This window comes from Aegilops tauschii, chromosome 5 (assembly GCF_002575655.3).
Source record: "Aegilops tauschii subsp. strangulata cultivar AL8/78 chromosome 5, Aet v6.0, whole genome shotgun sequence".
NCBI lineage: Eukaryota > Viridiplantae > Streptophyta > Magnoliopsida > Poales > Poaceae > Aegilops > Aegilops tauschii.
Genome location: NC_053039.3, coordinates 54762547 through 54834635, shown reverse-complemented (window position 1 = coordinate 54834635; position 72089 = coordinate 54762547). Strand labels below are relative to the sequence as shown.

The window sequence follows — 72089 nt, the reverse complement described above, 5'->3', positions numbered from 1 at the left end:
GTTGGATGAATCTAGTCATTGGGTGCTGTTGCTCGCAGGCTGCAGCCATGGAAGATCCCGGAGGAAGATTGACGCCAACGGATGCCGATCTTGAATAGAACGATCAAGGATGAGGTTTCCCGATCTTAAACTGTGATTCTAGTACACATTCTAGATCAGAACTTCTGATTTTAGCAGGTGGTAACTGGTAACTGAAAAACTTGCACGGTTATTAAGTTTCCATACCTGGATACAACAATCCTTAGCATCTTCACAAGAGTACGGGAAACTAAGAACGCCGTTGCTAAGGCTGGTCGTTATCAAGTGGGTTCGATTCTAATCACTGGGGATTTATGTTCAGGAATCAGGAATTCTTCTCTCCACTTCAGTTGAAACTTCAAGGTGCTTACAGCTGCTTCGCAACTCTAGCAGAGTCGTCAGATCCAGATTTTGTTTTTGTTTTGAGAAGCATACAGATGCAAATCATGCTACACTATTTATTACTGCCGTTACAGTTCCAATTCATTCACTATTATGAAATTTATTACCTACCTACCAAATTTACTCAAATTTCCAGCTCTGACCTGGTGGCCTACCCTGCCAGCAGCCTCGCTCACACGGGCGTTACAGTTCGTTGCCAAGACGCCAAATACCCAGTTGGCGGCGCCGGGGAGCGTGCTGCAGCTGTAGGTGTTCCACCTCAGTTCTTCATAGACCTGTAAGCTTTCCACGTCACTTCTTCCCGTGCTGCAGTGATGAACTTCAACTGATTGCAAAGTACAACTCCTGATCGGATTGGTTGGACGCAGGGTAGACGGGGAGTAGGAGGAGAAGCAGATGCCGGTTCCGCAGTGGCGATGGTTCGTTTACCTTTGATGTTCTTCTTCCCTTTGTCTTTATGGACCATGATGATTTCTGTTGCTGGCAGGCTACAGCCATGGGACGGATGATCTTCGTGGGAGATTGAGGCCCGCGTGGATGCCGATCTTTTCTGGAGCCCCATGAGGTTTGCCTTAATTAACTATGGTTCTAGTGCACATTATATTCTATGGTCAGAACTGCTGCTTTTTAGAAGGTGGAAGTGAAACTTGTACCCAAGTTTCCATGTCCATGACAGCACCATAGAAAACTTTTCTTTTTGTTAGCAAGATAGGAGGAATTATGAGTCTGACTTGAAGCTTGGCCACAAGAGCTAACATGGTCTGAATAATTAAATATACCATAATATAGTACATGGAATTGATTCTACAAGATTCTTGGTAGGTAGCATAGAAACTAGCAAGACCGAAGGCAGTTGCCATCAGCAGAAAGATAAGCGTTGTCATGTTCTCTTACATAGGCACTCAATGAAGCTTAATCCCAATTATGAACATACGGGCAATGTTGATCGATCATGTGGGCCTAGCTTGTCATGCCTTATCTTCCACACTTCTACGTTGGTCCATGGCATAGGGGGATATGAATGGCCATATGTTCGTCTGTGTGGGGGGGGGGGGGAATCCTGATAGGGTTGGAAATTTTAACATCTTTCTGCGGCTCCACGAGAATTCCATGGGGCCTCCCCTTGCCTCCGACCGCTCCCATAGCCTACTTTGTCGGCGCGTAATCATTGTCGCCTGCGCTACTCCAAGAGTTGTGTTTTCCCTCGTATGGAGACTTGTCAGGGATGGATCATAACGATCTTTTGATCCGTCGGCAGCTATTGGAGCTTTGATCTAGCACCAAATTGTGTCGGGCGGAGTACGAGTAGCAGGTCTGGATGGCTTCACGCGAGACACATTAGGATCAACCTAGGTTTGGGCCCTCTTAAGAGAGGTACAAACCAAATCCTACTACTAAGAGTTGTATTGCTCATATGCAGCTTGAGATCTGAGTGATCACAACCTAGGGTTCTTCGTTACAAAGGGCAGCCGCGATGGCGGCAGAGAGGTGGGAGATGAAGGGTTAGGTGAGGATCCCTAAATATCACTAAGTTAGATGATTCTAGATGAATTGTTAGAAAGAGTGGAGATTTATCGATCCTTGATCGAGAGCCCCCTAGCTCGCCATACATGGCTCTAGCCAGTTTACAAATGGGTGCACCCATCCGGGTCAAACCGAACACTTGTTCGTCAGGCGCGCCTTCTGGTTTGCTTGTACTCCAAGAGAATTATGTGCCCTACTCCCTGTAAAGAAAGTGGGCTCTAAGTCATCGTTCCGGCCCACTTGACGCTACCGGGTCGACTTTTGTCCTTCTTGACTATACATGGGTGGTATGCCATCATCAATAGCTCCCAACGCCTTTAGAGACTGATTGTTCCTTGTCCTCGCAGCAGCTCTGCCTGAGACGAGGGCTTCAGCCTTCTCTCTTGGGAAAGTTTCTCAAGCAATACTCGCCTGAGTGTGTCGTCTTGTTGCTTGGAGGGGGATTGTGATGGACTAGTAGAACTCATGTAGAAAAAAGGTAAAGAGTCGAGTTGTATCCACTCTATAGGGCAAGTCTTGGTGGTATCTAGTCATTTCCAGTGGATGGAATCTAGATAGTGACCTAAAATGGGGCATACCAAAATCCCAACAAAATTATCAAGTGGTACCTGGTTTCCGAGTGGGTCGGGTGAAGCTGGTGTCCCTCAAGGGTAATATCCTCAGGATTCATGTCAGAACCAGAACACATGATGTCATGCTTCCCTTCACCTGCATGTATTCGAGTGGTCCTAGACCCCTTGAGGTCAACCATCGAAACCCTCAATCGGCAGTACTTGAGTCTCGGGTGCCCGATTCTTGAATGGTTGTCTATTGGAGGCATATTGTATTTGCATTGATTTGGGTGCGCCCTCGCGAGTGTGGGACCCATTGAAGGTCAGCCACTGAAACCCCAAGTCAAACAAGCACAAGGGCATGAAAGGTCATGTGGTCCAGGCAGTCTTCGCGCAAACTGTTGTGAGGAAGCAGTCATTGAACGATCTCCATGTCTTCAATTGGTCGAACATTAAGGTGGAATGACGTGACATTAAAATCACAATGGGATCTATAGTGGAGGGGCCACATTACCTGTTCAGTTTCAGTTCGAAAGGGCCTCAGCCCTCAGGAATGTGATGCGGCGTGACATGGGACCACGTGCAACTTTTCCACGTTTTCATGGTGAGTGGCGAAGTGGCTCGCTGTCTCGGTTTCACCCTCTATAAAAGTAGAGGGGCGGGGAAAAAACTAAAAACTAGTTTAGCCCGTTGTCAATTTTGCTTCTTCTTCCTCGCGCCTCCCTGACTCCTCGCTTTCCACTTGACATGTGCTCTAGGCAAGAAGCTCGTGCCACCATCATACGCACGCTGAGTGTTCTTTCTTTTGGTGCCCACCCTGCCCCATAGAGCCCCACTCACATGTTCCTTCCATGCATCGAAATCTTAATCACGTGACCCTAGATCTGGGCCGCCACAATCTAATTCATTCCTTCCTCGATGGAGATGGAGTGCTTGATGAGAAGTTTGTGGCGCCATAGTCTAGGCCCGGGAGGAGCTTCAAGCAGTGGCAATGGTGGCATGGATGAAATCCACTATGACAGAGGAGGCGACACGAGGGATTATCCCAAGGGCATGCTCCAATGGTGAGCTACTCCAGGGTGGCTTTCCCCACTCCTGACACGAATGTTCCATTGATTACACCCATATCTTAATCCCGCGGCCCTGGATTTGGGCCGCCATTATCAATTTCAATCCTTCCTAGATGAAGAGGGAGTGCTTGAGGAGAAGTTTGTGGCGCCATAGTCTAGGACAACGAGGAGGAGCTTCAAGTAGTGGCGATGGTGGCATGGATGAAATCCATGGTGACAGAGGAGGCAACAGGAGCTCTTCTCCCCAAGGGCATGCTCCAGTGGCGAGCTACTCTGGGGTAGCTTTCCCCACCCTCGACACAGATGAGGTTATCGTCCACACACCCATCTTGAACCTTCGACAAGGGATGGCACACATAGTTGTTTTACTGCTCCAATTAACCACCCTCCCTCTCGTGTGGAGAGTGAGATGGAATGAACTTCTGAGGGATTTGGAAGAGGCTGAATTTCAAGTCGTTCAAGGGCGCCTCTCACATGTGCTTTAGTCAGAAGACACTGGGGTTGGGATGATCTCAACCTTGATTGGTCTGCGGATATAGACCGTTAAGCAAAGGATCCACCTGATGTTTGTGCTCACCAAGCTTGATGATATGACTCGGGAGGTAGAAGCCCGATCCTCGAAGGATGCATTGATACTCCGAGTCAGGAGATTGTTGAAAGTTGACACCATCATTACCAATGCACCCCATCAGGGCCTTTCCATGCAAGCAACCCTCCAAGTCAGTTATTGTTCATCTTTTGATATGGATATCAGCGATTTAGGTAGTCATCGAGTGGAAATCTTCACTTGCCCACACCTTCTGGTTTCGTAGTTACTTGAGACCTTCATCTCTAGGCTCCCCTGCCCAAAAACAAGGGAACCAACTAAGGTTCTTAAATGGTGCAAGCGCGCAACGTGAAGGTGGATCCGCCATTGGTGAAGGGTAAATCCTCAACATCACCAGCGATGAAGGCTGCCTCCAAGGTGGCACGGTCTACTAGGTAAGTTGCCAAGTAGACACCCTTGTCTCATACTCTGTCATCCATTGGCAACGCGGAAAGATACTGCTCTTGTTGTGATTTTCGTAATCCAGCAAAGAGGGGGACTCGGAAGGACACACTGAGTGACGAAGGGTCCAGTCAAGATGTTGGCATGCCAGAGTTAGCTGTTGTGCCATTGTCATCCCCGAGCCACTTGTGTTCCTTCTCTGTCATTTACCACTCAGCCAAACAATAGTTTGTTGAGTTTAAAGGGCTAGGAGAGTGTCCTTAACTCTGATCAGGGCACCAGTGCAAAGGGGCTGGACCTCATGCCTCCAGTCAATTAGATGGAGAGGTAAGGTACCTCGCCAACCAAGGTTTAATGGGATGAACTATAGCCACCTCCACCGCTCAGCCAGTTGGTGGGGCTCTCATCCGTCTAATGTCCAACAGGAAGAAGCACCGTCGTCTCTACCACCATACCACAAGATGGAAGTGCACGTGTGGGACACCATTGCTCGCTCATCAAACTGAAGTGTTCGGAGCATCCCCCTCCATTGTAGTAGAGTGGACATAAGATACTGGCGGTAGCTTGCTGGATTATCCCATCATCTCCCCTAGGGGTTCATTTCAGGATCTCAAAATGAATCAATATGATAGGAGCCGAGTCATGCGGGCGGCGACTAGCGAGGAGTCTAAGCAATTGGAACTCCATCGCCTGACTACCAGTCATGTTGGAGACCGTGAAGGAGTGCACCGACTTGGTGAAGAGCACGTTCTAGCCTGTCACGGAGGTATGCTCTCTCAGCTTGTAGATTTCACACTTCGGCCACAGAAGATGGCCCAGTGGGTGTGTTCCCGAAGCATGCGCTCGGCTCATGGAGCCAAGTGGAGGATCTTGAACAATTATTCTCATCATTCCTGTAGAAGCTAGCCAAGACGTTGGAAGAGGCTTTTGAATACGAGACCTCAAAGCTCAGGGTGGAGGCCAAGGTCACCTCCCAACTAAGATTGGAGCTTGAGGCGGTGAAGGCTTGGAACCTGTAGTTGGAGTAGGATAGGGCCACCACCGACTAACTCCATGTTGAGCTTAAGGCGACAAAGACACGGGCCTTGCTGCTTGAGGAGGCATAGGTCCCATGCGGCCAGCTCGAGAAAGAGTTCAAGTCAAGAGGATGCGCAAAAGGATCCTTGAGGAAGAGAAGGTTGAGATCGCGAGTGGACTAAACAAAGTGCAAGAGATTGCCAAGGGTAAGCCCTTTACTCATGTCATGCTTAGCCACGAGTTGCTGAGTGGGTGTTGATCAAAGTTTTAAATAGCTAGCTATCGCCCCACTATAGCGGTCTGAGCAGGGGGCGCTAAATGATCGACTATAGGCTTCACGTGCAATTTTCCAATAAAGTTACGATATAGCTGGCTATATAGCTGATTTGGAGGACTACCGCTATTTATCATAGCCCGCTATTTAAAACAATGGTGTTGATGGTATGTGATTGTACTTTGCTGAGGCCAACTACGTAATAAAGGTCTTGAATGTGATTGTTGAGATGCCTTATGCTCCCCTCTAGGGGGGGCCTAAGTGAAATTCATAGAGATTTTGTTTATCGCCTCCAGCAGGTGCTCGGGCTGGTAAAAGAGCTGAAGGACGCGAACCATGTAGTGTGCGGTGCTCTCTAGGAGTGGGGCCCAACGCCTGATTGTGTGGACACGATCATAAGCCTCATGTACCATGGGCCCAAGAAGGTGATGAGGTGAAGAAGTTGTAATGGTTGGCTACTCGAGAAGGTTCCCAGATGGCGCTTATTGTAGCCAAGTCCCACTATCATGGGATCCTGCTGAAGGAAATTGGTGATGAATTTATTGTTGAGTTCCTCGAGGAGAATATCAAGGCCTTGTTGAAGTAGACTAATTCTGATGATGATAATATTGATGGCAAGTCTAAATAGGATATGGCATAATGGCTGCTAGGTTATTGATGGTCTTAACCTGAGATCTATCAAAACCTTTGTTAAGCGCTGCTATTGATAGTCAAACTCATGTAACAATGGTTAAATCTCAAGACCATGGTGTTGTTAATTAAATCAAGTAGGGTAATGTCTTGGTGTAGAGGACTAACATGAGGAACCAAGATAGGTAGAACATCAAGAACAAAGTTGATATGTACATTATGAATAAGGTCTTTTTTATAGATCTTTTTTTGGGTCATTCGTAAATTAGGTCAAACTGGTAAAAATCAGTAAAGTTGTGATGTCATACCTAAAAACAAACCTGATTTTATTGGGTTCTGAGAGACAAAGAGGCAAATCATTTATGATGGTTTCCTTGTCTACTATAAAAACAAACCTCGCTATTTTGGAAGATGAGGATAGACGTGTTTATTAGATTGAGGAGATTATGGCAGTGGCCACTAACACCAAATTTCATTTGGGTAGCCCTTTCTAGTCACATGATGAGCTTGTCACCAAGGAATAAAATGAAGCTTTGAAAAAAAACCTTCTTTGAGAAAGTAATCAAGAAAGCTATCATGGCATATATGCACATGTGGCTCCTAGCTCTTACGACCTAACTTTAAGTTTCTATCAAACCTTTTAGTATTTGATTGAGAATGATTTCATGGCTCTTGTTAGAAGTTATGAAAATTGTACATTTGATATGTATAGACTTATTTGTGCTCTCATCACCTTGATTCCCAAAGAGATCAATGCTAAGAATCCTCAAGCCCATTAGTTTGATCAATTGCTCTGTTAAGATTTTTACCGAAGCTATGACAACTAGTGTTACCCCTGCGGAAGTAAGCTTATCTTCCCTGATCAGAATGCTTTTTTACGGGAATATTCATTTTTAGAAAGTGTTGTTAGTGCGCATGAACTGATTCATGAGTTTCATAGACCTGGATCCGAAGGTATATATAATTTTAAAACTAGATTATGAGAAAGCCTATGTTAATGCCGCTGGGAACTTCCTTGTGAATATGCTAACCACCAGAGGCTTTGCAAGTAAACGGATTAGTTGGATATACAACACTATTGCTCGAAGTTTCCTTTGTGTGAGATTAAATGAGGGGAATGGACAATGCTTTATGGGTGGAAAAGGCCTTAAGCAGGAGGATCCTCTCTCCCCCATTTCATCCAAACTAGTAGATGACGTATTTTCAAAATACTTGCCAAAGCCATTGGTTGTGTGATCATATCTTGATCGTGTCATCAGACTCTGGTACGTTGACGGAACCATCCTATTCCTTGGTCCCTCCATTGATATGTTGTCGAGCATGAAAATCAACTTTCACAAAAGTGAGCTAGTTACTATTAATGTGGATGAAGAACATTCTAAGATCTTTGCTCGGATTTTCTACTGCAAGATCATTTCGTTTCCTCTTAAGTATTTTGGGGCCCCCTACATTTTACCAAACTTAGGAGGGAAGATCTCCAACCTATTGCACACAAGGTCATTACAAATATTCCTTCTGTGAAATATAAAACCCTCAACTATGGTGGGAAGCTTGTGCTTCTCATAATTAGTATTGCCACCATTCTAATTCATTTAATGTAAATTATTAAGTTCCCTAATGAGTGACAAATGTTTATTACTTTTGAGATGTCTTAGTTCTTTGGGGTAAATTTGGAGTTTCACACAAATACCACGTAGCTATTTTGGGACTTATCTCTCGTCGTAAGGATTTTGGTGGGATGGGGGTACCTAGAGAGCCTTTAATTTTTCCTTCTTAGCCTCTTGGTGGTGACAAGAACTACCAAGTCCTTGGTGGATATAACCTCCTAAAATATCGACCAGTTTATGATTTGAGGTGTTTGTTTTGTGGGGGACATGAAACTACACAACACCTCATTTTCGATTTGCATGATCTTCTGGTCTTGAATTTATGAGAGTTTTGAGTGTGATAGGCCTTAGTGAATGGGTGATATTTCAAATGTCTATTCTCCCTGGAAAACAAATGATGTTTGCAATATATTTGGTGTTGCTTCCTTGTGGAGTATTTGGACCTTACGTATTGAGATATCTTTTCATGGAAACGTGTAGTCAGATGGCAGGTATTTGTAGGAAGAATGAGCATGTGGCTTCATGATTGGGAGATCATGTGCGATAGTACACAACTGCCATGTTGGATCGTTGAAGGGGCGAGCTCCTTAGAATCTCATGGGAAGGATCCTACCTGTGGTGGGAACTGACGAATAGTGACATATCTTCCTATGTGCCATAACCAACTGGTCTGAGGATGCATTTGGTGATTTAGTTTGCAAATTATGTATCCTGATGTCTCCAATTTCCCTTTCCTTGTGGCTTGTAAGAAATCCTGTAAGGTTTTCTTAAATTCCGGTGAAGCTACTTTCCTCTTTCTCCCGAGCGTTGTATACTATTTTGATTCTGGCCTCATTTTCAATAAAAATGGGGTTGGGGAAACCCCTTTCATTCAAAGAGATGATTCTACAAGGATAACACAGATCCTTGGCATCCTGTTTGGAATGTGGCCAACTGGTAGTATTAGTTCGATAAAGATTATTTCATTAGATTCACTCTAAAGAGAAGTTTAAAATGGTATAGCATATAACTCCTTCTTGCCAAATTAATGGTGTTTTATTTAAATGCACACGAGACATATAAACCAGGATAGAGGGAGTACAAACTTTGTCTAATACTTGATTGATGAAGTACCAAACAAAGCAAAACAATACAATGACATTTGAAGCTGAAAGTTCAATTTACAGGAGGGTGGCAAGGTCATCTATGTTTCCTATCAGCCTTAGAGGAAATATATATTTTCAAGTTGCACAAAACAAGCGTCAAATAAGTAGTCACATGGCTATTTATGGTAATTCTGGCAATTGAGATTTTATTTGTGACAACTAAAGTAAATCATTTTATACCAAAAAAGGTCATAAACATTAGTGTGTGATAAAAGAAAAGTTATCATTATCAAAAACAACAAATCAAATAATATGCTCATTTTATTAACTCAAGGGCAATCAATTTAACACAATCAAGCTAAAAAACTTTGAGGCATCCATGTATAGATGTACTATATCATTGACATAGATGAAGCAATTGGCTTCAATTTCTTGCAGCTCGTGAAGCACGCGATTGCTTCTTTCCATGAAATCAGTGGTAGTTGTCACACAACCAAAGCACCAGAATGACGGAAGAATGCACAGGTGTAGGTTAGGTTGTTTTGAGGAGAGTCAAAATGGACAAACATATATATATATAGTGCATCATGGAGTGAGAACACAAGGTGCATGTAACGCCCCGGATGTGACTTTCCATATTTGTAACTCCAACTCTTGCCATTTTCGGCTATGTGTTATGATATTCCCTTCGTGGTCGGGTTTTGTCTCTCGTTTTGCATTTTGTTCATGTCATGCATTTCATATCATGTCATCATGTGCATCTCATTTGCATACGTGTTCGTCTCATGCATCCGAGCATTTTCCCCGTTGTCCGTTTTGCAATCCGACACTCCCACATGCACCGGTGCACCCCTCTTGTCTCTTTTCGTGAGTGGGTGTTAAACGTTCTCGGAATGGACCGAGGTTTGCCAAGTGGCCTTGGTACACCACCGATAGGCCACCTGTCAAGTTTCGTTCCATTTGAAGGTTGTTTGATGCTCCAACGGTTAACCGGGTAACCGCAAAGTCCTCTTGTGTGTTGCAGCCAACACCCCTCCAAAACAGCCCAATAACCCATCTAAACCCCCTCCATGCTCTCCGTCGTCGGATCACGATCGTGTGGGCGAAAACTACACCCCATTTGGAGTCTCCTAGCTCCCTCTAGTTATAAATATGTGCACTCCTCTGAAATCCCGGGTCCCGAAACCCTAGCCACACCCCTCTCCGCCGCCGGACACGTCCGGATCGGGCCGGACGCGTCCGCCGCCGCGCCCGCACCAACCGGAGGCCGCCACGTGGCGCGCCGCCGCCTCCCCCGCCGGGCCCGAGGCCAGCCCCCGCGGCCCGCGTCTCCGCCGCCCGCGCCCCGCCTCCCGCGCCGCCGACCGGTCCTCCGCGCCCCGCCACCGTCCATCCGCCTCCCGCGCCGCCGGCCGCCGCCGCGCGACTGCGCCGTGCCGCCCCGCGCCCTCCAGCGCGCCCCCGCCATCGCACGTGGGCGCTGTCGCCTCCAGGGACCGCGTCGTCCCGGATCCGGCGCCGCCCGAGCTCTAGCCACCTCGCCGCGCCTCCTCCGGCCATCTCCCTCCAACTCCAGCGAGCTCCGGCCCCGCCTCGGCATCCGTGCCAAAGTCAACCCCAGATCCGCGAGGTGAAATTCCTCCAAGTCCCCGGATCTGTAATATTATGTGGCTCTGTTCATCGCATCATATCTCCTTGCATACTGCTCCGTTTCATGTGCATGATATATTGGAATGTTCATCACGAGATGCTCTTCATTTTGTTACATTGTGCCATGCTCGTTTGAGTTCATCTAGGTGCTCAAATCTCTGATGCAAGAGTGCTATATGATGTTTACTGCTGTTACTTATCAGAAACTTGATATTTTGTCATTTTTGCTGCATTTGATGTGTGCATCTTATGAGCATGAGCTCTACATGTGTTTTGATCTATGCCATGCCATATTTACATAGGTATATGCCATGTATTTTTGTGATCTATGTGGTGACTAGCACAAGCATGCAAACTAGGCTTCGTGATGTTTCTGTTTTCAGGGACTTAGGATTTTGCAAGTCTTTTACTGCTGTTATTTTGATGCCATGTATCCATGTGTCTACAGTGAGATTCATGCTTCTTTTGATTATGTTCAGTAAGGATGTTTTGAACATATAGTTGTGCTCTATCCATCCATGCCCCTGTTTGCAATTATGGAGTGCCCTAGCATGTCTCAATCTTGCTCTACGTTTGCTATAAAATATTCCTGGCAGAATGTTAACATGATATTCAATTTTGCCATGGATGTTGCTAGTGATCCATACATGCTATGAACTTGCTGTTGCCATGGATAGCTTCATGAACATGTCTTCTTGCTGCTGGTATGATTGTTTTGTCATGCATTTCCTTGTGATGAGTGATTCGAGCTCACAAAGTTGCCTTCATAATTCTGTTAATGTCATGCTCTGTTTTCTGCTAAGTCTGAAACCTGTTAACGAAACTTGCTATGTTTACATGGGTGCTGTCATATCTTCTGTGCCTTGTTAGCTCATGATCAGTAAGGGACTTATGTTCTATGCATTTAGTAGATTCATTCCATGCCTTGTTTTACTATGATAAGTTCCTGTAGCATGTGTTTTGCTTGCTCTGAACATTACTACCTGATGCTGTTTAAACCATGTTCAGTATTTACACCAAGTCTGTGAAGCTGATATCTTTTGCAGTTTTGTCATGCTTGTTTGAACCTGTTATTGTGTGATCTAGCTGTAGCTCAGTGTTCATCTTTTGTCAAGAATCTCTTGTAGATCACTGTCATATGCTTTGTTGCTATGTTGGGGTTCTGTAGAATAGTTACTTGATGTATTCTAGATACTATCATGCTGTTAATCGCATAATTGTGTCATCCTTGTTTTGCTTGCCATTTGCAAACCGTGCATCCGTTTCCGGTGATCTTTATATCGATTTTGACCGAAATCATCTCATATTTCCAGTGGCATACTTGGTTTGCCAAGTTGATGCCTTGTTCATCATTTTTCTTCCGGAGCACGCATATGCATCGCATATCACATCTCGCATATCATGCATGTATTGCATCATGTTGCTTGTGCATTTCCCGTGATTGATTATGGTTCCATTGCTTGTGTTCTTGCTGTGGGTAGAGCCGGGAGACGAGTTCGTGAACGAGGAACCTGTTGAGTACGCTTACGAGGATCAAGCTTTCGACAACTCTGAGAACCTTGCAGGCAAGATGACCATACCCTCGAAATCACTTCTATCTTTGCTTTGCTAGTTGTTCGCTCTATTGCTATGCTGCGCTACCTACCACTTGCTATATTATGCCTCCCATATTACCATGTCAAGCCTCTAACCATCCTTTCCTAGCAAACCGTTGTTTGGCTAAGTTACCGCTTTTGCTCAGCCCTTCTTATAGCGTTGCTAGTTGCAGGTGAAGTTGAAGTTGGTTCCATGTTGGAACATGAATATATTTTTGGCATATCACAATATCTCTTATTTAATTAATGCATCTATATATTTGGTAAAGGGTGGAAGGCTCGGCCTTATGCCTGGTGTTTTGTTCCACTCTTGCCGCCCTAGTTTCCGTCATACCGGTGTTATGTTCCTTGATTTTGCGTTCCTTACGCGGTTGGGTGATTTATGGGACCCCCTTGACAGTTCGCTTTGAGTAAAAACTCCTCCAGCAAGGCCCAACCTTGGTTTTACATTTGCCTACCTAAGCCTTTTTCCCTTGGGTTTTCGCGAGCCCGAGGGTCATCTTTATTTTAAACCCCCGGGCCAGTGCTCCTCTGAGTGCTGGTCCAAACTAGAGCCACTTGCAGCGCCACCTCGGGGAAGCTCGAGGGCTGGTTTTAGTTGTACGTAGTATTCATCCGGTGTGCCCTGAGAACGAGATATGTGCAGCTCCTATCGGGATTTGTCGGCACATCGGGCGGCTTTGCTGGTCTTGTTTTACCATTGTCGAAATGTCTTGTAAACCGGGATTCCGAGACTGATCGGGTCTTCCCGGGAGAAGGTTTATCCTTCGTTGGCCGTGAGAGCTTATAATGGGCTAAGTTGGGACACCCCTGCAGGGTATTATCTTTCGAAAGCCATGCCCGCGGTTATGAGGCAGATGGGAATTTGTTAATGTCCGGTTGTAGAGAACTTGACACTTGATTTAATTAAAATACATCAACCGTGTGTGTAGTCGTGATGGTCTCTTTTCGGCGGAGTTCAGGAAGTGAACACGGTTTGGGTTATGTATGAACGTAAGCAGTTTCAGGATCACTTCTTGATCACCTCTAGCTTCGCGACCGTTGCGTTGCTTCTCTTCTCGCTCTCATTTGCGTATGTTAGCCACCATATGCTTAGTGCTTGCTGCAGCTCCACCTCATTACCCCATCCTTTCCTATAAGCTTAAATAGTCTTGATCTCGCGGGTGTGAGATTGCTGAGTCCTCGTGACTCACAGATTCTACCAAAACAGTTGCAGGTGCCGACGATACCAGTACAGATGACGCAACCGAGCTCAAGTGGGAGTTCGACGAGGAACGTGGTCGTTACTATGTTTCTTTTCCGGATGATCAGTAGTGGAGCCCAGTTGGGACGATCGGGGATCTAGCATTTGGGGTTATCTCCTTTTCATTTGGATTTGACCGTAGTCGGTCTATGTGTGGATTTTGGATGATGTATGAATTAATTTATGCATTGTGTGAAGTGGCGATTGTAAGCCAACTCTCTTTATCCCATTCTTGTTCATTACATGGGATTGTGTGAAGATGACCCTTCTTGCGACAATACCTACAATGCAGTTATGCCTCTAAGTCGTGCCTCGACACGTGAGAGATATAGCCGCATCGTGGGCGTTACAGTGCAATTATGGGAACACAAACCAATATTTCATTTATTGGAGAGAGGACACTTTTGAAGTGTATATGTGTGTATTGGGTAGCCCTTTCCACCAGTTTGGACTTTTAGTTGCATTGGCTCATGCATGAAGCTTGTCATAATATCATAGCCTAAGGTCTTGAGTTCATGTTCTAGCTTTCGCATTATACGCGTTAGCTCGTTGCCCCCTATTTGTCCATGTATTGTCCTCTTGAGCCATACCCCTGAGTCTATTCACACGTTGACTTTTTGCATCACACGTGAGAGGGGGCGTTGAAGTGTATATGCAGATTTCCTAGCCATTCCACTAGTTTGGCATTTTGTCTGTGTTGGCTAATGCATGAAGCTTGTTAGACACAAACATTGTGGAGGTGTCAATCTTTTGACACCCTAATGGCCTACAAGGGAAATTTGATGATGATTAAGACTCTACATAAATCATATGAAACTTCCGCTATTTGATAAAAGAGCAATGGTTTGTAATGTTGTATGCCAATTTCCTATAAAATTCGTGTAAAGTTATTGCATTAAAAATAACCCAAGTTGCAATTTAATAGTTTACTAATGCACTTGAGACATAAGCCATAAAGCACACCCACTGAATAAAATTCATAGTTTTGGTACAAAATAGAAATTACCAAGATTAAAATGCAATAATTCACATTGAAGCACAAGAAAGTCCATAACCAAATCTTCATCGGTGGCCCCTTCCTATTGACAATTCTTCTAATTAGTATCCACCTTCACAACATGTTTAGCGCACTGTATGGGTCATCTTTGATGGCGTGCTTCTGAAGGTTGTCCATGTAGTGTAGGATAGTGGCAAATTCAGTATCCTGGAGGTGAGAGATGCCGCCATGGTGCTCAGCACCCTCATTCTAGTACCCTTCACCATTCATGATGGTTAGGAGGTTTGTGAAGTTAGGTGGTTGGATGTTCACAATGGTGTCATAAGGGTTGGTCTCATTCCATGACAAGCAGACGCCAGTGCTTGTCTGCATTAAGATAATAGTAAAAATCCTGAAGCATTAGCTCATTGCTATGGAGATTAAAAAATGATGCATAATATAAATTGGGTTCAATAAAAAACTGTTAATTGGCTATTCTCAAATGCATTCAACTGCAGTTGTTTCTTGAAGTAAACAATGTAGAGGAAACAACTAGATTCAAGTGCATTTCAGCCAACTAACAATTTTTATTGAACCCAATTGATAGTTTAGTCCGCATTTCTAGATCTCCATAGCACTGACATAATGCTTTGGGATTTCTATGATTATCTTAATGCACAAAAGCAATGGTGTCAGTTTCTCATGGAATGAGATGAAACCTTATGGCAACATAGTAAACAGCCAACCACCCGACTTCACCACCCTCCTAACCATTATGAACAATGAAGGGTACTGGAATGAAGCTGCAAAGCACCGTGGCAGCATTCCAGGATACTAAATTTTCCACCCTCATGCACTTGATGAATACCTTGGGAAGCATGTCGTCGAAGACAATCATTGCGGCACACTCAACATGTTGATGAAGGTGGATGCTGGTCTAAAGAATGGTCAACAGGCAAGGGACACCAATGAAACTTTAGTTATCGATTTTCTTGAGCCTGAATGTGAATGGTTGTGTTTCTGTATGGATTATTTCTGTGGTGTACCGAAATGATGATTTTTCCTTAGTGGGTGTGTTCTGTTGATTTCTCAAGTGAATCATTAAATTCTCGAATTTCAAACTTAAGTTTGTATTTAATGCAATAATTTTACATTAAATATATAAGACTTTCACATAAAACATTGCAAAACTTTGCTCTTTTTTAAAGTGGAACTTTCTATGATTGGTTAGAGTTTTAGTACTCAAGAAAAGTTTCTTGGCAGGCCATTTTGGGGTGTTTCAGTTGCTTAAATCCAAAGCTGACCTTAATGCATCGCACATATTAAGTCCAAAGTTAGAATTATCAAAGGCAACAAATCAAGTAATATGTTTGTTTTATTAACTCAAGGGCGATAAATTTAACACAATCTAACTCAAAACACTTCAAGGCACCCACATATAGATGTACTATATCAATGACATAGATGAAGCAATCGGCTCTAATCTCTTGCAGATCATGAAGCATGCGATTGCTTCTTTCCATGAAATTGGTGGTAGTTGTCACATAACCAAAGCACCGGAAGGAAGGAAGAATGAACATATGTAGATTTTGTTGTTTTGATAACACTATTGGAGTGTATATGTGGATTGCCTAACCCTTTCTATCAGCTCAATCTTTGGGTTGTGTTGGCTAGTGCATGAAAGTTGTCATGGTATCAAGCCTAAGGACTTGAGTTCAAGTCCTAGCTTTCGCAATTTATCCAAAAAATGTTGTTTCCCAATCCTCCTGAGCCTTACCTCTGATTATATTCACGTGTTTACTTCCCATGTCACGCATGAGAGTGGGTGTTGAAGTGTATATGTGGATTGCCTAGCCCTTTCAATCAGTTCAGAATTTTGGTTGCGTTAGCGCTAGTGCATGAAGCTTATCAGGCACAAACATTGTTGACGTGTTAATCTATTGGCACCCTAAATGCCGTCTTGGGAAATTTGACGATGATTAAGACTCTGAATAAATCATATGAAACTTCCATTGTCTGATAAAAGAGTAATGGTTTGTAGTGTTGTACGCCAACTTCCTATGAAGTTCGTGTAAATTATTTAATTAAAATAACCCAAGTTGCAATTTGATAATTTACTGATGCACTTGAGACATATGCCGTAAAGCACGCCCACTAAATGAAATTCATAGTTTTGGTATAAATAGAAAGAACCCATACAAAAACACAATCATTTACATTGAAGCACAAGAAAGTCCATAATCAAATCTTCAACGGTGGCTCCTTCCTATCCACAATTCTTCTGACCAGCATCCACCTTCAGCAACATGTTTAGCACGCAGTAGGGATTGTCTTTGATAGCATGCTTCCCAAAGTTGTCCATGAAATGCAGGATATAGTGATAAATTTAGTATCCTGGAGGTGAGAGATGCCGCTGTGGTGCTCCGCACCCTCATTCTAGTACCCTTCACCACTCATGATGGTTAGGAGGTGGTGAGGTTAGGTGGTTGGATGTTCACATGGTGTCATAAGGGTTGATCTCATTCCATGAGAAGCAAACACCAGTGCTTGTCTGTATTACAATAATCGTAAAAATCTCAAAGCAATAGCTCATTGCTATGGAGATTGATAATGTATCAAATATAAATTGGTTTTAATAAAAAATTATTAATTGGATATTCTCAAATGCATTCGACTACAACCGTTTCTTGAAGTAAACAATGTAGAGGAAACAAGTGCATTCAAATGTAATTGAGAATAGCCAACTGACAGTTTTTTATGAATCCAATTTATATTTAAGATCGCATTTCTGAATCTCCATACCGACCTAATGTTTCGGGATTTGTATGGTTACTTAATGAAGATAAGAATTGGTGTCAGCTTCGCATGGAATGAGATCAACCCTTATGACAACATAGTAAACTTCCAACCACCAGACTTCACCACCCTCCTAACCATGAACAATGATGGGTACTGGAATGAGGCTGCAGAGCACTGTGACAACATCGCTCACCTCAAGGATACTGAATTTGCCACTCGCATGCACTTCGTGAACAACCTTGGGCAGCACATCATCAAAGACAATACATGCGGCGCACACAACATGTTGTTGAAGGTGGATGTTGGACATAAGACTGGTCGATGTGCAAGGAACACCAATAAAGCTTTGGTTATCGAATTTCTTAAGCTTGAATGCGAATGGTTGTGTTTCTGTTTGGATTATTTCTATGGTGTACCAAAATGATGAATTTTATTTAGCGGGTGTCTTCTGTGGTTGATGTCTCAAGTGTGTCATTAAATTCTCGAATTTGTAACTTGAGTTAGTATCCAATGTAATAATTTTACATCAAATTCATAGGAAATACACATAAAACATTTCCAAACTTTTCTATTGTTTGATAGTGAAACTTTCTATGATTAGCTAGAGTTTTAATCCTTGGGAAAATTTTCCTGGTAGTCCATTAGGGTGTCTCGGCTGCTTAAATCCAAAGTAGACATTAATGCATGTCACATCTTAGATCCAAAGTTATCATTATAAAAAGCAACAAAGCAAATGCTATGTTCAAGGCACTCACGGTCGATCAATTTAACACAATCTAAGTAAAAACACTTCAAGGCACCCACCTATTGATGTATTATATCGATGACATAGATGAAGCAATCAGATCCAATCTCTTGCAGCTCGTGAAGCACACGATTGCTTCTTTCCATGAAATCATTTTTGTTGCACATAACCAAAGCACCAGAAGGATAGAAGACTGCACAAGTGTAGGTTATGTTGTTTTGAGGAGAGTCAAAATGGGAAAATATATAGTTCATGATGGAGTGAGAATACAAGGCACAATTATGTGAACACAAACCAATATGTCATTTAATGGAGAGTAGACACCGTTGAAGTGTACATGTGGATTGGGTAGCCCTTTTCATCACTTCAGACTTTTGGTTGTGTTGGCTAGTGCATGAAGCTTGCCATGGTTTTAGAGACTAAGATCTTGAGTTCGAGTCCTGGCTTTCGGAGTTTATCCAAAAATTGTTGTTGCCCATTTGTCTACACGTATAGGCCTCTTGACCCATAGCTCTATGTCTATTCGCGTGTTGACTTCCATGTCACAAGTGAGAGGGGGTGTTGAAGTGTATGTGTGGATTGCCTAGCCCTTTCCCATACAAGCATAGTTGAGATGTCAATCTGTCGACACCCAAATGGCCTACCAGGGAAATTTATGATGATGATTAAGACTCTACATAGATCATATGAAAGTTCCATTGTCCGATAAAAGACCAAAGGTTCAACAACAACAACAACAACAACAAAGCCTTTAGTCCCAAACAAGTTGGGGTAGGCTAGAGGTGAAACCCATAAGATCTCGCAACCAACTCATGGCTCTAGCACATGGATAGCAAGCTTCCACGCACCCCTGTCCATAGCTAGCTCGTTGGTGATACTCCAATCCTTCAGGTCTCTCTTAACGGACTCCTCCCATGTCAAATTCGGTCTACCCCGCCCTCTCTTGACATTCTCCGCACGCTTTAGCCGTCCGCTATGCACTGGAGCTTCTGGAGGCCTGCGCTGAATATGCCCAAACCATCTCAGACGATGTTGGAAGAGCTTCTCTTCAATTGGTGCTACCCCAACTCTATCTCGTATATCATCATTCCGGACTCGATCCTTCCTCGTGTGGCCACACATCCATCTCAACATACGCATCTCCGCCACACCTAACTGTTGAACATCTCGCCTTTTAGTCGGCCAACACTCAGCGCCATACAACATTGCGGGTTGAACCGCCGTCCTGTAGAACTTGCCTTTTAGCTTTTGTGGCACTCTCTTGTCACAGAGAATGCCAGAAGCTTGGCGCCACTTCATCCATCCGGCTTTGATTCGATGGTTCACATCTTCATCAATACCCACATCCCCCTGCAACATTGACCCCAAATAACGAAAGGTGTCCTTCTGGGGAACCACCTGGCCATCAAGGCTAACCTCCTCCTCCTCACACCTAGTAGTACATGTGCGCACATCATGTACTCGGTTTTAGTTCTACTAAGCCAAAACCCTTTCGATTCCAAGGTTTGTCTCCATAACTCTAACTTCCTATTTACCCTTGTTCGGCTATCGTCAACTAGCACCACATCATTCGCAAAGAGCATACACCGTGGGATATCTCCTTGTATATCCCTTGTGACCTCATCCATCACCAATGCAAAAAGATAAGGGCTCAAAGCTGACCCTTGATGCAGTCCTATCTTAATCGGGAAGTCATCAGTGTCGACATCACTTGTTCGAACACTTGTCACAACATTATCGTACATGTCCTTCATGAGGGTAATGTACTTTGCTGGGACTTTGTGTTTCTCCAAGGCCCACCACATGACATTCCGTGGTACCTTATCATAGGCCTTCTCCAAGTCAATGAACACCATATTCAAGTCCTTCTTTTGCTCTCTATATCTCTCCATAAGTTGTCGTACCAAGAAAATGGCTTCCATGGTCGACCTCCCAGGCATGAAACCAAACTGATTTTTGGTCACGCTTGTCATTCTTCTTAAGCAGTGCTCAATGACTCTCTCCCATAGCTTCATTGTATGGCTCATCAGCTTAATTCCACGGTAATTAGTACAACTCTGAACATCCCCCTTGTTCTTGAAGATTGGTACTAATATACTCCGTCTCCATTCTTCTGGCATCTTGTTTGCCCGAAAAATGAGGTTGAAAAGCTTGGTTAGCCATAATATCGCTATGTCCCCGAGACCTTTCCACACCTCAATGGGGATACAATCAGGGCTCATCGCCTTGCCTCCTTTCATCCTTTTTAAAGCCTCCTTGACCTCAGACTCTTGGATTCGCCGCACAAAACGCATGCTGGTCTCATCAAAGGTGTCGTCCAATTCAATGGTAGAACTCTTATTCTCCCCATTAAACAGCTTGTCGAAGTCCATACAAAACACCCGTTGAACAAAATTCATAGTTTTGTTACAAAGTAGAAATAACCCAGACAAAATAGTAATCATTCACATTGAAACACAAGAAAGTCCATAACCAAATCTTCATCGGTGGCCCCTTCCTATCAAAAATTCTTCCGACCAGCATCCACCTTTAGCAACATGTTTAGCTCGCTGTAAGGATTGTCTTTGATGGTGTGCTTCCCAAGGTTGTCCATGAAATGCATGATATAGTGGTAAATTCAGTATCCTGGAGGTGAGAGATGCCGCCATGGTCCTCCGCACCCTCATTCTAGTACCCTTCATCATTCATGATGTTTAGGATATTGGTGGAGTTAGGTGGTCTGATATTCACGATGGTGTCATAAGGGTTGATCTCATTCCATGAGAAGCAGACACTAGTGCTTGTCTGCACTAATATAATCGTAAAAATCCTGAAGCGTTTGCTCAATGCTATGGAGATACAAAAATTATATCTTTAATATAAATTGGGTTCCATAAAAAATGACTGCATTTGAGAATAGCTAACTGCCAATTTTTTATTGAACCCAATTTATATTTCAGTCCGCATTTCTGAATCTCCATAGCACTAACCTAATGCTTCATGATTTCTATGATTATCTTAATGCATAAAAGTATTTGTGTTGGCTTCTCATGGAATGAGATCAACCCTTATGATAGCATAGTAAACATCCAACCACCACAGTTCAACCCCCCCCCCCCCCCCAGACATCATGAACAATGAAGGGTACTGGAATGAGGCTGCAGAGCACTGTGGCAGCATTACTCACCTCTAGGATACTGAATTTTCCACTCTCATGCACTTCGTGAACAACCTTGGGAAGCATTTCGTCGGAGAAAATCCATGTGGTGCACTAGGTGGATGTTGGTTAGAATAATTTTCGATGGGCAAGGTACGCTAATGAAGCTTTGGTTATCGACTTTATTATGCTTAAATGTGAATGGTTCCGTCTCTGTATGGATTGTTTCTATGATGTAGCAAAATGATCAATTTTATTCAGTGGGTGTCTTTTGTGGCGATATGTCGAGTGCATCACTAAATTCTCGAATTTGCAACTTGATTTGGTATTTAATGCAATAATTTTACATGAAACTCATATGAAGTTCACGTAAAACATTGCAAAACTTTGCTCTTTTGTCTATAGTGGAGTTTTCTATGATTAGCTAGAGTTTAATCCTTGGTAAAAAAATCCTGGAGGCCATTAGGGTGCTTCAACTACTTAAATCCAAAGTAGACGTTAATGCATGGCACATCTCATATGTAATGAAACACTCAAAATCATACTTCTGAAAAAGAAATCTTACAATGTTTAAAAACATGTTTCAGTCCTAAGATATCCACCTCATAGAATATCCTTTTCTAACTTATCCATGTGTGCCTATGCATTGGTGTATTTTCCTCACCTTCTATCCAACAACTCGCAAGCACCATATAACACTCGTTCAAGATAGAGCGAGGATCATTGCAGCATCGCCAAAAGTAGAAAAGCACAACTACACCTAGACCTAATTTATGCGATGGCCATATGGAAAGAACGTAATAGAAGAATATATATTTAGGGAAGCTTTTTTTATGAAATAGCATATATGCGTGCGCGCACACACACCACATGTCCACATATAGTACATGACATTCCACTCTAGCATTCTTGACATGTCCAAAATAACTTCTAAATCTGAGCCAAAAGAAAATTTGTTATAGCATTTCATCACCAAACAGAAGGGCAGCCTTGGCGCAGTGGTAAAGCTGCCGCCTTATAACCATGAAGTCATGGGTTCAGTCCTGAAAACAGATTCTTACAGAAATGTAGGGAAAGACTGCGTACAATTGACCCAAGGTGGTCGGGCCCTTCCGTGGACTGCATTTTTTTTATTTCATCACCAAACACTACAAAATAATGGTAAGACAATAAGAAAATCTCTAATTACAATAATTGCAAGAAAACGCACTGAAATAGTGTATACTTTTTTTTACTATTTAAGAAAATAATTGTCTGTAATTTAATCCTTTATTTCGTCCAGCCGAGACCTTGATCAAGCTGATCTATCCTTACTTTTCGCTTCCGAAAGGAAGTTAAGTAAATAACATTTGCGCCCCTTGTCAAATGTAGTAGAAACATACTATCATTTTCCTCTATCATATACCTAGACACATGCTTCACCATGGAAGCATGCATATCTTCGGATCCACAACCATCCTCCAGCTTCCTTGTGGAGGGTTCTCTCTTAGGTAGCTCTGTACATATGCCTATGCCCCCCGTACAATTCTTGGGTGTTAGGAAAAACCTGCAGACGAGGTTAGTGGCCCGCCTACCGAAGAACCCCGATAAAGAAGCAAAAGGTTGATGGTTGATCTAACACCACATATGCTTCCATGGTGAAGAATGTGCTCGGGTAGGTGACAGAGGGGAATGTCAGTCCCAGTTCTTGGATATTTGACAAAAAAGATGAAGTCGTCATCGACTTAATTTCTTCTCCAGAGCATGAAGGATGGATTGATCAACTCGGCCAGTTCTCCTCTGGATGAAATGATGTATAAAGAAGAATTCTATGAACTTGCTTGCAGTTATTGAACAGTGATGTTTTTTTAATTGTCTTGGCATGTTAATTTCGTCTTGTTTGGTGATGAAATGCAAAGGTCCTTTGTGTTTTCTCGAGGAAAAAAATGGTATTAAAAACCTTGTTTTCATCGGGACTTAAACAAGTTATTTTTGAGATGTCAAGAATGTTAAAATCTGGAAGGAATGTACTCTCATTGTTCGACATGTTTTTTGTGCACCCGTACGTCTCCCTCCCGAGCCGCCCCCTGCGTGGGCGACCGGGAGGCCCCAGATCCCATCGCCGCCGAACCTCCCCCACTCCTCCTCCTCCTCCCTCGCCGCCGCCCAAGGGCGCGGCCAGGCAAAGCCTAGCCATCGCCGGCGGCGGCGGGGACTCGGGCCCTCTCGCTCGGGTGGGGCTGGCGCGGGCCGACGCCGCCGGGCCGGAGCGTGGCGGCGGGCCGGTCGCCACGGCGGGTGGCGGCGGCGCCTCGGCGACGTCGATTCCCTGCGGCAGGAGGCCTTGCGATCTGGTGCGTCGCGGCCGCCAGGGACGGCGGCGGCGTGACCGGATCGGTTCGCGGCGGCGCGGCCGGATTGATCGCTGGTCGGCCGTCGGCACGGTGGTGGGTGCGACTCGTCGGCAGCTGGGCAGATCCGCGGGATTCTACTCTTGTCTGGCCCTTGACAGCGCGGGCAACTACAGGGGAAACCCTAGATCTCCTTGGGATCGAGCGATGGCGGCGCTTTTGCGTCGTAGTCCCTCTTTAGGGCATTGTTTTGGAGTTTGCTCCGGTTGAAGGGACCAGCGACGTCGGCGGCGCACGTCTGGTGGAGCAACTGCCGATGAAAATCGCGCCGACTACTGTCATGGCGGACGATGGCGGCGTCTTAGATGTCATTCCCTTGTCGAGGCATCGTCGTTGCAGTCTGCGTCATCAGGCTCGGGATGCTTCGGGGGAAACCCTAGATCTGGGTCTTCCGGATCAGACGATGATGGCGTTTTATCGCTTTCCCTCCTGGGGGCATCGTTTTGGAGTAAGTGCTGGCTGGGGGATGGTGGAGCGGTGCTTCATCTCACACATCGATGGCGGCAGATATCGGTGGCATGGCGCTGTGGAGGCTCGGCGTCCGATGCACGGAGATGGACTCGCGCAGGAGGAGGTTGCTGTCTGGCGTCATGGTGACGTCGATGGCAGAGTGGCCAGACAAGGTAGAAGCCTCAATATGATCTGAAGACGGACCTGTGGAAGATGGCGGCGACGACACACGAGTGCGTCTGACCGGATTGTGCCCCAGGCCTGGTATGTGGCCCGGCTAGGGCTTCCGAATATGTTTCGGCTTCCGGCTTTTGATTTTAGGCTTAGGTGAGTGGTTTGGGTAGTGGCCCAGCTAGCACCCCTTCATCATTTTGGATAGGAGTAGCGGCATGTGTTGCCAAGATGGTGGATTCAGGCACATTATTGTAATACTTTGTAAGGTCTTCGAGAATAATCAATAAAGTGGCCGTATGCATCTCCCAGATGCAGAGGCCGGGGGTCATCCTCCTTTTCTAAAAAAATATGCTTCGTACATTTTTTTTTGTTTTAAGCAGAGGAATTGACATCATAATTATGGTAAGTGTCTGATGCATGTGAGGGTGTTTCTATTACCAAAAAGGGTTTTCCCCCGCTTTGTATTCCAAAGCAAACCACCAAAGTACACATCGCAATGCTAGGGCGAGCAGCACAACAAGCCCAAAGAAAAAGAAGAAGAAAAAATGCCAACAACGGCAGCTCGACAAAGCGCGGATGACCCGCGACCGCTGCGCCCTCCGGAAACAAACCACCACAGCCCGAGGCTCCGAACTACCGCGAACTAAGCAGCACCTCCAAGAAGGGATGCGACGCCGACGATGCTGCTGCCCGGACAAGTCCTAGGGTTTCCCCAGTACGCGGAGGGAGGTGGGGGATAGCTACTCCCGACGCCCTCCAAGAAGGGATAGTGGCACCCGCCGGTGTCACCGCATCGGAGCCGGACGAACCGGCAAGGATTTCTCCCGCACGCCAAACCCCACCAGCCAATCGGAGCCGACCAGTCAAACCACCGCCCAACTATGCGCCACGACGGTTGTGCCGCCACCAACACCGTCTCGCTGCGAACACCACCACGAGGCCAAGAAGAGCGGAGAGAAGATCTGAGCGACGGGAGCAGCAGCATCAAGGCCGAGCGGGAGGGAACCACCTCCACCGCCATCGTGCGGGAGGCCCGCGCCTCCGGCACCATCGCGGTAGCCGCCCGGACATGGCAGCGGGGCATACCAGGCCACCCCCGCTCCGGCCAGGCCCGAAACGGGCCCGCTAAGCCCCGCCGGCCACGCTGCAGCAAGCTGGCGTCGACGCCGCCAGCCCCCGCCGATCATCGCTGCTCGCCACCGCCTCCTGGAGGCCACGTCGACGCCACGCCTGTAGCCAGCCCGCCCCGACCCAGATGGAGCCCGAAGGGCCCAGATCTGGGTCGGGCGGGCGCCGCCAGCCCGCGCCGCCGCGCAGCCCCGCCGCCAACGGCGCCGCCGCCGCCCGGAGCTCGCCCCCGCCGCCGCGCAGGACCGTCGCCGCCTGAGGACACTGCCCGGAGCCGCTCCGTCCCGCGCCGGAGAAACCCTAGATGGGGAAGGGCTGGGGGGCCACCGCCACCAACGCCGCCCGGGCCAGGCCCGAGGCGGGCGCCGGCGACGGCGGCGGGGAGGAGGAGGAGGGAGGGGGACGCGCGCGGGGACGGAGGGAAGGCGCGGCCGGCCGCCCGCGGGGGCGGTGCGGTCGCGGACGAGAGAGGGGGGAGGCCGGGTCAGAGGGACTCTTCATCAGGGTGTTTCTATTTGAAGCCAAGTTATGAATTATTTATTTTCTTTGTTGTTGTAGGCAAAAACAATGAACATCTCATATTGTAGGCGTAATTCTATTTTTGAAATATTCTTTCAAGTTGTGCCATGTAGGGATGTTTATTTATTACTAATTTCTTGCAGTTGGTCGGATACTTTTGTGCTCCTTTTGTGTACCAATGCTTCCGTTTTATTTGGTGGACTTTGTAATATTTATAGCAACGTTGTCTGTAATTAAGTAACCATGTGTATTTTCTGGATCTATGCTCACTTTAGCTTGTAAACTCCTTCCACAACCAAAGTGTCTAGCTTGCATGTGTCTATAAGAGAGCGAAACTGTTGTTGTTATTTCTCCGGTACTTCTAGGGTGTTTTCTTATCCCCTGATGAAGAGGTTCACATTTTAGGTATGTAATCCACATGTAGAAGGTTTTGCAACCATAGTATTGATTACGGAGAGTGATCACTTGAATTACTTCCGATGCAAATTTTAATAGCCTCTGGCATATCTTGGCTTGACCTTCAACTGGGTGGGGAGCTTTGTTAGGATGGGCTGCTATCGAAGGCAGCCTAGATCCTGCAGTCATCCTTCCACTGTATACTGCTGGTATATGCATAATCAGGTATTTTCCTAGTGGTGTTCTTTCATATGTAAATTGAGCAAAAACGGCATTAAGGTTTGGAGATTCGGCCAAGCAATGGATTGGTGCCTTTGGTGCTGCATCAACTGGCAGCTTGGCGCTCAGTGGACATAATGCTGATCTTGGTTGGTGCTCCTTATCAGATGGCGGAGTGTCCTATGAAGAATAAAATGTTTTTGACATAACATTGACTACATACTTTAATCATGTGGGATAGGACATCGTGGCCCTACTACCCTCTTCTGACAGCTGCAGCTGGGCAGTTGGTAGACTTATCTGATCACGCAGATTGCAACAGGCAGGAAGTAAGCTTCTTCAGATTGAAACCATGGAGATTTAGAACAAATGGTGTGTTCATTGGTTTGTTAGACGTACCATTACTAAGTGCTTAGACTCGTCTAATCCCTTCCTGCTGGTTTGTCTCAAATAAGTGGTTTGGAGCTCTGGTATTTACTGGAATTTTGTTCAGGCGACTTGCATCGTGATACATACATGCATACATCAGGTATGTTGTTCTCTCTAGGATTTTGATAGTTCTGATATAGAACCAGTACATATTTCTGACTAGTACGAGAAGGACAATCAGACTGTTTTAACCTTGTGATCTGCTAGATGCAGTCTACTGCAGACTTAATATCTGTATGTTTTTGTCTCTCTGTTGTAACATGTGCTTTTCTCAGTTTCTTCACCACTCACAAATCTTCGAAAATGTTAAAAATCTGACGTTGGATTTTTGCTAAATATCTGACGATTAGATTTGCCATAAGAAAACAAATAAAATTGCCAGGCTTGTCTATAAAGATTTGCCATATTCTACGGTGAAAATTGTCATGTAGCGTAAACAATCAACAGAAAAATTGCGATGTTCAAGCATTTTCCTTAATTTACATATTTTTATAAATTTTAAAGGTTTTTCATGAATTATAAAGATCTTAGAGAAGTTAACTGAATATATGATCATTTCACACAAATTAGAGCATTGTGTCTGAACTCTTCTCTTCCTGTCTATTCTTCAGAGCGAGGCACATTTTCTTCAGAATGCAGCTCCCAAACTTCATTGCATAAACCGCCAATCAGATCACTAAGAAACATCATCAGCGGCCAATCATGTCATTCAATATACCCACGTTTTTTTAAAGAAAGGGGTTCCCACCCCCCACCCCCCCCCCCCCCCCCCCCGCCCCCGCCCCAACTTTTATTAAAAAGATAAGACGAAACCGACACGTCCAAGACATCTTACAGCGCTCGGCAACAGCCAAAGTTGTTGTTACAGAAAGAAGGGTTTTTTAAGCTACCCTATTACATCACAGGAAGCCCAGCCAGGAGGCTGACTGACAAAAGGCAAAGTCAGGTTGTTTCAGGATACCCACATCCACCGGTATATTCAATTGTCTGAACAGAAATCAATCAGAACGGACGAGGAGAAAAAAGCAGCAACCCAGAAGATTGTACCACGTCAGCATTTTTGCCTCAAACGGCCACAAGGTTCAAATTAGACTAGGATTTGATGGTTCAGAGTGCTAATTTTAGGGAATAAAATTTAAAGATTCGCATTACCTAAACTCTACAAGTTAAAGGCTTACAATGAACCTTACTCTATGCATGCTAAAAAAAAAGTTAAGGTGCAAACCAGCCGAAACGTGGCATGTAGGTCCAAAAAATCAAATGAGTAAACAGTAAATCAAATAAGGAAGTAATCAGTAAATCAAAAGAGGACTCAAATAATACTAGAAGTAACTCTGAGAAAATAAGGAAATATGTATACTTTGCTTTAAAAAAAACAGCCGGTAAACATCAATGGTGTGACTGTGTGTTGTAGCCCAGAGCTGTTTGATCTGGGGCTTTGTAGGGTGAATATAAATTCAAGGGGAAACTGAAAAATGGTATGGATCAGGATCATTCCCGGAGCAGCGAATGACTAAGCTGTAACACCGATTTTTTTATTAATAATAAATGGTAATTCTGTAATTACCGAACTAGTAAATGACCAGCGGAAATTGTGAAAATAGTAAGGACGCGCGTCCAAGGCTGGCCGCTGTTACTAACCTCGTCCAAGTGTGGTCGCTATTGTTAGCAGCGTCCCTAGTTTCGTTTCGGCCCAGCCCAAATCCCCCTGAAGTGGCTGTCCCAAATCTCTGTCAGCTCCTCGCCGCAGCAGATTGGCGGCGGCGCCGCTATCCCTCGGGCGGTAATGGTGCTCCTGTAGCCTCCTTCGTCGCCCTCCGCTCGCCGCTAGTCCTACTCCCCAATCCCTCACACCTCTCCGACCAAGAAAACCACTCACCGGCGCGGCTGCTCCCGTTCGAATCCGGCCTCGTCCACTACATCCTCCCCACCAAGGACGACTTCCCACTCTCCCCGTCCGGCCTCCGGCGACGCTGACCGTGACCGCATCATCGTGAGCCCTGTCTCTCCACCCTTCTCCCTGTTCTAATATGTGTCTGTCATGCGAATTTGGAAGAAGTAAGAACGCCTCAGCTAAATAAATTCACAATTGGACTTGATTGAAATCCTTTTGTAGCTGATGAATTTAAAATTAGACTAATGCTTCACTGTTTGATAATCCTGGAGTTGTGGTGGTCTGTTATGAATACTCAAATTTGATTTAGGTGGTTTATCATCCAATTTGACAGAAACAAACATTGTGTTATGAATACAGAATTTGATTTAAGCTGGTTTCTCATAATTTGGCACCAGGAAACATTGTTGGCAATGGATACAGCTGGGCATTTCGGTGATTTGTTATGGATGCCTCACAGCCAGCAGAAAATATCAAAAGCTTGGGAAAATGTGAGCATCCTATAATTTGCATCTGTTAGATTAGTGGTTGACTTGAGACTAATTCTTTTATATATTGATGCAGCCTGACAATTGCTTGAATGTGTGGTGTCATCGTGTTGGCATCCCATTTGATCCTTTGTGTAGCTCAACTTTAGAGAACCTAGGTTTTTACCAGATTGCAATGATGAAGAAAATCAATGTCGATAAATATTTGATATCGGCATTGGTCAAGCGCTGGCGGCCTGAGACAAATAGTTTTCACTTACCTGTAGGTGAAATGACAGTTACGCTGCAAGATGTGAGTTGTTTGTGGGGGTTGTCTATCCATGGTAAACAACTTATTGGCAAAGATGATGCATCATGGTCTTAGTTAATTGAGAGGTCGCTTGGGATTCCCATAGATGAACAACACATGAAGCAAAAGAAGAGAAAAGGCGATGGCAATATTACTGTGAAGAATTCACAATACTCTTTAAATCTGGGTAAACTCTGTGAACGCTTCCATGTGATGCCAGATAATCCATTGGACCGAGAGATTAATTGGCATGCTTGAGAAATTGTGCTAGAAATACTTGGTTGAATGGTGTTCACCGATACATCTGGAGATGGAATGCCAGCTATGTATCTCCAGTTTATGTAGAACATAGGGCGGCGAACAGAGTATAATTGGGGAGCAGCTGCTCTTGCTATGTTATATAGACAGTTGAGCATGGGTGTTGCAAAGGAGAGATTAGAAATTGCATGGCCTTTGTTCTTGAATTCATCTGCAGACATTAACAGGTACGAAATAAACATCAAAATTTTAAACTGATTTACTATTGACTCAAGGTTGATTTTTTGGCGACCTATTAGTTCTCATAAACTAGCAATTACCGATTATATTACCATGAATAACAAATAAATCATCTGTACAATGTACACTTGTAGCCATTGAATAGATTAGGTAGAAGACTCAACAAAGGAGATGCAATACGACCGTGCGACAACTTACATCCGCAAACTGCAGGTCAAGTAGATGATCATAATGACGAGCAGCCGGTGAGAAAACACAACTCCTATGATCGATTGGTGATGTCGAATGGCACATCAGCAGCAGGCGCATAAACACCAAACCTTCAAGCTATTCTAGTACAAATCCATCGGCTGACTTCAGATGTATCTGAGCAAAACAAACATCTTCTCTATAGATCACTCTTGCTTGCTTTCTTGAACGCGGTAAGGTTCCTTTTGAGAGAATTGACAGCAGACAGCCTCGGCAGTTTCTCCCTGAATGGCGCCACATCGTGTTTCTGATTCGTCTTCTTAGAGGATGCATCATCTGGATTCCCCACAGGTGGTTCACTGTCCAATGTGCCTGCATCTGCATGCGCACCCTTCTTCCTAGCTTGTTTTCTCATGAAGGTGGCACTCCTGTACGAAACCATTCACAGTAAGCATAAACTGACACTATGAAGATCAAGCAGATTATAAACTAGCAGGAGAGGGAAATGACCACTATGTGCGAAAGTACTAATGTGATCCCGAGCTGCAGTGCTCTCTTTATCTGTACCACATGGCTATCTCGTGATGCGCAGCGGCAGCAGTGTGGGTCTAGCTCTATTTTTGGATTCTGGATTTTTATTGTGGCCTTTGGCCCACCAGTCAGAAGGACTTCTGGTTAAGCCGTCAGAAATCTCCGTCACGGATCAGGATATGCAGCTGGTTCTGCCCAGATTCTGGACTAACGCCGGCACCTACTTCATTAATGTATCCACCCGTTGGAGCTACCAATTTTCATGAACACGCTCCTCCTCTTCATAATCTCCTCCATCCAGGCGACACCTCACCCATATCTGCAGCTCCACCAGAACCCACTCGAGCCATTGCCAGCAGCTCCACCTCTTCCTAGCCATGTCTGCATCGTCCTCGTCCGTAGGCTATGACGAGATTTTGCCTCTTGTTCTATGCAAGGACTGCGGCGCCCAGATATACACTTGGATTGCTTGGCTGAGATTGTGCCCCTTGATTCACTCATGACTCTGAAGCTGCACCTTCCTGAGATGCAGAAGCGATGGGCTTTTGAAGATCAAGAGGTACATTTGTAAGCTGGCAGGACTAAGTTCAGACTTACCTATATCGCCTGCAACCCACCCAGCGAGCAGTCTTTGGAGCTGGTGACACCAGATCCAGTGAGGAAGAAACCATTTTGATCCATACGACCTCCTCCTGCAGTTGTTTCAGCGATGCCCTTCGACACGGAAATTTTTACATCTCCCTGGCTTCCATGGCTGCTTTGGCACATCCCCGTGATGAGGGCATGTTGTCCGCTTGTGTCCCTGTCGACGACAAATTGTGCAGAATCTTGTTATGTTACTCAGCCCTTCGTACGGCGCGTTCTCTCTGAAATATAACATAAATTGTTTTGAACACAATTATTCATTACAGACAATCAGGGTTTTCCAACTTATGTACAGCTTCAAAATTTACTTGCTGCCTCTCAATTGTTGGAATCCATTTTTTTATGCACGACGTAAGCATCAAGAACTACCAGTCATCTTCTATCCTATGGAAACATTCAGGCCTAATATATTGGAAGTGACTAAACATCAGACGTCTGTTTTTATATTTGTTTCAGGCCATTTTTGTTCCAAACATGGTTTGACATGTGTCTACACTGAGTACTCGGTCTAAACTCAGTTAAAAAAAAGCATCAATTTCCTTCCTGGGATCAGGTCGACACCGGCCTCTTTTGCCTTCGATTGATTAGCCAACCCGTTAACACACAAAAAAAAGTCTCACGTCTTCCCTACTTTCCCCTGTCAGTGGGCCAGGCTATAGCCCCCGACCTCCCCTGGTATAGTACCCCAGTCCAAGCCTTTCATTTCCACCACTGACCCCGAAAGTTCAGAGAACAAAAATACTGAAAACAGAGAAGATAATCTTAGTAGGTTGAAAAAACATAGATGAAAAAATCTGAAAAAGAAGAAAAGTAAATGTGAGTTCCTCCCATTTCATTACAAAAAAGGAGAGCACATGGGTAACACCTACTGCTATGTGCGTCTTATCAAAAAAGAAAAAAAGAGGACTAAAAAAAACTGAAAAACACAAGAACTTGACTGCATCTAAATTACCATTTCTTTTCAAACAAAATGATGAGTACTAGTGGCAGATTACCCCTGTGGCAAAAGATTAAACTCAAAATGAGGTTACTACTTGTACTGCATACTGATAAAAAACAGATAGAAAAACTCTAAAAAATAAAACATACAGAAAATGAAAACCTGACAAATAACTTCAATAAAAAACAATGATGGGAGGATTAGATTTTACCGGCATAGCAGACTGAGGACTGGCACAAGGAGCATCCAGCTTCTTCGCCTGAGCTTCCATTTTCCCTGTATGCTGGATTCGATAAAATATTTTTTATGTTAGTGTGCTGAATTAAAAAAAATGAATATATAGCAGTGTTTTGAGTGCTTCGAGTAAGAGGGGAACTTACTTGGGACCTTTGATAGTATACTGAATTTCAGATAATTGAAAGTTACTCCCAGCAATGAAATGCTTGGTCCAAAAATTCCAAAAAGAAAAACAAAGCTGAAGAAAACTAAACACACAGCCTCTCCTGTTCCAGCCCTCCACCAAGTAACTAAAGAACATAGGAAAAACCACATCTGAATGGACAAAAAAACTAAATATTGACATTAACAAAAAGAGTCTAATAACTGACCAATGACATAAAATTAAGACTGGATAAACAGAGGACTAGCATTTAGAACCTACATCAAAAATGAAAAAGGCAAAAACTATGGTCATAGCGGAACTGAAATTACTGGAAAAAATAGATACTAGGTGTTAGGAATAAGCAACTTATATTCCCATGAGGCCATAGGCCGATATATATATATACGTACAGGTGTGGTACATATGCAGGAAACCCCTTATACAACGGGATAAATACAAATGGGTATACATGACTTATATTATAACTCTAACACCCCCCTCAAACTCATGGTGGAGGAACAACACTGAGTTTGGAGAGATAAAAGCCATGTTGTGCTCTAGTCTGGGCCTTCGTCAGGAAATCCGCCAACTGTAACTCGGAAGGCACATACTGAAGAGCAATGACCTGATCCTGCACAGCAGCGCGCACATAGAAAGCATCAACACCAATATGCTTGGTGAGCTCATGCTTCACAGGATCGCGCGCAATGCTAATAGCACCTGTACTGTCAGATAAGAGCATAGTCGGTGTAGTGACAGAAACACCAAAATCCTGAAGTAACCACCATAACCAAGTCACCTCTGCCGTCAAAAGAGCCATAGCTCGCAACTCAGCCTCAGCACTCGAACGGGAAACTGCAATCTGTTTCTTCGTCGTCCAGGCAATGAGAGAACCGCCAAGAAAAACACAGTAAGCAGAAAGCGAACGGCGATCAGAAGGATCACTAGCCCACGTAGCATCCGCATAGGCCTGAAGCTGTAACGAACTGGAGCTAGGAAAGAAGAGACGGTGAGAGATCGTGCCCCGAAGATATCGGAGAACACGAAGGAGACGACTATAATGAACCGATGTGGGAGCAGAGACAAACTGACTCAGAATATGAACCGGATAAGAGATGTCCGGACGAGTGACAGCTAGATAGACTAGACTGCCAACGAGATGACGATAACGCGTCGGGTCAGGGAGAGGATCACCATCAGTAGCACGGAGGTGAACATTGAGCTCCATAGGAGTCTCAACAGTGCGCTCGTCGGAAAGAGCAGCACGAGCAAGAAGATCCTGGATATACTTTTCCTGGGATATAAAAAAAGCCATCAGAGGTAGAAGAGACTTCAATCCCAAGAAAGTAGCGAAGAGGTCCAATATACTGCTCACTAAGACGAGCCTTTACAAAGGCAATATACTCGGGGTCATCCCCAGTGATGACCATATCATCAACATAGAGAAGAAGAAGAGTCCGGCCACGAGGAGAAAGGTGAATAAACAATGTGGGATCATGAGCACTAGCTGAAAAACCAGCAGTAGTGACCACAGAAGCAAAACGCTCAAACCAGGCGCGAGGGGCTTGCTTAAGGCCATAGAGAGAGCGACGAAGACGACACACCATGCCATCAGGAACAGAATACCCAGGTGGTGGCTGCATGTACACCTCCTCACGCAGCTCACCATTAAGAAAGGCATTCTTAACATCAAGCTGAGATATAGACCAGTGGCGTGCAGAGGCAACAGCAAGAAGTGTACGAATAGTGGTCATATGGGCCACAGGAGCAAAAGTCTCGTCATAATCATGACCATGCTCCTGCTGAAAACCACGAGCCACGAGACGAGCTTTGTGACGCTCAAGAGAACCATCGGAGCGAGTCTTAACCTTGTAGACCCACTTACAAGTGATGGGACGGACTCCGGGAGGAAGAGAAACAAGATCCCAGGTACCAGTGCGTTCAAGAGCAGCAATCTCCTCTGCCATCGCAAACTGCCATTCAGGATGAACAACAGCCTGACGGTAAGAAGTCGGCTCAAGAACAGCAGCACCAGCGGTGGGAAATCAAAAGCGATCAATAGGCGGATGAGGACGAGAACGCAAGCCATAAGTAGGCTGAGAGGAAGAGGACGACTCATCCAAGGAAGCATCCACAGGTCGTGAACGACGAGTGTAATGCTGAGGAAGAGATGGAACAAGAGAAGGAGGAATCACCAAGGTAGAATCAGGGGGTGGCGACGAAGAAGTCACCGGAGATGAAGGTGTAGAATCCGGTGACATGCTAGGTGAGGAGACCGGGGAAGATGGTGGCGGCGAATCGACGAGGGGTGGAGAAGCAGAGGGAGTGGAACGAATAGGCAAAGGCGCGACGGGGGTGATAGGGGAGTCAGGAAAAGTGAGGAAAGAGATATCTTCCACGGAAAATATCGAGGAAGATGGGCGTGGAAAGAAAGGACGAGACTCATCAAAAGTCACGTCTCGAGAGATACGCATCCGACGACCGATAGGATCCCAACAACGATAGCCCTTATGTTCATCACTGTAGCCTAAGAAGACACACTCAACAGACTGAGCGGTCAGTTTGGTGCGTTCGCGAGGGGCAAGAAGAACATAGCAAACACAACCAAACAAGCGAAGCATCGAATAATCGGGAGAACGATCAAAAAGACGCTCAAAAGGAACACCACCCTGCAGAGCAGCGGACGGCTGAAGGTTGATGAGATAGGCGGAAGTGGAGATAGCCTCGGCCCAAAAATGAGGTGGAAGAGAGGCAGCGATCATCATCGCACGAGCCGTCTCAAGAAGGTGACGATGCTTGCGCTCCGACACGTCATTCTGAGCATGAGCACCAGGACAAGAGAACTGGGCAAGAGTACCCTGCTCAGCAAGGACACCACGCAACATCTTAGAGATATACTCACCAGCGGAGTCAGCACGAAAAACACGAATGGGTGAAGAGAACTGAGTATGAACCATGGCAGCAAAACGCTTATAAATAGACAACACCTCACTACGTGAAGTCATGAAATAAAGCCATGTGTAACGAGAAAAATCATCGATGAAAATAATATAGTATTTATGACCACCTTTCGAAGCAAAAGGAGCCGGACCCCATACATCAGAATGGACTAAATCGAAAGGACGCTTAGACACTGACTCACTATGGGAATATGGTAACTGAATCTGCTTGCCAAGACGACAACCCTGACACTCTAAAGAGACATCTCCTGAGACAGACCCCAGAAGACCTCGACGAACTAAAGACGATAACCGAGAACCACACAATGACCAAGTCGATGATGCCACTGCTTGAAGGAACCAGTAACAGAGGCGACAGCAGCGGAGGGACTGGCGATGGTAGTGGCAGCGGAAGGAACATGAAGCCAGTCCAACTCCCAAAGACCCTGAGAATCACGGCGGCGAGGGCCAGCCCCAACCAGAGTGTGCGTGCGACGATCCTGGACAGAACAAGAGTCAACATCAAGGATGACACGACAACCATAATCAGTAAGTTGACCGGCAGAAAACAGATTCATGGTAAGTTGAGGAACACGAGCAACATCAGGAACAGAATAAGAAGGAGTGGAAAGATGGCCTCTACTAGCAACAGAAAGTGGAGTACCATCAGCAGTAAAGACATGAACAGGAGAATCCAACGAGCGAAGAGAGGACAAAGCGGAAGAATGAGAAGACATATGAAAAGAAGCTCCAGAGTCCAGAACCCATGGGAATGTACCTGACTGTGTAGAGGGCGGGTGCTCAGTGCGGGAAGCATCAGTCACAGAACCAGCAGTACCCGTCGAGGAAGAACCTGAAGCCGCGAGCAGACGCTTAAGTCTCAGAATATCCTGTTCAGTCAAAGCAATGGCTGAAGCTGGCGAGGGAGATGACGAAGTCCCTGAGGAGGAGGATCGCGCTTTGCGCAGGTGTTTCCGCTTGGTGTAGCACTGGGACTCAATATGACCATCATTGTTGCAGTAGTCACAATGTGAACGGGGGCGACCTGAGCCTCCAGAAGGAGTGGGCAAGAGCGGCGGAGCACTCGAGTGAGAATGGGGCGGTGCAGCCGGCGGAGTGGAAGAAACCCGAGTAGCGAGCACAGAGGGAACCTCCAGCAAACCAGCACCACGTAGGCGAGTCTCCTCAGCACGAATCTCTGAAAGCGCCTCCATGAGAGAAATACGGCCACGAGCAAGCAACTGAGCACGCCGGGGCTCAAACTCCTTACGGAGCCGAGACAGGAACTCGTAGACGCGATGAAACTCCAAATTGGCCTGGACAGCCTGACAGCAGGGGCAAGTACGACAACCAGCACTGCGAAGAGAATCAAGCTGGCGCCAGATAGCAGAACTCTGTGCATAAAAGTCATCAACAGTAGAGTCACCCTGCTGAAGAGCATGCTCCTGACGAACCACAGAAAGGTATAAGGCATCACCAGAGGGCTCATAGCGCTGACGAAGACAGGTCCACATCTGGAAGACAGTAGGAAGACCCAGAAACTCAGAAGCAAACTGAGGCAGAACACTAGCAGTGAGACGAGCTGCAGCACGAGCATCATCATCAAGCCACTGGGTGTAAACAGACAAAGCACCATGATACGTCTGAAGAGCCTCCTCATAAGCCAAAGCCCTCTCATCATAGGCACGATCAGCAGCCTCATCAGCAATCTTAGCCGCATCCTTGGCGGCCTGAGTAGCGTCCGGAGGAAGAACCAGTGGAGTCGGCGGAGTAGGGGCCACCGGAGGGACCGGACGTGGCGGACAGCAGACCTCGCCAGAAAGAACACCTCAGAGACGAATGCCACGCATGAAGCCAGCGAACTCGGTGTAGTTGGTACCATCGAAGATCACCGGACAGCGAGGGACAGCAACGTAGCCTGATGCAGCAGACATTTTTTTTTGGGCAAAGATCCGAAAATAGCAGAGGCCGGACGAGGACGGCGGCTGGGAGCGAGATCCGGCGCAGCAGACCTCAGACGACAGCAGTAGACGATCGGGAGGAGAGGGACCTGGCGACCGGGCGAAGTTCTGGCGGGAGGGCACCTGGCGACCGGGCGAAGTCCTGGCGGGCGGGAGCTGCGGACGGGAGCTGGCGGGCGGGCGACGGGAGCTGGCGGGAGCAGCGCCTCCTGGCGGACTCCAAAAGCAGGAGGGAGCCGGCGACTTCGATCGAGCAGGGAGGACGGGGCAGCCCAGCGTGGAGGAGAGGGAGCGGCCCAGCCCAGCGTGGCGATCCACACAGCGCCGATCGGGAGGAGAGATCGAGAGGAGAGGCAGCGGCGACGGAAACTGCGAGCGAGAGGGAGCCGGCGGCTTCGATCGAGACGGATCAGCACGAGTTGCAGCGTGCAAAAAATTGACCTAGCTCTAATACCATGTTAGGAATAAGCAACTTATATTCCCATGAGGCCATAGGCCGATATATATATACGTACAGGTGTGGTACATATGCAGGAAACCCCTTATACAACGGGATAAATACAAAGGGGTATACATGACTTATATTATAACTCTAACACTAGGAAATACTGATAACTTATGAATCAAGTACCACACGAAATTATAAAAAAAGTTTCAGACTCCATATTACATACTCCTTGACGGTGCATACCACCGCAATAACAAAATAAGAGAAAACAAACATAGTTTGTCAAACTGCGGTGCTACATAGTTAACACACAGCAGAAAAAAAAGGCGGTGACAACTTTAGCATTGACCCTGATGGTCATCTTAGATCGGGTTGACGACAACCATCATGTGTCAGTTCGTCCAGTGCACTGTTCCTGATGGTGATTAGCACCACTCTGCCAACCTTTAGGTCATTCTCCTCCATGAATTCCTACCATCCATCCTTGTTGAAGGCGATACGACCATCTGCTACTGTCTTTTACGCGACAGTGCTTATGATACCTCCCCCAAGGCGTAGCCCAACCATGCCTGCGGTCGGGGTGGTTGTCGGGCTGGAAGCTACCTTAAAAGGTTATTTCTGGTTTTTTGCCGTCCGTCTAAAAGGAGAAGTAAAAAAAAATGTCAGTTGCCAACTCACAAATTATTTTTAATAAAATGAATAGCACAAAAATAAAATGAATTATGAAGAAACCAGACCGAAGAAACATGGCTGATGCCTGATACAAATAACTTAAAACACGCGAACTGATACTAAGAACTAAACCAAGCTGAGAGAAAAAAAAAGTAAAACCATGCTAAAATAGAAAGTATTTTACTGCGAATTATCTGCACTAAACCAAGCCGTCGGGGTGGCTTAGTGCACGCAATAGTTTGAGATGGAACTGAAGAATAATTAAATATACGGAGATGGATCTGTTATATATGAGCTGCAGTTTGTAACTTGAGCTGCACTAGCTCTGTTATATCCTTCTCATGGCATCCGCATCAGCAATTGTGTGCTTAAAAGAAAACAGGACAGAAACTTATGTCTCAAAAACTGAAGATAATGTCTAAACTGTCTAAACTGAACCGTGACGAGCTAAATGCTTCTCTTGACAAGTAGTTGTAATAACCTGAAAACTAAACACTGCACACACATACCCTGATCTATAATGATAAATAGTGATCTGAATAAGAAGTTAATGCATGGTTGCCACACTTGAACTGAAGACTGAAGAAAGAAATAGATTACTGAAGAACAATCCACTAAGAAGAAGGCTGGAAATATCATAGGATAGGGCTAAAATAATTTGCACTGGAAGACAAATTCACTCGAAATGAAACACTGAAAAAGAAAGATTAATGATAGAATTAACCGAAGACATTGGCTAAAAAGGACAAGACTGAACAACAGTGAAAAACAGAGAACCCTGAAACTAAAGGCAAGCTAATGAAGAAAAGATTGATGATAGAATGAAAGACTGAACACCATAGGACAAAATGAGGACACACCTATAGAAGATTGATGATGAATTTCTTCATTGATCGAAGCACAGACCTACACAAAACTGAAGGCAAGCTAATTGGGAGACTGAAGAACAAAGAGAAACTGAATATGACTGAAGAAATTTAACGGAATATGACTGAAATTGGAGACTGAACTAAACTGAAGATTCACTAAAATTGATAATTGAACTGAAGAGCTCATGACCGAATGAAGCCCAAGAATAAACGAGCCTGACACGCGCACGGGCAGAGGAATAAATGAGGCACAGCGGTGCGCTGTGATTCGTGTCAGATCGGACAGTTACAGAAATCGACCTGAAGCGAATTGAAAGACAGATCAATGAAAATTAGGAAAACTGAATATATTTACTGTCCCTTGCTGATTATATTGTAGTATTCAATTTCTGTAATACACTACCTCTCTTGCACTTGCACACAATGCAATCATGACAACCACAACTATTTGTCCGCAATTTATCAAATTTAGTTGTGTCCTCATCTTATAACATACGCCAGAGATTCGTTTTGAAGCATTTTTTCATTTATACGTACTTGTGTGCGAGCCTAAATTTCATACCTTCGTGTCCAGCCAGGGGTCTTTGGATCAATCTGCTCTATGGAGTTTTCAGATGCCTATGGCTTATCTTCACTCCCTGCCTGTGCACACACACACCGGCAGCACTAAGATTTAGATCTCCAGAATCTCCAAACCCAAATCGCGGGCGAGAAAGCACAGACATGGATAGATTCGGACCTGTTCAATGGCTGCATCAAGAACTCCATGCGCGCCGGAGCAGAGAGTCAGCAACCCTAAAGAGCTTGTGGTTTCGCCGCCGAGCCGCCCTCAATAGAACCAGAGCGGCAGCGGGGAGAGGTAGGAGCAAGCTACACCCAGCTACCCATATCGCATTTACTCCAACCCAGTGACGTCGTTACCGACCCGAGCGACGGCTCCGACGCCAATTCGCGACGGCCTCGAATGGACATGCCGTTCTGGCCCTCCGTCCAGGAGAATTTCTCCTTTTCTTTTTCTATTCCACCTCGTCTGCTTGGCCCTGCAGCGGTCACGTGTGTTTGGTAAAACGAATCACGACGACATATGGAGCGGGACAGATTCCGAAAGCCTGTGTGCTCGTGATCAATTCCTCCGCGTCCCACTATGTGATACCTCTTGTACTGGGGATCAGTAGGATCCAATGCATACAGATGATCCGTCAACGTGGCTGAGAACCTCAAGTCATCTGTGCTAATATCGATTTCAGGAAGTTTGTCCTCGACACAACCCTTGCTCTTCTTACTCCTGCGTTTTATGTTACAACCCTTTGCACCATTGGCTGCATCCTGGTCAGCAGCAACCAAGAGCTCCAACTCTTCTTTAGTTGCTTCTGGTTCAAAATGTTCCTCTGGAAGCTTGTCCTTTGCTTTCCCTTTGGTCTTCACCTTTTGTTTCTTGATTGGCCTAACTTCTTCATCAGCCTTTTCATCCTCAAAGAAATCATCATTTTCATCAGCGCTATCTTCGTCACTGTAGTCATCATCATCCTTTGACGACCTCTTCCTAGCTTTCCGCTTCTCCTTCATTTTTTCTTGGTGCGTCTCCCAGACAATTTTCGTCTCGATGCTCTTTCTCTCAAGGATACGCTTGCTGAGGTCCTCGGGTTCCATGTTGAATGTTATCTCCATGCCCTGGCCATCACTTTGTTCCTCGTCAGATTTATCTCCTTGTAGTAAAAGAGCCAACCTTTCCTTGTTTATTAACTTTCTTTTCGCTACACCATTTGGTAGAGACTCATCACCAGAATCGTCTACATCATCATCTGATGCACTGTCATCACTTGGTAAAAACATTTTAGGGTCATCTAACTGCAACAGAAAAAATTGAAGCCGTCAAAGATGGAAAAATGTAGGACAAGAAACGATGACCAAAAGATTGAAAATTTTCACGACAAAAGGGTAGGAAAATGCATGGCATCATTATCAAGTTATGTGAATTTGTAAGAACAAGTGTACAAAGAGTCTACATGAAAAAAAACAGTAATTTGGCACAGCTATTCAAAGAAGATTCTATAAAAATACAAGAGTCTACGATGATATTGTATTTTTCTCTATTATTCACTAGTGTTGAATGCTTGTCCTGACAGTTGACACTGGGTTTGTAACAACAGCAAACCCACAGTTATGTGATTTTGTAAGAACAGCAAGTGTGCACTGTACAACTCCAGCTGTTCCAAGAACATACATATATGTATGTAGGAAGAAATTTTGCAATGTTAGGCTCTCATAGCTTCACTAGTGCTTATCATGACACTGGGTTTTCCTACCTTGACATCTATAAAGTCAACAAGTAACTGATTTTTTTTTCAAAACGGAGGCAAAAGATTTGCCTCATCGATTAATTAAGCAGAAGATAATTGCCCAGTTAATAAAAAAACCGGGCAAAAACTGATACAAACCAACCACATGTGTACTACTCACAGAGCATGCAAGCCCATAAGCGCATAATCAATCCGACAACCATAGCCAACACGTAAGGACCACCAACCCGCACACTGCTACATTGCAAAGAAACCCCCAACAAGAGTAACTCGGCCGAAGACCACCGGCACCACCAAATCCATGAAGACAAGCCAGGAAGAGACTAATGACCAACCATCAAGCAGCTGCGGACGCCTTTCTTGTGGCGCCACTCTTCTTTCTTTTGCTCCTGAGAGCCTCCTCCACAATCGCCTTGCCAGATCTAGGGCTATCCGCCTCCAAATGTTTGAGCAAGATGTGAATCTCTATCTGGAAGAGAATCTCATTGACCTTGTCGCGCACAGAAACCTGCCCAACGGTCTCGTGCGAGTGGGTGACCACAACATCAGAACCTTCACGCTCCACAAAGGCGAGCGGCTGGTTGGGCTCCAAAGGATTAGGCACCAATGTATTGACCGCATCAACATCATCAGCCACTGATAACACCGACACGATGGACTCAGGTGCCTCCAGTTGCTCACATGACAGAGGCGAATCCTGTCCCTCTACCGGGGTCGCCGATGAGCCAACCTCCACATGCTCCATAGACTGAGGCAAAGCAGGTCTCGCACATAGTTGTTGAAGCTCGGCCATGATCTGCAACACAGGGGTGACGACCACGGCAATGGCCTCGCTTACAGCGGCTGACATCGATGACGAGTTGTCCGCAGCTCGAGGGGAGAAACAAGCATAGAACTCTTCGCCCCTATTCTCCACTGGGCCACCAAGCCACCAACAACATCAACCTGCCTAGACGGGCGCGACGTAGGAGTGGACTGCAACACAGCCGACGCAAGAGAGAGCTTGTCCAGAGCCGCCTCCGCCCGCTCCAGAAAGCTCCCAACACAAATCAGCAGCTCGGTCTGAGAGTTGCTAGAGTGGACTGCGGCAACACATTGGTTGGGGTTACCGATCCAACGTTAGCAAAAACAATCGACGCCCAAGACCCACGATGAAGCGCCTTGTAGGAGGGCGTGGATTCCATCGGACCCCCACAAAAATGTGGTTCCTACCATCGGACCCAATGTGATTTTCAGTTTTAAGTCAGCAAACAAAATGAGCTGACCTGATCCTCTTTGGACTTCCACCTCAAGATCTTACGATCTGGTTCATCATCATCCCACGTGAGCTTAACTTTGCTAGGTTGCAAAGCGGGAGTTTCAGAATCAGGCTCCTTGTAACTAGGAGGTGCCTGCATGAAGTCAAGCAAGTACAAACTGAAAAGATCTCTTTTAGCACAAGTGAAAGGTAATTTGTGCCCAAATAGCATCATAACTTTGAAAAGCGATATGGAAAGAAACATAATAGAATCATCAGCTACTGAAAAGAGAAACTTTGATGCTAGCAAATGCAAACAGTTTAATATGCCCACCAACAAATATGGATGCAGATACAATCTATCAAAGTAAGGTACCTCTGTAGCTACATCACGAGCAGCGCGCTTGAACTCCATAGAGTCACGAATAAACTGCAGATCAAACACATTTGCCGTTTTCAAGAACTCAGTACTATCAAGAGTCATGTATAGGTGATTCGCAGTTGCACTGGAATCACATACAACAACTGCATAGATCAACATAATCATCAGAGAGATAAATGGGCAACCCTTGGCAAACAGTAACATTTTCATGTGTGGTTCATATGAAAGATGGATGGACAAGGCTACTTGGACATATATGCATGCAATCCCAAACATGTGAAGCAGAAGCCACCGTAGTTACATTTGTGGATAGGATTTGAACATTTTAATACTGAAGTTAACAACGTGAAGATTATGGAGTATGGTTAAAAAATTCATGCAAAGTCTACTCAGTAAGTCCCAGAAAAACAGATAAATAAACGAGATAATAATCACCAAAAATATCTCTGTGCCTTATTGGTAACCTCAGTCTGTTTAGCTCATAAGCACGCAGCCTGTTGTTCTCGGTCTCAGAGTCATGTTCACTATCGTATTCGCCATCAACATCATCATCGTCATCGTCTTCAACCTCGCTGTTATCGTCATCCCCACCATCACCACCATCATCCTCATCGGCACCAAGAAGAGCAGACGGGCCTTGTGTTGTCTCAATATTCATGCACTCCAGTCCAAATTCTGATGGATATATGGAAACTGATAGAACTCGCCCACCTTTCGGGACCCAAGATGTCATCACCATATACAAGTCCACTGCCTGTTGAAAGGGGCAAAACAAAGTATCAAAATATTTTGTTGGGTTGCTATAAAAATCACAGGAATGCTTTAATACTTAACCAAACAAAATAATGAGCATATTTGAATGCAAAAACAAGCATTACATGTGTATTTGAGTGATGGGATTGCTTTCAAAGTTTTCGACTTTAGTTCCACCCTAAGGACTCGAATTCAGATCCCCTGCCCGAACAGGTCGTCAGTGGTAAGTTTGAACTGATGTTGTGAGGTTATATATTAAGTTTCTTCTTTTCAGAACTGCTACTGGTTTACCAGAATCTATTAAAAAATTGCGATCCAAACAGCCCCTAGATGTTTTATAAGTCTATCATAAATACGCAAATGCAAAAAACAGTACAGCAATGCATGTTAGCCTTACTGAAAAGAAACATGTTGGCATCAAACACATTCTTTCAAGTGATTCTCAAGCAACTGAAATAATAAAATTGCCTTTTAACATGGCTGAAATTGTTTAGGAAGAAAGGATTATTTCTCAAGATAATAGAAATTAATGAATTGGTACACACCTTAATATGATCCCAGTCCATATTAACAACAGCAAGCCTGTGAGTTTCCTTATCGATCATAGGTGTATCATCATGCCTCGCCATCAAGTAATGAGCAATGTCACTGCCGACAGAGTACTGCAGAATAAAAAAGTCAAGGAAATAGAAATAATACAAGAAAAATGTCTCTCTTGAAGACAAGAAAAACACAACTAACAAAGTGTCCCGTGAAGATAATTTAGCAACCATATGGAAATCCTAAAAATAAGAACGCATATCATAAGACCCGTACTGGCAATAAAACTAACATGCAGTAAGTTGCCAACAAAAAAATCAGAATATAAGATCAAGAGTTGTAGTTGGAAATCGTTCTTGTAGCCATGTTAGAGGCACCTTCGCCTCCTTCCGCGGCATCGATCCGAACCTAGGTCGGTCCGCGCCGCCGCGAACCGCTCGTCCTCCATCGCCCGCCTCATCCTCTCGTCTCCGCGCTTCACCCCGCCCGCCTCGGTCTCAGCCTCAGCCTTTTCCTCGTTCTTGGGCTTCTTGCCGTGCTCCTTGTGCTTGCGCTTGGCCTCGTTGGGGAGAGACGCTTCGTCGGCGGCAGGACGCTCGTGCTTCTCCTTCCTGTGCCTTTTCTCATTCTTGGAGTTTGATTTCTTGCCCTTCTTTGCACCCTTGAGGTCGACGGAGTTGCCCGGCGGCGCCATGGCTGCTGCCGCTAGGCATTCAGCGGCGGCGAGCAAGAGGTCGTCGGGGGCGAGTAGCGGCAGGGATTTTTTTTTTTTTAGCGAAGGTAGCGGCAGGGATTGACAGGGGTACTCCTGTAGTGTTCCACGCGATTATGGGCTGGCCCATTGTCGCTTCGTGTCTGGTTTTCCGGCTGTGCGCACCAATAGGTTCATGTTGCCTAAAAAAAAGGTTCATGCCCGATTTTTGAATTTCTTAAATATATGTTGCGATTAAATGTTCACAATTTTGAAAAATATTTATGTACTTTAAAAATGATCATGATTTTAAAATTTAGTCAAAAAATTGTAATACTTTAATAGATTAAAAAATGACATGAATTAATATAAATATTTGTCAAATATAAAATTATTTATGATTTCACAGAAAAAATCATGGATTTAACAAAATGTCCATAAATTTTTCAAACTTGGAAAAAAACATGTACTTAAAAATATTCATAAATCTGAAAAAGGAAAACAAAAATCTAAAAATAAAATAAAAACCAGTCGAAATCCTGCAGGAAAAGAGACAAGAGGAAGACCGGTTGGAAACCACAAAAGCCTCTAACAAACCGGAGAAAGAAATGAAGAAGAGAGCCATAGATGAGCCGGCCCATGTAGCGTGCCCTGCAAATCTTACATTCTTAAGAAATTGATCCCCACTACTACCAATTCTCTCAACATGCACATTGTCCACATCAGCATCTTGCCATGCCAGCCTTCAGTTTGCAAAAGAGCAACCAATTGTTTTGATTCCTCCTAAGCCAGTGGTGGAATGTCATCGGGCGAACATCTTCGTGCACTGCGCACACACGTTTGTGATGACGTTCCCCCTACGACCACTGCGTACGTACACGCTGCATCTTGGCAGCCCATCCCTTCACGCTGCAACCTGGCCATTGTTTGCACTTGGGCTGCCTGGCCCAATAGTTGGCACGTGATCTGTAGCTGGCTAGGCCGGCTGTGGTGTTAGCCCATGTAATTACATTAGGTCCTTCAGGCTTCATCTTCTCCGTTGTACTAAGTCGTATCGTCGCCGTTCTCTCTACCGCTCGCCCCCCCCCCCCCCCCCCCCCAACCATTCGCCATGAAAGAAATGGCAGCCACCAACGCACATGAAGAGACGCCATTTATTGCCCGTGGTGGAGCGTTCTTCTGGTGTACAAGATGGAGCGTTCAGGCTCCACGATCCATTTATAGGAGATCACGAAGCCGCTCCCTCGACTTCTGATCCCAAATCCTCCACCTCCTTTCCTTTCCTTCGCTATCAAGCAATGAGTTCTCCGGGGCCGGCCACTAACTACATCGTCGTCGACCTGCGCGTCTCCAGTCGCAAGATTGATCACCACACCTATGAATCGGAGTTCATGGCTTTTATCACCTCCGTGGATCTAATCCTCATGTTTTCCCTTGATTTTTTGATTTTATGTATATACGATTATAATGTCAAATATTATTCCATCTATGAAAGTGTTTGTTTGTCTTCCTACCATCTATGCCTATTTTTTATCCGTTTTTAGGATGAGGTTTGGGCCTGAATGACATCTTAATACTACTAACGTAAACACAGGAGCTAATCTTCTTTATAATTACAGCTTGCTTATCGAGAGAACCAAGACAATATCTCATGCATGTGTCAAAGGAGAATTAGAGAAATGGTAGGAAAGGAAATTCCCACAATCACAAAATTGGTTTGTTTCTTAACCGCATTCTATATTAAAACGCTTAATTCCATGCAAAATGGTTGTTTCTTTAGGTTAGTATAGTATGGTCTAATCAACTGAGGCAAATCTTTTCCTTGAAACGCATGGACGACAGTTCGCTTCACCTTTTCTTTAGGTTTTTCTGTTTGGATTTCTCAGCAATTATTTATTATTTCAATCTTCTAATGTTATTTATGCTTATCCTGCGGGTGTATGACCAAGGTTGGAAGGATCCAACTGAAACAACTGTGTGAAAGGTGTCACAGAGGCTTCTAATTATTGATGTGGTTGTTCAAGGATGGACTTCTGTTCTGTCATAACAGCAGGTTCCTCTTACAAATACAAAAATTTAGCATTGATTCCATATAACTGGATAGGCCTATTATATATTTTTGTACTTTTTATTTGAGCTTCATCTTTGTGATGACTAATAAGAAAGCCAAATTTTCAGCACAAACCCATGTATATTTCTTAATTTCTGATTGTAGGATCTTGCTATCACCGCCATGCAAAGCAACTGGGTATGCAAAGATATATCTCCAAATGTACTAACCCAATTATATTTCTTATTTTTTATCTTTTCTAGATATGCAACAGGTCATCGTGTTCTCATATATAGCAACTCGGTTTATATTGTATTTGATGTCTTATAGTTGTTTTATTTCAATTACCCTTTTCTTTATCAATTGATCGTTCTTTTCTTATGAATCATCCACAACGCCGTTTTGTATGTGTAGGTCATTCGTTAGGTAAGAGTTTGGTATGTGTTGATTATCAGTTAACTGTTCTATTATTGCAAGTCATTGATCTATGTTGTTCCACTACCCTCCTTACTGTGAGTCACAGTGGAATATTCTTGAAAGCCCGTGGATGAGCTATAGATGTAGCTGCAACTGTACTTTGATGACATTGTAATTTGAGAAGATGTATCAATCTTAAATTTTCTGCACTGAAATATGCCAAACTAATAAATACTAGTAAAACGTCCATGCGTTGCCACGGGCTTTTTAAAATTTGTACCATGGTAAATCAAACATTTTTTATGGCAATTTGTGTTTGTGGGGGATGGCAAGCATGACACATCCGCTTTAGTTCATTTTATTCAGAAAATTTTCGTGCTCGTAAACTAAAAGTGCCATCCTCACGCCAACTAACTGTCATAAAAAACGTTCGGTTTGCCATGCTTAAAAATCCGACGTTATTTTCTCCAGGCCTGCTTTGGCTAAATCGACGGAGGCTTAGCTTATTATGTTTCGGGCGTTTAGCTAGCATAGAGAATAAAGAAATCTATCTCTAAAGGGGATTTTTAGCATTAACGCATATCAATGGTTCAACATCTCTAGTATGCGACATATTCTTTTAGGAACCTAAGCCCCAGTCCTCTTTTCTGTTTTATGCAGCCACCATTTCAATCTTTTTCAATTCCCAACATTTACTGTACGATTATAGATACAATAATAGTTTGAAGTATCGAGGAAGTAAAGAGGGACATTCCCCTGCCCCAAAATCAGAAACCATCCATCACTCGAATTATTTATCCAGTTATTTTTGCATTGGTGTTGGTGCTTTGATTGATTTCTACAAAAAAAAAATAGCTGGGATTGATTTTCTATATTGACCGTGAATAGGTTCACTATACAGAAGCATGAATGGTCATGTACACCAATAAGGACTCGCAACAAAACAAGTGCCAAACATGTCAAGCACTATCATTCTCGAACTAATCTTATGGTTTTCTGCATGTTGAGAGGGAAACAATTTAGACATGGAATACATAGCTTAAGTAGCATCAGTTTTTAGCAACTCCCTTTACTGCAATAAGTTAGTTGCTACTTCTTGTCATGCATAGTACACTTCATGAATTTATTGTCATATAGAAATGTGTATTCCCTTTTACATGCCACCCTTGTTTTGCGTGATTTAACTTCCTCACTAATTTGTTTTGTATTATGTGTGTCAAATGTTGTGAAAATTATACCATGGGAAACTTCGTGCAAATACGAATCCGGTGATATATTCTTTGTGAAATATAACCCATGTTTAATTAGTCAAACTCCGTTTTTGGAAAGTGTGTGCGCCATGTATTGAGGGAGGGAGGAGCATCCACAATAAACAATGTCCTCATGCTTTCTTCTGAGGTGGAACGACTTCAAATCTATGAAATCAGAAATAGCTATATCAAAAACATTGAACAATAGAAATATAGATATATTTCTCTCTGAAAAAAAGATCTATCCACTGCATTACATACCCAGTTCCATTTTTGAACCAAACAACATGGACGTATCTTATGTGAGAAGACACCACAAGATGTAGTTATCAAAGTCTAAAATCTACAGGGCAAACGTGAGATCTCCAACATAGGTCATTGCCAATTTTACACCAGCTAGAGACAACACCCAAAAGCATCGAAGTTAATTATGATAACTGAACTTGAGAGCCCAGTCGTCGCATGTTCTTCCAGTGGTTGCCAAATGCACATATAGGACCATGAGTTCCATCACCAAAGGAGAATGAACCGCACGGCGCTATAAAGGAATGAAAGGAGGGTCTGTTAGATGAACATGCTAAAATATTATGTGGCAATCCCAACCTCTTACGCCACAAACACTATGTTGAGTGCCTTAGTTTTCTACATAAATTGTACCCATATCATCAATTGAGAAAAATATCCAAATGTGACAAGCTCAGATGACAGAAGGATGTGTCAACTAAAGAAATGGATATATAAAAAGAAGGCAAGGCCCCAAAAGGGGACTCAGGGAATAGTTGCTCTTTACTAATCTTCATGGTTTGAAATTGACCTAATGCTTCAATAAAAAAGGTACCGATTCAATATCCCCTGGGCGGAGAATGTCATTGTCGTTATGCGCCAAAAAGATCATGCTCCTTGTAGGTTGAGGGAACATATTTACATAGCTATGCGAATAATTCAGCAAAAAAATATACAATCCCATTCCTACATGCTCGTGTTAGTATCCTCATAGTAGAGGGGAGATTAGTTAGGATTGGTTCAGACATACCTTGGCTAATCATGCAACTTTTCTCCATGAACCAAAGTTCCAGCCCAAGCAAGTGAAACATACTTGCAAGCTCCTCCTGCAGAAGTTATTAGTAAAATAAGCAAGCAGTATTACTGTTGCCGTAAGTTGTAATGAACCTGGGAAAAATTGACAGAGCATGTCCGTCCACGTAACATGAAGGTTATGACTTATGATAGAATTCAAGAAGCCTAACCATACAGCTGAAATGCTCTTCGAATGTTGTTGGTCCCCTGAACCATGAAAAAAATTCATCGAAGGACATTTTTATGTCAGAACCACATGATTCATGGGACTGGGTATATGATATGTAGTATACGGAGTGGGTATATGATATTTAACAAAGATTTGCATAGTATACTACACATCACATACCTTGGCTGAACATCCAGATCTCAGTTAAATATGATTGATGTAGAACTACAAAAATATGTGTCCCCGTAGCTGCACACAATCGACCAAATGTTTCATAAAGAACACTACCAATATTTTTTTACCGTTAAATCAGTGCTGTTAACAATCCTCCACCATCTCCGGCTCACAATCCACCAAACCTCCCATACCCACACTTCTAACATGATATCGCGATTCAAGTAGTGCTCAGAAATTATAAGTATAAGGCACATCTTAATTCTCCTTCTCTGGCTCTCTTCTCCTTGAATCATTTTCTCCCTTGAGCTCCTCCTTATTAAATTTCAGAAACAAGGTAGATTTTAATGCATAAGCAAGCAGGTAAATTTTAGTACAACAGGACTGAGTATCCTGACAAAGTTTCAGTAGAAATCCAATTTTAGTATAAGGGGATATTTTAGTAGCTTCAGAACAAATTCACAACAAGGAATTTTGGTAGCTTCATAGAAGTTTTAGTATGAATATGAAATAGAAGTAGTTGTCCTGAGAGCTGAATAAACTATGTCATTGGCATAACAGCGTTACCTGCAAAGTAACTCAAGCAGCAAGATCACTGTTAATCCTGTTATTAAAGATTCATGAGTGCATCAAGCTTAGTAATGTCGATTGTAGTATCAGGATGCAAAATGTTACTAACCGCTTCTGATTTTTCAAACATGTATACAACTACATGCCTTCAGTATTTTCCGCTGACAACTAAAGGAAGGAATCAAAAGTCTAAAAGTTATAACTGGAAACGTCACATTATATTCACAAAATTTATTGTTTGCTTGTTGTTTAATAAGCCAAATCCCGCCAAATGTGGTGATCTGCTAGAAAGATAGGATCCAGATCCGAAATACTACAAAACTAAAAACGATTGTCCCCAGAATTGTGATTGCACAATGCAAATAAGCAATACCTGACAGAACTGTTCAAAACCACATCTCAATTCCGAAATTTCTAGCAGTGCTTTCCTTCCAGCAACTAAAATAAACCATGAAAATGATAACAGTCATAATTTTTTTTATCAATTATGGTGAACTCAATCATGAACAATTACCAAAATCTGAAGTACCACTAAAATTCTCTTCCTCTCCTGAAATTAATAAAAGAAGAAATATAAGAAATTCCTCGATCCAATACATGGAAGGAACATATCTATACACCTACTTCTCACACATCTTTTCTCCAAACTACTTCAGAATTTTCATAAGACGCTGAGAGTTGTTACAACGATATGGTGAGAAAACAAACAAAAAGCTTCTACATTCCAGTCCTAGGAGATCGAAACAAGAGAACCATCAAGTAACAGTCAACCACAGATTGAATTCCAAAACGGTAATGCGAAAGAATGAATTAGAACCACAGCTTGCAGTATCTGGTAATTGCAACAAACTACCAGTCCTCGAAGTACGCAGATATATTGTCTTGCAGATTTTAGGCTAACAATCTCTTCTGAAGATTGCAAAGTCTGGCATGCCCTTAACTGTTTATTTAAAGAATGTAATCATTGTCTAATTTTGCATAGCCATGCAAACAAATTAACTGTTTTTAAATTAAATCTCACCATTACATTTGATTGTAGATCTAACCAAGGGTGTGGGGGTGCATATGCAGTCTATTAATCTTGACATAAACTAAAAAGTGATTACATAGACGTGATGCAGTTCATTGGTCTTGATAGTTAGCTGATATAAGTGACATAATAAGTAAGGAATTTCACACAACGAAGGTGCCCGATCGATATACATATTCTAAATTCCCTACAAACCTCGAGCATGTTAGGAACACCTGGACATGCTTCCTTTGAAAGCTAGAAAAATATCTACGTAACATAGCACAAGTAGATGAAGAACTTTTGAATGATGATTTGGGGAGAGCTCTTGAAGCTATTAAATAGGTATAGACGGGGAGGATTGGATGAGCATTACAAATTCCAAGAGTCAGAGCATTGTCACTTATATTAGCTAATATCAGTACAGGGGGATGCAACTGAAGAATAGTAGATTCGTCAGAGATAAGTAGAGGGAATGCAACTGAAGAATAACAGTCGGTCCAGCAGTGATTTTTTTAAATGAATATATTTTGATTGGCTCAAAATCCTCTTGTGTTCTGACACTATGCAGCCATTGATTGAGAGTTCATGTTTTTTGTGGGATGAACAAAATAAACTTGGTGGCAGACTGAAACTTTTGGCGTCATGGTACGTCCCTCTTAATGGTTTACACCTCTTCTCAAATTCTGAAATTAAACAATACTCGTGCCTGGCCTCAGAAACCAGGTTCAGGAACAATTCCCTTCTTTTGTGTGCAGGTAAACACAATACTCATTGTTATTTGTACGGTTTATGGCAGGTCATCGGTGATGAGAATGGATAGGAAATTCAAGGTTAATGTAGCGGATAGCTTTGAACTACAGTTTTTGTGGTTATATCTCTGGTGATGATTGTAGCGGGTAACTTGTTGACGTATTTCCACCAGCATCTTTGGGATCCAAGTGTACTTCAGATTACCGTTCTATAGTTTACCTCTCTAAACAATTCAACTTCTGTTTACTGTTGTATATAGTTTACTTCTCTAATCAGTTCAACAAATAATACTATCACTGGCCCACTGAAAGAGTTATTTGGTTCATTTGCCCGTCTGAATATGTAGTGGCCATAGAATTGACATAGCACAGGTTGAGTGTTGTACTTCTATTAGCAAAGATCATATGTGGTTCATATTTTCATATGATTTGCTCGTCAGCTAGTAAGACATCGCCTAGGAAGATACAAGCAGCCAAAACATGTAGACAACACCAGATTTTAAAATACCCTTCCCATCGGAGCTCCTTCAGTTTAGAGGATCTAAGGTATAGGTAATAGATCTCACCTGAATCAACAAGATGAGTACCTCTGAATGGAACAGATAGGTGTACTACTCGATGGGGGTTGTGAGCTGATTGTAGTTCTATTGCTTCAGAGTTGTGAATATGCAGGTTGCACGATCCATACATACCTATTAGTTATTCATCAAAAAATCAGTGGACTTCATAAAATAGTTGAAGTAATGCCACAATCCAATTTCATGGTCCTTGTATATGAGAATGGACTTGTACAGTCTGTTACAGTATAAGAAATCACATACCTAGCCGTGATATTTGAAGGCAAGCCTACATGAAAGACCAACATCAATAGTAGTCAGACAGTGTGCACGGCCGACTGCTGCTTCGTTCAGCCATGGCAGCACACACTCTACCCGCGACACCATGCCCCAAGGCATAAGCATGCTACCATTGTCAATTGGAGGACGGGGCAGCGACCTGCTGGCGCTGAGTAACGACTGTCGCCCGCATACCCTAGCGGGAGGCGATGTTCGTCGCCAGAGGACGAGAGGTTTAGCCCACCTGCAAGTTAACAAATCCAACAGCGATCAATCCGTCCCAACCTACTGACAACGAATCCACCTTGAAAGACAGAGCAACCAGATCGAATCTCACGAGCGCTCACTCCACCAAGACGCATCCAGTGAATCCACAGGCAGGACGGATCGACGGCACCGTATCTTTCCTCTCTGTTCATCGACCCACCCGCCACCGCCAGCCTCGCGACAGAGCATAGCGCTGCAAAGAGAGGAGGAGACAGGTCCTGGGATCTCACCTTCGGCAGGCAACGTCGGCGGCGGCGGCAACCCCGACGAAGATCTCCCTGGGGTCATGCCCCTCTCGGAACTCGACGGCGGCCGTGGCGAACCTTTGCCGCGGTGTCCCGACGGCGACCTGGAGGTCCGTAATGAAGGTGGCGGCGGCTCCTCCAGGACCTCGGCGGCAGCAAAGGGATCTGCGATGGCGGATAGGGCGTGGTTTCCGTCGACGTAGCGAATAGATCGGCGACGGCGATGGCGGCTGGGGCGTGGGTTCTCGTAATCTCGGCCCTGTTTGGATACTCAACAGTTATTTTCTAACCCACTCTAACTCAAATAAGCACCTCTCCACCGGGATAGTTGGGTTAGATGAAACTAACCCACTCTAAGGCCTTGTACAATGGGAGGTGCTTAGAGAGAAGCTTACGAAAATAAACCGAGTTTTTCTGAAGCATCGATGCCTATTTTTACAGAAGAGACGCTTAGTTAAGCATCTACCCTGTACAAATAAGCACCGGTGCTTAAGAAAAGTCTGGTTTATTTCTCTAAGCATCTTCCCTAAGCATCTCCCATTGTACCAGGCCTAATCCTATCTGTTTAGATATTTTTGGGTTATTTAAGACCCCAAGTAACCCAAACTAGCTCTAACCCCATGATCCAGGGCCCTCGTCCTCGTAGCGAGACTACCTTCGATCGTCAGTTTTTTTTTTCTTTTTGCGCGACGGGGCCTCGCATCCCTGGTTCATCCGTTTTTTCTTTCTTCCCACAGCTTATTTCCTCCGGGTTTTTTTCTCGTGCGAGGGGCCTCGCTACGTGGTTTTTGCTGGGTTTTTTTTCTTGCAACGAGATCGCTACCTCAGGGGACCGTTACTTCGGAGGTGGAGGAGGACGGAAAAAAACCGACGAAGGTGGGACGAAAAAGAACATGATAGGTGGGACGAAAATAAACACGAAACGGAGACTACCAACTGAAACATTAGGAGTATAGATCTCACACTACCATTTGTCTTTTTTGTTCATATCTCTGTAAATTATAGCAGTAGTGAGCTCTAGGAAACTGCTCTAGTAAGATCTTAGTAGCATTAGCGCCCTAGGTGAAACAAACGCTACTACTATAATTGCCACGGCGTTGCCTCCAGGCTAGATATAGTAGTAGCGCCCTTATCCTGGACGCGCTACTGCTAAAGTACTCAGTAGCATCGTTTTTCTTCAAAACTCGCTGCTGCTAAGTATCACCGCAACTAATTAAGTTTAGTCCCATATTGCTAAGCGAACAAGGTGTTTACCACCTTAAATATGTTACTTCTCAAACTATCTCGAGCACTTGGTCTTCATTGAACTATATGTGTAGGATTTGTGGCTGCAATATGAATCTTCGTCTGTGCCTATATAGGTACGATGAAGATTCATGTTGACTATTTAGATTCTACACAAAAAGATCAATGATGACCAATGTATATATTTGATGTTTTTACATGCTTAGACTTATAGCGTTTTTCCACGACAAAGCGCTACTGGTATTGGGATGAACAAAAGAAATAACTGCTACCTTTAGTAGTAGCGTTTTTTCTCTAAAACGCGCTATAGATAAATTAACTATAACGCGTTTCCTTAAGAGCACTACTGCTAGTTCGACTTAACCACCCGCACGGGCTCAAAATTTTGCTAAGTCCTCCTTTCCCCCTTGTTCCCCTACTCCTCTGTCGCCACCGCCCGAGCCCGAGCCTGCCCTCACCGCCGCCGCCCGAGGCCGTCCTCAACCTCACCACCGCCGCCCGCCGCCGCTCTCGACCTCGCCGTCGCCGCCCTCAACCTCACCGCCGCCGCCCGAGCCCGCCCAGGACCGCCGCCTCCCGAGCCCGCCCTCGCCGCCCCTACCTTCGTCGCCGAGCACCTCCCCGCCACCGTCTCTCCCCTCTCTGTAAGCCCCCCACCCTCTCTCTCTGCTTAGTTAGTAGATGTTTTTTAGTAGTAGTAGATGTTAATTTAGGGTTCATAGATAATGATTTTTAGTAGTAGTAGATGTTAATTAGTAGTAGTGATGGTACTAGTTAACTAGGGCAGTATGGTTAATAGTAGATGTTTTTTACGATTGTATAATGTAGTTTTTTACTGTTTTTAGTAAGTGTTTAAAATAATTAGTAAGTAAATTAATAAACTAGTTGAACTAGTTTAGTAAGTAAATTAATAAACTAGTTGAATTAATAGAACTAATTTATTTTTAGTAAGAAAATTAATATAACTAGTTGAACTACTTTATTTTTAGAAAGAACAAGTTTTTTTTTCTATTTATAGTAAGTATAGTAAGTTTATATTTAGTAAGAACTAGTTGAATTAATAGAACTAGTTGAACAAGACATATTTGTTGTTATTTTTTTAGTTTAAGCAATTATTCGGGATGTATTAGTGATAACTTATAGGGTTTTTGTTTTTGCAGAAATCAAGGAGCCCCTCCATCATCCCCGCCGTCGTCCCCGTCACCGACCCCCTCCGACCTCGAGGTGAGACCAGCCAAATCTCCATGTCAATATGAGTCCTATAAGATATGATGTAGATAAAAACATGTATATCTTGTGTTGCTCAAATAGGATATGTGGTTGCCCAAGTGGCCGGTCATGTTCAGGTTACACCTCCGAGTGGCCTATGTTTTGCGGAGTGTTGATTAATTTCCGTTTCGGCAAATTTCAGGCGCTCAATATGTCCTTTTTTAGCAAAGGTCACGCCGGATTTTTTCCGTGAATTCTGGCATGACTTGTGCTAGAATATGTAGGAAATATCGAGTGGCCTGGATTTTCTCGAAAAATAATTAAACGACATTTCGACAGACCGATAGTCAACCCGTGATGAATAATAATGATCTAATTTACGTTTTTTAGTACATATATTTAATTGTACAAGTTTAATCTTTGAATTATGAACGTAGGAAATGTCGTACTCGGACGACGAAAGTCTCCCGGGGGAGTGCAGCTGGTGCCATGACACGTCTTCGACGTGTCTATAATTTATGAAGTATTCATGATGTTATATTATCTATCTTGGATGTTTAATGGGCTTTATTATACACTTTTATATGATTTTTTGGACTAACCTATTAACCTAGAGCCCAGTGCCAGTTTTTGTTTTCTCCTTGTTTTAGAGTATCGCAGAAAAGGAAAACCAAACGGAGTCCAATTGACGTGCAACTTGACGGAGATCATTTTTGGACCAGAAGAAGCCCACGGAGTACCGGAAGTAGGCCAGAAGAGTCCCGGGCTGCCCATGAGGGTGGGGGCGCGCCCCCTGCCTCGTGGACAGCCCGGAAACCCCCCTGACGTGAAATCAATGCCAACACCTCTCATATATACCCAAACTTCCAGAAAGAAACCTAGATCAGAAGTTCCGCCGACGCAAGCCTCTGTAGCCACGAGAAATCAATCTAGGCCCTCTCTGGCACCCTGCCGGAGGGGGCCATCATCACCGGAGGCCATGGAGGAGGATCCCGGAGGGGCCATCATCGCCATGAAGGCCAAGGACCAGAGGGAGAACCTCTCCCCATATAGGGGGGAGGCCATGGAGGAGGAAGCACAAGGGGGAGAACCTCTCCTCCTCTCTCTCGTTGGCGCCGGAGTGCCATCGGGAGGGGAATCATCGCCGCGGTGATCGTCTTCATCAACATCACCATCATCATCACCATCCTCATCTCGTTTGCGCGGTCCACTCTCCCGCACCCCGCTGTAATCCCTACTTGAACATGGTGCTTTATGCCACATATTATGATCCAATGATGTGTTGCCATCCTATGATGTTTTGAGTAGATATCCTTTGTCTTTGGGTTGATTGATGATCTAGATTGGTACGAGTTGTATGTTTTATTTTGGTGCTGTCCTATGGTGCCCTCCGTGTCGCGCAAGCGTGAGGGATTCCCGCTGTAGGGTGTTGCAATACATTCATGATTGAAACACAACCTTGAGTAAGGGGGTTGTTGCGTATGGGAATAAAGAGGACTTGATGCTTTAATGCTCTGGTTGGGTTTTACCTTAATGATCTTTAGTAGTTGCGGATGCTTGCTAGAGTTCCATTCATAAGTGCATATGATCCAAGTAGAGAAAGTATGTTAGCTTATGCCTCTCTCTCATATGAAATTGCAATGACGACTACCGGTCTTGTTAATAATTGCCTAGGACAATTCCGCACACCGATCCACCATTATTCCACACTCGCTATTTATAATATTTAGTAATATATTCTAACTTTATGATAACAACACCTACTTTTATATTTTAGCTCTCCGATACCAGGCAAAGTTATCCTCTTCATACCCACAACGTAGTTTTATTTCTCGTTCTTGAGAGAATATTGATCTTAACTTTAGCTCCTTGTGGGTTCGACACTCCATACTTATCACTTCCACCTTTGGAAATTGCTACGATGATTCCCTGCACTTGGGGATTATCAAGCTCTTTTCTGGTGCCGTTGCCGGGGAGCAATAGCGTGGGGTTGATATTCTCGTGTGTGCTTGTTTGCTTTCTTCACTGAGTAGATTTTGTTTTTCCTTTTTGTTTCTGTTTAGTTGTGGGTGAAACATACCAAAAAAATTAAAGAATGAAAAAAAATTACTTGCCTCTCATGCCTAAAAAGTTTTTCAAAAAGAGAAGTGATTGGAAAGTTATACCTTGAGCACTTGTGTTCATGCTCACGGAAACAATGTAGAATTTTTCATGGAAGTTTCTCTGTAAATAATTATACCCTTGTATATATTCATTGTATTATAAAAATAATGTGCCAAGCTTTGGTTTTAGGATGATTAGATTGCTTGTTTACTATGTGCAGAACAAAAACAGAAACTTTGGCTGTAGTGCGTGAATTTACATTTTTTTACTGGAAAGTCAAATGGGTCTGAAACTTTTTGCACATTACTTCTGTACAAATTGTTCAAATTGGCATATTTATTTCATAATTTTAGGAGTTACAGAAGTTTGCTAAACTTCCAGATTACTACAGAATGTCCTGTTTAAGACAGATTCTGTTTTTGATGCATTGCTTGCTTGTTTTGATGAAACTATCGATTTCTATCAGTGGATTAAGCCATGTAAAATTTATATTACAGTAGCTATAATGCAAAAACAAAATATGAATTGGTTTGCAACAGTACTTATAGTAGTGATTTGCTTTGTTACACTAACGGATCTCACAAAGTTTTTGTTAAAGTTTTGTGTGGATGAAGTGTTCGAAGATCGAGGAGCTATCAATATGAGAAGAATAAAGACAGGCAAGAGTTCAAGCTTGGGGATGCCCAAGGCACCCCAAGTAAATATTTCAAAGGATACTCAAGCATCTAAGCTTGGGGATGCCCCGGTTGGCATCTCATCTTTCTTCTTCAACAATTATCGGTATACCTCGGTTTTTGTTTTGTTCACATGATTTGTGTCCTTTGTGTTTTTGTTTTTCCTTTAAGAACCATGCTAGCATGAGATAGCCCTTCATTGATTTATAGAATACTTCATGTGCTTCAATTATATCTTTTAAGTATGATCTTATAGAATTGCTCTTTGTGCTTCACTTAAATCTTTTGAGTATGGTTTTATAGAATGCTTTGTGTGCTTCACTTATATATTTTGAGCTTGGATATTGGTTAGCCTATATTAATTGTAGAATGCTCCATGAACTTCACTTATATCTTTTGGAGTATGAATAATACTATCATTTAAAGTGGGTTTGGAAGAGTGTCAACTTTAGGAATTAGTGATCCCACTATTTTGGAGGGTGTTGAATCTTAATGTGATATTTATGAAAGTGGATTTGGAAGAGTGTCAACTTTAGCTAGTAATGATTCCACTATTTCGGAAGAGGTTCCAATTGAGTGTGAGAACAAAGTTGCTATCCATGATGCTACTGAAAATTATTATGAGGTAGGAATACATGCCTGTAGGAGTTGCAATAATATCAAGCTTCCTCTCTATGTGCTTAATGTTTTGAAGTTATACTTGTTTTGCCTTCCTATGCTAGTTGATTCTTGTTCCCATAAGTTGTGTGCTCACAAAATCCCTAGGCATAGGAAGTAGGTTAGATTTAAATGTGCTAGTTATATTCTTCAAGATGCTCTCTTTGTGTTTCAATTCTTGTCTATTATGTGAGCATCATTGAAATCATCATGCCTAGCTAAAAGGCATTAAAGAAAAGCGCTTGTTGGGAGACAACCCAATATTTACCCTTACTGTTATTGTGTGTTTACATGATTAAGCTACTGTAGTAATCATGTTTTATAGCTTTTGTTTTAATAAAGTTCCAAGTAAGACCTTTGGGAAGACTTGGGTGAAAGTCAATGTGATCTTGCTGTAAAAACAGAAACTTTGCGCTCACGAGATTAGCTGTCATTTTTTACAGAAGAGTGATTTTGAGTTGATTATTTTTGCAGAAGATTAATAGATAAATTCCTCACGTCCACCAATTTATTTCATAATTTTTGGAGTATCAGAAGTATGGTTTATGTTCAGATCATCACAGACTGTTCTGTTTCTGACAGATTCTGTTTTCATTGCATAGTTTGCTTGTTTTCTAGTTTCTATGACTTATATTTCTCAATATAGATTGTAGAAATGATATGGCACAGTAGGAATTGTGTGAGAACAATTATGAAACTTGTCCTTGACAGTACCAAAGTGAATGGTTTACTCTTTATCATACTAACCTATCTCACGAAGTTTTGTTAAGTTTTGTGTGATTGAAGTTTTCAAGCTTTGGGTGAGATATCGATATGAGGAGAATAAGGAGTGGAAAGACCCTAAGCTTGGGGATGCCCAAGGCACCCGAAGGTAATATTCAAGCAAGACTCAAGCGCCTAAGCTTGGGGATGCCCCGGAAGGCATCCCCTCTTTCGTCTTCAAAACTATCGGTATACCTTACTCGGAGCTATATTTTTATTCATCACATGATATGTGTTTTGCTTGGAGCGTATTTTCAATTTTACTTGCTGTTTGAATAAAATCATTGGATCTGAAATATTGAATGAAAAAGAATCCTCTCATGGCTTGTTAGTTATTTGACTACTCAGTGTTCTTCACTCATACCTTTTGGAGTAGTTTGTCATTTACTCATGTGCTTCACGTATATCCTATGAGTAAATGGTTGAATAAATTGAATGTCATAAACCTAAATTTTTATATGTTTCATATGCTTATAACATGGGGAGTAATGACTTCACACATAATAAGTATAGGTAGTAAACTTATTGAAAGTTAGCAAACGTAGAATTGGTCACTTGAACAATTCATGAAAGAATATTGAAGGAAGAGGGATTTCACATATAAATATACTATCTTGGACATCTTTTGTAATTGCGAGCACTCATTAAAATATGACATGCTAAAAGGTTGATGTTGGACAAGCAAGACAACATAATGGGTTATGTTTTCTTATATCTGAAATAAAGTATATTGTCATGGATCGCCCAACACGTTGAGCTTGCCTTTCCACCTCATGCTAGCCAAATTCTTTGCACTAAGTAGAGATACTACTTGTGCTTCCAAATACCCTTAAACTCGGTTTTGCCATGAGAGTCCACCATACCTACCTATGGATTGAGTAAGATCCTTCAAGTAAGTTGTCATCGGTGCAAGCAATAAAAATTGCTCTCTAAATATGTATGATTGATTAGTGTGGAGGAAATAAGCTTTATACGATCTTGTGATGTGGAAGAAATAAAAGCGACGGACTGCATAATAAAGGTCCATATCACAAGTGGCAATATAAAGCGACGTTCTTTCGCATTAAGATTTTGTGCATCCAACCCTCAAAGCGCATGGCAACCTCTGCTTCCCTCTGCGAAGGGCCTATCTTTTACTTTTATCTCTTAACCTTATGCAAGAGTCATGGTGATTTTCACCTTTCCTTTTTACATTTTATCCTTTGGCAAGCACCTTGTGTTGGAAAGATTCTGATATATATATATCCAATTGGATGTAAGGCATCATGAACTATTATTGTTGACATTACCCTTGAGGCAAAAGGTTGGGAGGCGAATCTATAAGCCCCTATCTTTCTCTGTGTCTGATTAAAACTTTGAACCCATAAATATCGCGTGAGTGTTAGCAATTGTGAAAGACTAAATGATAGTTGAGTACGTGGAGTTTGCTAAATCAAAGCTCTGGCATAGACTCTTCCTGAAAATAAGATGAATTGTAATTGTTTGATGACTGATAACACGGTTTTTTAGTTTCCAAGAAAGTTTATGATCTATACCTTAACACGTGAATGGCTTGTTACTTGATCATGAAAAGTTTTATGAGATGAGCTATTGTTATGACATATAATGATGCTAGAAAAAGTGATTAGAATTATCATTGATCAAACTTAAGCACTTGCTAGCATTCACACTTCACAAATTATTTCTTTTATCATTTACCTACTCGAGGACGAGCAGGAATTAAGCTTGGGGATGCTGATACGTCTTCAACGTATCTATAATTTATGAAGTATTCATGTTGTTATATTATCTATCTTGGATGTTTAATGGGCTTTATTATACACTTTTATATGATTTTTGGGACTAACCTATTAACCTAGAGCCCAGTGCCAGTTTCTGTTTTCTCCTTGTTTTAGAGTACCCCAGAAAAGGAAAACCAAACGGAGTCCAATTGACGTGCAACTTGACGGAGATCATTTTTGGACCAGAAGAGGCCCACGGAGTACCGGAAGTAGGCCAGAAGAGTCCCGGGCTGCCCACGAGGGTGGGGGGCGCGCCCACCCCCCTGGGGCGCGCCCCCTGCCTCGTGGACAGCCCGGAAACTCCCCTGACGTGAAATCAACGCCAACACCTCTCATATATACCCAAACTTCCAGAAAGAAACCTAGATCAGAAGTTCCGCCGCCGCAAGCCTCTGTAGCCACGAGAAATCAATCTAGGCCCTCTCTGGCACCCTGCCGGAGGGGGCCATCATCACCGGAGGCCATGGAGGAGGATCCCGGAGGGGCCATCATCGCCATGAAGGCCAAGGACCAGAGGGAGAACCTCTCCCCATCTAGGGGGGAGGCCATGGAGGAGGAAGCACAAGGGGGAGAACCGCTCCTCCTCTCTCTCGGTGGCGCCGGAGTGCCATCGGGAGGGGAATCATCGTCGCGGTGATCGTCTTCATCAACATCACCATCATCATCATCACCATCCTCATCTCGTTTACGCAGTCCACTCTCCCGCACCCCGCTGTAATCCCTACTTGAACATGGTGCTTTATGCCACATATTATGATCCAATGATGTGTTGCCATCCTATGATGTTTTGAGTAGATATCCTTTGTCTTTGGGTTGATTGATGATCTAGATTGGTACGAGTTGTATGTTTTATTTTGGTGTTGTCCTATGGTGTCCTCCGTGTCGCGCAAGCGTGAGGGATTCCCGCTGTAGGGTGTTGCAATACGTTCATGATTCGCTTATAGTGGGTTGGTGAGTGACTAAAACACAAACCCGAGTAAGGGGGCTGTTGCGTATGGGAATAAAGAGGACTTGATGCTTTAATGCTATGGTTGGGTTTTACCTTAATGATCTTTAGTAGTTGCGGATGCTTGCTAGAGTTCCAATCATAAGTGCATATGATCCAAGTAGAGAAAGTATGTTAGCTTATGCCTCTCCCTCATATGAAATTGCAATGACGACTACCGGTCTTGTTAATAATTGCCTAGGACAATTCCGCACATCGATCCACCATTATTCCACACTCGCTATTTATAATATTTAGTAATATATTCAAACTTTATGATAACAACACCTACTTTTATATTTTAGCTCTCCGATACCAGGCAAAGTTATCCTCTTCATACCCACAACGTAGTTTTATTTGTCGTTTCTAGTTGGAAGCAAACGTTCGGTGCACGTAGAGTCGTATCAGTGGCAGATAGGGCTTGAGAGAATATTGATCTTACCTTTAGCTCCTTGTGGGTTCGACACTCCATACTTATCACTTCCACCTTTGAAAATGGCTACGATGATTCCTTGCACTTGGGGATTATCATGCCACAACGATCAATGTCTGTGCGACAGGCCTCACCTGGACGAAGATCGGCGCTTCATCATTAAGCTCGAGGAGACCTTCGATGTTGAAACGGTACGCAACGACGACAAGTGTTTTTTTCGTAATTAAGCACGACTTCAACTATTTCAACGTCTAATTTTCATCTTTTACAATTCGACTAGCTTATCCCATGCCATGCAAGACGCTATGTCTTGGAGAGGATGGGTTTTGAAGACCATGAAAATTTTGAAACAAAGAAAATACACCTAAGGACCCATCATGATATGGATTTTGAAGTAAATTTGTACAATTCTCAGAGCGTAACCCATTTTGGTTGCCAAAATTGGGAAGCACTTTGCAAAATGTATGGTTTTTATGAGGATATGATTGTCACCATGGATCTTGGTGATCCTGACATCGAGCACGACAATATGGACACTTGGGTCCTTGTTGATACGCTTCTGATTCTACCGCTATGTGAGTTTCTCAAACATAGTTATTAACTAATTTATATTATTTATTTCAAAATAGTTGACAGCTTATTTCCATTGACAGCTTATTTTCATTCTTCAAAGAATGTGCGGAAGATGGTAGACAAAACCCACTACACCGATGGCTCCGAGTTAACTTATAAGGAGAAAAATCATCTGATCGCATTTTGTATCGATCTTGAGAATTACAATACCTATTATCGAACTCCTCCAAATTATGGTCAATACATGCCACTAGTGCACGTGTTGAACCACGGTAACTTCTATGGAGATACCCTGGTAAGATTTTTTACTATTACGACATCCGTGCATCTTTTGCATACTTCTAAAACTAGTACATCATTGATAACTACGAAGTTATTACTATGTTTTTCAATAGAAAATCCCGATGGATTATGTGCCTCATCTGATGTATCAGAATGGTCGCCTTGAGGTTCTGAACATACAGCCAGGTCATCCTACGGATCTCACCTGTGCATATCGGATTTCTAAAACTGGTGAACATATGCTAATCAAAGAATGGGAAAAAATGTTTGGACAGTCGTAAGGAGGTTCTTGGAAGCAACATTAAGCGAAAGGCAAGAATTGGAGACATGATAATCTCCATTCTCCATAATGGAGAGTCAGGGGCTATCTTGTTTTTGCTATTTTACCTTAGAGAATATAGTAGGTCCTAAGAGAATGTAGTAGGTCCTATGAGGTACAATATGGTTATTATGTGGTACAATGTGTTAGAGTTGATGATGAGGAGTAGTTGTGATTATGACTAGTGACCAACTTTCTATGTGATGTCTCATTGATGAAAACGATGATCATGAGGAGGTTTTATATGACAATGATGTATTATGATGATAAGTTGTTAATGATATGATGACGATGATTTTTATTATATTATTGGGTGAAAGAACCGCGGATTAGTTTCAAGTGTATGCCCATCCACTTGAAACTAGTCCACGGTTCTTTCACCCTGTGATGTAATAACTCATTATGATGTAAAAACAATCTCTAAATTGGTGCTGTATGAAAACTTATATAAAGGTGTATGAATACAACATGAAATAAAAGTGAAATACGGAATAATAGTAGTAGCGCGGGCTGAGAGAAGCGCTACTAGTAATTACCAGTAGCGCTCTTCAGTGATAGCGCTACTATTAAGTCGATATAGCAGTAGCGTGGGTTAACAGACGCTACTGCTAACCTTTAGATGTAGCGCCTTACTAGTAGTGCACTACCCAACGCTACTGATAGGCATTATTCCCGCGCTACTGCTAGGGTTTTCCCTAGTAGTGTCATTTTATTTATAATTTATATAGCAAGCTTGTGTAGGGATTTTTAGGGAATGAATTTGTGTGGGGATATTTGGGTGATGATCCTGCGGAGAAATGGTCTTTTGACATGGATGCTCTTGATTTGCATGTCACATGTCTATCCAGGTGACGACGAGCCCTCAAACAAAAATCTCCTAACGAAAAGGCTGTTGATGCTAGCACTCTATCAGACCAGCAAGTAACCGTTGGATTAGAGCCTATGAGCTGTTGGATTAGCATGAGGCTGCTTCCTACCTATCCTCGCGGAGTTTCCAAACCAAAAGCTGCTAATTACGTGGGATAGATAATTAAGTGCCCGCGATTTTAGCTGCCATATTTCTAGGAAACTAAATGTTGTTTGAAGGAAACTAATAATTGTAGCAAAATTTCTTGCATGGAGTTCTGCTTCCATGGAAAGTAAATTCTATTTCTGATACTATTCAAATTTGCTTCCGTCACAATTGAGATTTGCTTCAATCTAGAAGGAAATTATTTCTAAATGGTTATGTTTCAACGTGTCAAACTATGTTTCCGAAGAGTGAAGAATTTGATTCCATGGTGAATGAAATTTGCTTGGATGTATACAAAGAAATTTATGTATGGATATACATTCAGTAGAACATTGGGAACGATGTAGGTAGCATGAAATAAATTTTGAATGGTTAAGCAGGATGCACTAATAAAAACTTCATTCATATGCATATGGAGGATACAGATATGAAGCATGCTTGGCAGTACTTTGAAACACAATTTTATGGTGGTTGAAGCATGAAAATGTGGTACCAAAATATTGTTGATATAATGCTAGTTTGAAACAAATTGGAATTTTGTTTCCAAAGAAATTAAAGTATGCATCCAAAAGAATCTGAATTAGCTTCCATAAAAGAATATGGCATATAAGGTAAGCTTTTGGGACATCTAGCATATGCAGACCAATGATTCAATGGTGGCATGTGTCCTTGCTATGGTGGTTGTGCTTCCTTTTGATGGTATGTGCAATATAACATAAATTTGTTTCGGGGAAAAAGAAAAATGCTACTTTTCTATTTGATTTCATGTCTACAAAGAACTGGAAATTACAATGTGTGCTTGAACCCATTCAAGCAACAACACCTCGCTCAACTTCTATTTGTCTTTCATCAACCGCCCCCCCCCCCCCACCACCATTGCAGGCTTCGTCCCTCCATTGATGCCCAAAAGGTGCGATGTGACATGCCCTTCAGCTGCTGTATACCACCGAATATAGCCTCCATCGGGAGCGGAAGAAGCAGACCACTATCGGCACGAACAAGACAAAAGCTTCATACATAAGCTCACAAACACATCAACCAAATCACAACAAATGGCTTGAAGCAAAAAAAGATGACTATGTTTGAATCAATATTAGGTTTGGTTGGAAGCATAGAAGCAAAGGTATGTTTGATGAATAACTAAGGAAAACATGTGTGGCTGAAGCATAAAAATTGGCATTTAGAAGCAATAATAAATAGTATGGAAAATCATAACTAAATGAACAAGAAAATGGCTTGAAAATCTTTAATATTGTTAGGATAGGTGGCATGAAAGTATTTAATGGAAGCATCTTGAAAGCATATATAATGAAATAATGGAAGCACAGACTTGCATACGAAGTGAGACGCTGGTGCGGGGGATGGGATGCACACACACAACCATACACACACACACACACACTGTGACGCCGTAGCAAAATGAGTACAATGTAGAAGCACACATGTAGGAGGTAAGAAAAAATTCAATAGTGTGCATTATTCGTGTGAGGTGGAAGCATGAAATTTTGAAGTATAAATAAAGAATTATATTTGTGTGGATACATAGAATATTATGAGACAAAGGCATGGAAGCAAACATCTAGGCGGCCGTAGCAAACTGATTGCGCAAACTGATTGCATTGTAGAAGTACAAAAGTAAGAAGCTAGGTAATAAATTTTGAAACATAAACAAAAAAAGATTTGTGTGGATACATAGAACATGAGACACGACATGGAAGCATACATCTAGGCGACCATAGCAAACAGATTGCAAAGTAGATGCACAAAAGTAAGAAGCTAGGTAATAAAGCAAAGGATGCATTTCTAGTGTAAGGTAGAAGCATCAAATTATGAAATCTGATGATACATAAACCAAAAAAGGATTTGTCATCAACTGATGATACATATTTCTGGTATCTGTATGCGGGAGTCAATGACAGAAAATTTTCTCTGCATTTGTTCTATTCACTGGAATACTGTAAATTTAAACTGCGTCATAGTAATGATTGATGCGTACATAGCTACATAATAGAAATCTTCTCTGCATCTGACCGATTGATTGGAATCATAAAAATCGTCCTTCCAATGACCCCCCCCCCCCCCGCGCCCGTGAGGCGGCCGGGGCGGGAGCCCAGATCCCTTCGCCGCCGGTCACCCCTCCTCCCTCCTCCCTCGCCGCCGCCAGGGGGCGCGGCCGGGCTAAGCCCGACCGGCGCCGGCAGCGGCGGGGCCTGCTCTTCCTCCTCCGTGCGATGGGGGCGACGCGGGTTCCTCCATCGAGGGCGGGCGCGGTGCGGGCACGGGGCACCGCGGCGTGGCGGCGTGTAGTGCTGCGTGGCCGGCTGCACGGTGGAGCGCGCCTCGCCGAGGCAGCCGGATCCGCCCGGCAGGCGACACGGGCCACGGGCGGCGTGGGCGGCGGCTGGGGTCCGGCTTCGGGCTGCTGGCGGCTGCGGTGGTTCCTCTCCGTCGCGGGCGTGCGGCGGTGGTGCGGCTCGGCCGGTGGTGGTCCGGCGACCTGGTGGTGGTGGCCCGCGGTGCGCCTGGTGGTGGTGCCTCCACTTGGCGGCTTTCTGTGCGGGGAGGAAGGGGAGCGGCTTGGACAGGGGCGGTGGAGCCGACGGCGTGCCGGCTGCAGCGCGAAGGCGGGAACTTTACGGGCCTCGGAGATCCCGGTCGGGCCTGTGCGGCCACGGGCCTAGTGTGTTCCTGCCATTGCATCTGGTCAGCTACCGTCTTCGGCGGTGGAGGTGGGGCCCTCCCGCGTGCCGACGGTGCTGCTGCCCTGGTCCCGGCTCCTCTTCTTCATTCTACAGACCATGCTTCACGGTGCCGTGGTGAGACAGTGATACGTCCATTTTGCATCATGCTTTTATATTGATATTTATTGCATTATGGGCTGTTATCACACATTATGTCGCAATACTTATGCCTATTCTCTCTTATTTACAAGGTTTACATAAGGAGGGAGAATGCCAGTAGCTGGAATTCTGGGCTGGAAAAGGAGCAAATATTAGAGACCTATTCTGCACAACTCCAAAAGTCCTGAAACTCCACGACAGTTATTTTTGGAAATAATAAAAAATACTGAGCGGAAGAAATACCAGAGGGGGCCCACACCCTGGCCACGAGGGTGGGGGGCGCGCCCCCTGCCTCGTGGGCCCCCTGTTGGCTCTCCGGTGCCCATCTTCTGCTATATGAAGTCTTTCGTCCGAAGAAAAATCACAAGAAAGCTTTCGGGACGAGACTCCGCCGCCACGAGGCAGAACCTTGGCGGAACCAATCTAGGGCTCCGGCAGAGTTGTTCTGCCGGGGACACTTCCCTCCGGGAGGGGGAAATCATCGCCATCGTCATCACCAACGCTCCTCTCATCGGGAGAGGGCAATATCCATCAACATCTTCACCAGCACCATCTCCTCTCAAACCCTAGTTCATCTCTTGTATCCAATTCTTGTCTCTAAGTCTGGGATTGGTACCTGTAGGTTGCTAGTAGTGTTGATTACTCCTTGTAGTTGATGCTAGTTGGTTTATTTGGTGGAAGATCATATGTTCAGATCCTTTATGCATATTAGTACTCCTCTGATTATGAACATGAATATGCTTTGTGAGTAGTTACGTTTGTTCCTGAGGACATGGGAGAAGTCTTGCTATTAGTAGTCATGTGAATTTGGTATTCGTTCGATATTTTGATGAGATGTATGTTGTCTTTCCTCTAGTGGTGTTATGTGAACGTCGACTACATGACACTTCACCATTATTTGGGCCTAGAGGAAGGCATTGGGAAGTAATAAGTAGATGATGGGTTGCTAGAGTGACAGAAGCTTAAACCCTAGTTTATGCGTTGCTTCGTAAGGGGCTGATTTGGATCCATATGTTTCATGCTATGGTTAGGTTTACCTTAATACTTCTTTTGTAGTTGCGGATGCTTGCAATAAGAGTTAATCATAAGTGGGATGCTTGTCCAAGTAAGGACAGCACCCAAGCATCGGTCCACCCACATATCAAATTATCAAAGTACCGAACGCGAATCATATGAACGTGATGAAAACTAGCTTGACGATAATTCCCATGTGTCCTCGGGAGCGCTTTTCTCTATATAAGAGTTTGTCCAGGCTTTTCCTTTGCTACAAAAAGGATTGGGCCACCTTGCTGCACTTTATTTACTTTTGTTACTTGTTGCTAGTTACAAATTATCTTATCACAAAACTATCTGTTACCGATAATTTCAGTGCTTGCAGAGAATACCTTGCTGAAAACCGCTTATCATTTCCTTCTGCTCCTCGTTGGGTTCGACACTCTTACTTATCGAAAGGACTATGATAGATCCCCTATACTTGTGGGTCATCAAGACTCTTTTCTGGCGCCGTTGCCGGGGAGTGAAGCGCCTTTGGTAGGTGGAATTTGGTAAGGAAAAAATTTATATAGTGTGCTGAAATTTATTGTCACTTGTTACTATGGAAAGTAATCCTCTAAGAGGCTTGTTAGGGGTATCTTCACCCCAACCAGTAGAGCAAAGAGTTGCTCCTCAACCTACTGAACCTACTGAAAATGGAAATGTCTACTTTGAGATTCCTTCGGGTATGATAGAAAAACTGCTAGCTAATCCTTTTGCAGGAGACGGAATAATGCATCCTGATGAGCACCTAATATATGTGGATGAAGTTTGTGGATTATTTAAGCTTGCAGGTGTGCCCGATGATGTTATTAAGAAGAAGGTCTTACCTTTATCTTTGAAGGGAGATGCATTGACATGGTATAGGCTATGTGATGATATGGGATCATGGAACTACAAACGATTGAAATTGGAATTTCATCAGAAGTTTTATCCTATGCATCTTATTCATCGTGATCGCAATTATATATATAATTTTTGGCCTCGCGAAGGAGAAAGCATCGCTCAAGCTTGGGAGAGGCTTAAATCAATGTTATATTCATGCCCCAATCATGAGCTCCCAAGAGAAATAATTATTCAAAACTTTTATGCTTGGCTTTCTGATAACAATCGCACCATGCTCGATACTTCTTGTGCTGGCTCTTTTATGATGAAGACTATTGAATTCAAATGGGATTTATTGGAAAGAATTAAATGCAACTCTGAAGATTGGGATCTCGACGAAGGTAAGGAGTCAGGTATGACACCTAAGTTTGATTGTGTTAAATCTTTTATGGATACCGATGTTTTCCGTAAATTTAGCACTAAATATGGACTTGACTCTGAGATAGTAGCTTCTTTCTGTGAATCTTTTGCTGCTCACGTTGATCTCCCCAAGGAGAAGTGGTTTAAATATCATCCTCCCATAGAAGTAAAAGTAGTTGCACCTATTAAAGTTGAAGAAAATACTATCACTTATAATGATCCTATTGTTCCTACTGCATATGTTGAGAAACCACCTTTTCCTGTTAGGATAAAGATGATGCTAAAGCTTCAATTGTGGTTCGTAAAAGCAATATTAGAACCTATACACCTCCTGAGCAAGTTAAAGTTGAACCTAATATTGCTATAGTTAAAGATCTCTTGGCTGATAATATTGATGGGCATGTTATTTATTTCTGTGATGAAACTGCTAGAATTGCTAAACCGTGTGCTAAAGATAA

General features: G+C 43.7%; 2 protein-coding genes, 1 long non-coding RNA gene and 2 pseudogenes across 29 annotated transcripts; 2 read left to right on the top strand and 3 right to left on the bottom strand.

Moving 5' to 3' along the window:
• The first annotated feature begins 694 nt into the window (after positions 1-694).
• LOC120964311 (uncharacterized) lies at positions 695-12403 on the top strand. Its single transcript, XR_012183600.1, has 3 exons — positions 695-839; positions 908-985; positions 12298-12403. It is a non-coding gene; the product is annotated as an uncharacterized lncRNA (long non-coding RNA).
• Positions 12404-25756: 13353 nt separating this feature from the next.
• Positions 25757-27192, top strand: LOC109787564 (4-hydroxybenzoate polyprenyltransferase, mitochondrial-like; annotated as a pseudogene).
• Positions 27193-29735: 2543 nt separating this feature from the next.
• On the bottom strand, positions 29736-44055 carry LOC109787566 (pre-rRNA-processing protein esf1-like). Of its 8 annotated transcripts, none has more exons than XR_012184059.1 (7): positions 43674-44055; positions 43326-43451; positions 40500-41608; positions 40323-40402; positions 39902-40060; positions 39752-39807; positions 38230-38856 (listed from the first exon to the last, which is right to left on the bottom strand). XR_012184059.1 is itself a non-coding variant. In XM_073499781.1 (4 exons), exons 1-4 carry the CDS (start codon positions 43953-43955, stop codon positions 30573-30575), a joined length of 1332 nt encoding a protein of 443 aa, XP_073355882.1. In that variant the 5' UTR covers positions 43956-44055; the 3' UTR covers positions 30244-30572. The 8 variants fall into 8 exon arrangements, 1 of the variants encoding a protein (XP_073355882.1); XR_012184060.1 differs by having other exon boundaries at positions 39907-40060; XR_012184058.1 differs by having other exon boundaries at positions 39752-40060.
• Positions 44056-45026: 971 nt separating this feature from the next.
• LOC141020549 (uncharacterized) lies at positions 45027-46655 on the bottom strand (annotated as a pseudogene).
• A 2576-nt stretch (positions 46656-49231) lies between these two features.
• On the bottom strand, positions 49232-54757 carry LOC109787571 (uncharacterized). Of its 20 annotated transcripts, none has more exons than XR_012184050.1 (7): positions 53953-54754; positions 53698-53823; positions 51885-51920; positions 51744-51808; positions 50414-50489; positions 49642-49918; positions 49232-49545 (listed from the first exon to the last, which is right to left on the bottom strand). XR_012184050.1 is itself a non-coding variant. In XM_020346112.4 (7 exons), the coding sequence occupies exons 3-7, from the start codon at positions 53819-53821 to the stop codon at positions 49809-49811; spliced, it is 411 nt and encodes a 136-aa protein (XP_020201701.1). In that variant the 5' UTR covers positions 53822-53823; positions 53953-54211; positions 54305-54755; the 3' UTR covers positions 49578-49808. The 20 variants fall into 20 exon arrangements, 5 of the variants coding, with proteins under 5 accessions (XP_040244773.1, XP_020201701.1, XP_020201702.1 ...); XR_012184052.1 differs by having other exon boundaries at positions 50414-51808; positions 53953-54211; positions 54465-54752; XM_020346112.4 differs by lacking the exon at positions 49232-49545 and having other exon boundaries at positions 49578-49918; positions 53953-54211; positions 54305-54755.
• Positions 54758-72089: the final 17332 nt, after the last annotated feature.

What these genes read in the sequence shown, in the direction of transcription:
- LOC109787566 (XM_073499781.1), bottom strand. Translation starts at nt 43,955, where the DNA reads ATGTTTGGGATTGCATGCATATATGTCCAAGTAGCCTTGTCCATCCAT. An exon ending in CTCGTGATGTAGCTACAGAG is followed by an intron (nt 43,452 to 43,673) that starts GTACCTTACTTT and finishes GACTTCATGCAG; the next exon opens with GCACCTCCTAGTTACAAGGA. An exon ending in ACTGATCCCCAGTACAAGAG is followed by an intron (nt 30,802 to 40,913) that starts GTATCACATAGT and finishes GGTTTCGTACAG; the next exon opens with GAGTGCCACCTTCATGAGAA.
- LOC109787571 (XM_020346111.4), bottom strand. Translation starts at nt 53,821, where the DNA reads ATGTATGGATCGTGCAACCTGCATATTCACAACTCTGAAGCAATAGAA. An exon ending in TAGTGGTACTTCAGATTTTG is followed by an intron (nt 51,809 to 51,884) that starts GTAATTGTTCAT and finishes GGTTTATTTTAG; the next exon opens with TTGCTGGAAGGAAAGCACTG. An exon ending in GTTTTGAACAGTTCTGTCAG is followed by an intron (nt 50,490 to 51,743) that starts GTATTGCTTATT and finishes TAACTTCTGCAG; the next exon opens with GAGGAGCTTGCAAGTATGTT.